This window comes from Arachis stenosperma, chromosome 8 (assembly GCF_014773155.1).
Source record: "Arachis stenosperma cultivar V10309 chromosome 8, arast.V10309.gnm1.PFL2, whole genome shotgun sequence".
NCBI lineage: Eukaryota > Viridiplantae > Streptophyta > Magnoliopsida > Fabales > Fabaceae > Arachis > Arachis stenosperma.
The window spans coordinates 17,734,198-17,804,842 of NC_080384.1; the positions used below are offsets into that span (position 1 = coordinate 17,734,198).

Consider the following 70,645-nt stretch of genomic DNA (forward strand, 5'->3'; position numbering starts at 1 on the left):
AATTGCAGAAGGAGATGCTTGATTCCAAGGATAAAAAGCAGGTTTGGGCCGTTGGCATGAAAGTAACTTATTGAGAAATATGACAACTCGTCTTTTTCTTTAAAAAATTTATTCAGAACTACCTTGCTAATTTCTTAAACTGTGGAATCTTCTAATTAGCAGGTTCTAGATCAGCCTCTTTTCACTGATGAGAGCAACCGAAAGCTTCTGATGAAAATGGAAACCCCGGAAACAAATAGTTCAAGTGACAGTAATGCCAACGGGGAGAGAACAGATGAAGGAGTTTGCTGCACGTGCAGCAAGAGATCCCTATGCAAGACTACAAAATGCAAATGTCGATCCATCGGTGGTAGCTGCGGACCATCATGCGGCTGCAAACTTTTCAAGTGTACAAATAGGGAATCGAACCAAATAGAAGAAGAAACTGAAGCAATAATATCAGAAAGCACGGAGTGCAACATGAAAATGAATAATTCAGCTGTGTTTGAGCATGGAAACATAATTGCTTCTGAATGCGCTAAATTGCTTCAGAGTGCACTTGTTCAAAAACCTGCTAGCTACAGAGACAACCCAGGACCAATAAAGAAGCCATTATCTGACATTCAAAACTCGCTGGTATTCTTCTTCCCCAGGACCTATTTTTTTTTTTTTTTTTAAATGGGTTCAAATGTAAGTTATGAAACTTATATCCATCCAATAATTTCTCCTATTGCATTTGCCAACTATTTCAATAATAGTAACCTAGATGAGATTTCTCCAATTTAGTAAGTGTTATATTTTGTACACTTAGTTAAGGTAAAGTGACTGTCAACACGGTATTTGAGGAGTTAATGTTCACATGTCCTACTTATTTTTGGTATAGGTTTTCCTACTATCTTACTCTAATCAACTTAACTATTCCATTGCAGGGCCAATTGGACAATCAAAAACAAGGCAAGAAAAAGACTGTGCGGAAGCCCATAATTCAGTTGGTTACCAACAATCCAATGTCCACGTCCCCAGAAAATATAAGCAGCAGCAGCACTGAACAGAGTAATTCTATTCAGTCCAATGAATTGGCAACATCAGTTGGAGATGCACCTGTTGCCCGTCCTTCAAGAAATCCACCACGGCACGCCAAATCTGTGGTCGGGAAAGAGAACTACCTCACTTAACTAACTCGTCTTCCTCAAGTAGGTGTGATCCCACATTTAACCTGGCCGTTGGTGAGTGTTAAAATTCATGCAAATGCTGAATTATTGAGTGTGGAAATTGGTGTCAATACAGGAATTTGCCTTATTTTACTACGAACCCCGAGTGTAACAACTAAACAATTTTTTATCTTTCTACCTGTGTGGGAAGTCCCTACTATTGATTGATCTAATGCCATATGTTTAGTGTTTACTTATAATTCATTACTCCATCGAAAAGATATTCAAATTTTTTTCACAAGACTTTAATTCCTTAAGAAGTTATTTAATTGTTACTAGATGAATCAGGCTTACACCAAAATCAAGATTTCAACTTCCCCATAATTCAGATTTGTCTATACCAACTTAATCTTTCATATTATATGGTATAAAACAAAAAAGGGTTTAACTTTAGTGGCTTTCCTTCCCTTAGTCCCTTTAGAGGGGCATAGGGGGTACAACACACTTCAAAATATTGCATTATTCTTTTTTCTATTCTTCCTTTTACAGGTTCTGAACACCAATGCTGCCGTCATCCCAAGTTTCAAAATCCAAAAGATTCACATTTTTTAGTTGTTAATTTTATTTAAAACTTTATCAAATTATGGTCTTTAATTTGCAAAAGTACCAATAGGCTTATGATAATAATGCCGAATTGCCGATCTTAGTTAAAATTTCATCGAAACCAGATTTTTTTTAAATTAATTACTAATAATAAAGTTATGTAATATTTTTTGTATTAATGTTCAAATTTATTTCTTAGAGATCACTTATTTTTTAAATTTGTTCTCTAAATATTAAATTAGTCATATTAGACCTTAAAAAATATAATCATAAATTAAATTAATCATTCTTTTCGTTATATAAAGACGTGTCACATTAAGGCTTAGTTTGGTAAAGCTTTTCGAAAAAATACTTGTACTTTTTAAAAGCTCAAACTCCTCATTTTTTGTTTGGTAAATAAAAAAAATTATGTGCTTGTACTTTTGAAATCACTCAAGATAGAGCTTTTTATGGTTGACTTGTACTTTTCAAAATTTCAAAGTCTAATATAACCTCATATGTAAACTAATTTTCAAATTTAATGCTTACATTTACGTCTATTATAGTATTTTTAAATTTTAAAAGCTATTTTATCAAATGCAATTGATGTTGATTGTGTTTATTGAAATTTAAAAACTATTTTTGATTTGATTTACCAAATATAAATGCTACAACTTTTAAAAAGCCATCTTTTAAAAGTTAATTTTTATAAGCTAAAAATTTTACCAAACTAAGCCTAAATGTGATAGAAGTATCATGTCACGTGTCATCTAACATATCATAAATTTATAGAATTAAATTAATCCGTAAAAATACATGCGAGTTATTTTCATCTCTAAATTTTTAAAAATTGAGTCAAATTAGTCTTTATATAAATTTCTCTTATTTCTTTTTTTCATAATGTTAAATTTTTAATATTTTTTAATTCTACTAATTTTGATTTTATTTATTATACATTACTAAAAAAAATTCTCTTCAAATAAAATAATAAAAATATATATTATTAATTTTATATATATCTATCTAAAAAGTTATGGATATAATTATAATTAAGGTGACGTGCAGTTTGTTCCATAAAATTTCACTCATTAAAATAGTCTTTGATTTTTGAAAATGATCAAATTGGTTCATGTATTTGCAAATTGTAAATTTCTTTCGTCGTTAGTTCAACTGTTGGTAATACATTATTGATATGGAATGTTAAAGTATTAAAATAAGTGTTCTAAATTGATTAACCAGACCCATTTTGATAAATTGGTTTAGAATTTGGTAAAAAAACTAAAATAATCAAATTAACTAATTTGAGACACCTATTTAATACTAGAATCTTAACCATGTCACCTTATTCTGAATGATGTCACACTAGTTTAACTCTTTATGTCAATATTATTTTATTGACAAGTTGAATTAAGGATAAAGGAAATTCACAATTTGTACATTTATTAAAGACCAATTTGATTATTTTCAAAAGCCATAAATTGTTTTGATAAATTTTCCGGCCCAACCCAAATGTGCAGGAATCCGGGTCCGGACAACCCGCCGAACCGACAACATGCATTACCCGAGCTAGGAGACGACCCGTGCACCCTGGACCCAACAGGAAATCCATTCAGGCCAGTCAGATTCCTACAGACGACACCAATGTTCAGTTAGTCGGTTGGGTCCTGAACGGGTTGGAAATGCTGGGTGTACGGGGACCTGGATGCGGTTACTTGTGCGTGACTGGACCTCACGGGCAAGCGTTGGAAGGAGAGGAAAAGAGCTTTACAATCTCCTGGACTGATAGAGCGGTGAGAGGGGGAGCTACCAATAAAAGGGACTCCGACACTCAAGTTAGAATCCGTACAAGATGGCAGAAAAGGTAAGGGTTACGTGACGTACCTCGGGAGAGGGGTAGAGCCCTCCCTATATATACCCAGTACTAAGGTGGGACTCATAGGAGCAGATCCACCTTTCAGGAAGTTTCCTTCCTCCAGCTAGCTGGTTTCACGCAGATAGGGGTGGCGCACGGGTCGTCCCCTGGCTCGGATAAGGCGTGTTGTTGGGTCGGCGGGTTGTCTGGTGCTGGATTCCTGCACGGCTGGGCTGGGTCAGAACAATTTGAAAATGTTAAAATCTAAAAATTTGAATGAGAAAATGACTTTATAATATACTTTAATCATTGATTACTTTGATGAATAAAGAATAATTATAATCTACATTATTTTTTATTATTTTATTTCGAAAGACTTTTATTTAGTAAAGTGTAATAAATAAAATTAAAATCAGAAAGATTAAGAAATGTTTAAAATTTAAAGTTATGAAGAAAAAATAAGAGATTTATATAAAGTTAATTGGACTTAATTTTAAAATTTTTAAAAATTAAAATTACTCGTATATTTTTAAAGACTAATTTGATTTTAAAAAATTTATGACATATCAAATAACACAACTACTCAATTATTTCATGTCACAGTATTAACTTGTCATGTCATCATGTTTCTTATGGATATGTTGATAAATTTTTGTTTTTAAAATTAGAATTTGCAAATTGGAGACTCAATTTTGTCTAAAATATAAAACCTAAGGTCCGATCTGTGGTATGGTGAAGGTGATAAATAAATCAGATGTCCATTTGTATATTTTTCAAAAAAAAATTGGAAGTCGCAAATTTGTACTCTTTCACATGAAAAAAAAAACACATCAAGTCTTCACATTGTTTGAAAATACCATTGGAAGCCCAACACCAAAATTAAAAGGCAGTTATTATGACACACCATCGTTTAACTAACAAAAGAAGCAATTTAACCAACTAACAAAAGAATCAATTTAACTAACTTTCGTTAATCAAGTGGCTAACTCACTCATCCGCTTAAACAAGTGTCGAGAGTTTGAATCCAGCTTTGTGTATGCAATAACCCATTGGCCAATAACAAATTCTTAAATAGATCTCAGATCTGCAACGGATTAGTCCTTATTGTATTGGACTGAGAAATACCTTGGGCAACTAAAAAACTAACAAAAGAATAAATTTGATTTATAATTATATTTTTCAAGGACTAATATAATTAATTTAATTTTTAAAAGGACCGAATTTGAAAAATAAATGCTCTGGTGGAATTAGCATTACCACTCAAGCATGATGAATATTCCAATCCGGAGGCTAGAAGGGACTTTATTTTACTAATGCTACAAAAACTCCATCAAAAGTTACCGTCCGACAGCAACAACCGATATCGGATGAAAGAAGTCAAGAAGCACATAACTTCAGACCGGGCATCTCAAATTCTGAAAATAACGACCAACAAAAATATTGTGAAATTGCCTTTTCGGCAACCCCGACCAATTTCCAATTATCCATTTCACATAAAATGGTTACGATCCCCAAAATACGTAAAGATAATCATCCTTGCATTGGCAAACTTGCATATCTTCCAATGAAATGGCTGCATAGTTGATTTCAGAATAACACGTTGCAGGATCTTTGGTAAGTTGTGGGAAACTATTACGAGTATTATTAAGTAATTCCTTGACAGATGATGAGAATTGCAGCACAATTAGTACACAATCTTCATTTGATTTCAAGCTTTTTGGTCCAGTAATCAAGTTGGCTGGCAACGCAAGCTGACCCAGTGGAACCATAGGAGCTGAACTTGTTGATTGCATTTTCCACTCCAAGATATTCATAAACGTGCTCATCAAAGACTGGATTGATACTTCTCAGCTCATCTAGACTCAGGTCCAACAGTTGGCAGTTCTTCGATGTACACAAGGCAACGGCTCTTCCAACAATATCATGAGAGGTCCTAAATGGCACTCCCTGAACGAGAGAGGAACAGGGTAAGAATCTACAGTGAATTTGCAGAACTAACAATGAAAAAGCAAAAGATAGTCCAGGAATTTAAAATTCTATAAATAAAATGAAACAATATATCTGATAAACAAGAAAGGTGATAGATGCAGCAACAAATTATAAGTCTTAAGTTATACAAAGGTGTGACGACCAGAGGGCCAGAGTTGAAAATGGTTTCAAATCTGAACTTGGACAGTGATATACAGCATTAAGACTATCAAGTACCACCAGAGAGCCAATGAATAACATGTCTTTTACCTTGTTAACAAGGTAATCGGCAAGTGTTGTTGCATCAAGATGACCAGCAGGTAAAGCCTTTTGTATTCTGTCCCGATTGAAGGTGATGTTCAGTGCAAACTCCGCTGACACCTCAAGCATCCCCAAAATAGTTTTAACACTGTCAAATACTGGTTCTTTGTCTTCCTACTTCAAGAAAGGAACTTATGTTAGTAACGAACATATGTTAGTTAATCTAAAAGACAAAGGAAATATACTAAGAGAAGTTACACTTCCTTCCTTATATTCTTTAGTTACCTGCAAATCACGATTGTATGCATGAGGGAGCCCTTTGCATAATGTAAGCAAAGTAACCAAATCTCCTATGACCCTAGCAGACTTTCCACGGACTAGCTCCATTGGGTCCGGATTCTTTTTCTGAGGCATTATACTACTCCCTGTAGAGACAGAGTCACTTGGAGTGATAAATCCAAACTCCTCAGAAGCCCACAACACCCATTCTTCACCAAGCCGAGAAAGGTGCACCGCTGTGATGGCATTAGCAGAAAGGAACTCCATCACAAAATCTCGGTCAGAAACTGCATCAATACTATTTAAGATGACAATTAACCAATCGGAGAGGAAAAAGAGATGCATATGAAGTTTTAACACCAATCACGTGCCAGGAACAATGACAAAGATTGAGCTTAAATAAAGAAATTGAACCTAGATACCTATTCCTCAGGGGAGCAGTAAATCCTAAGGTCTCTGAAGTCATGAAGCGATCAATCGGGAGCCCCGTGCCAGCTAATGCACAGGCACCTAAGGGGCAGAAATTCATCCTAGCTCTACAATCCACAAGACGACCAATATCGCGGTCAATCTGCAAGAATCCATAATGTCTACAGTCAACAAAATACACAAGTACACAAATTAATTCCCGAAGATATCAACTCAACCGCTTAAGTTGTAAAAGAACAAGCTAAAATGCAAACCCATGACATTTTGAAAATACTAAATTACTAATAATTGTAACTATATTTTTGTGTAAGATAAATCAAACAGATGACTAGATTCCTTTGCATAAAAAAGAAAAGAAAGAAACCTCAAATGCCTAAAATTTCCACAATTCATCATCCATTTAAGCATGCATGAATAAAGTACTACTGATATCTTTCTCGGCACCTGTTCAACATATGCCAGCAGAAGATGCTGCAGCAAAACAGGCTGCGCACGCTGCAAGTGTGTGTAACCAGGGACAATGAGGCCCTCATTCTTCAAAGCCAAGGTAATCAGAGACACCTGAAGCCGCTTCATGCTCCCCATGATCCCATCAATGGCATCGCGACACCACAGCCTGAAGTCAGTCAAGACCTGATCGTTCCTGCTCCGAGCAGTGTGTAGCTTCTTCGCAGGCTCGCCAATCATCTCGATCAACGCGGCCTCAATGTTCATGTGCACGTCCTCTCTGTCCGTCCTCCACTGAAACTCCCCACTAGCAATGCGCCTCTCAATGTCTTCAAGACCTTTGACAATCTCATCCCTTTCTTTCCCGCTAATCAAACTCTAACATCCACAAACAACAACTAAAATCGCATATCAATATACAAATTAAATCACATAAGGCACAAATTAAACAGAAAATTGGCAAAATCATCCATTTCTTAAAAGCCTTATAAACAGAAATGAGTGATACCTCTGTTAATTCACATTCATAGCTACATCAAAATTAAACTTTAAAGAGAAAAGTAAATAAAAAGAAGAACCTGTTGAGCGAGCATTTGAGCGTGAGCTTTGCTTCCCATAATGTCGTACTTAGACAGAAGCTTGTCGAAGGAGATCGACTCAGTGAAGCTCTCAACGGCCTCCGTGACGCTCTCTTCGAAGCGTCCACCCCACAGCTTGGCCTCTTTGTTACTCTGAGACGCCGCGCGGAGAGGCTCCATTCTGAGCTGCTGTGGTTTCGGCGCGTTAAAGAAGGCGCGTGACAGTGGTTGGGGCGTGGAGGAGAAGGAGAAAAGGAAGGTGGAGGAGGAGGATGGAGAGAACAATGCTTTTGAGGAATGCATCGGCGGTTTAAGGGTTTTAGTAACCGTTTCGGTTTGGGAAAGGTGCAAGGAGGAGTCAATCAGGGGGTTTTACGGGTTTTGCAGGTTTGTTGTTACTGTTGCGTGACAGTGTTAGTGTTAGAGTTGGTGAAACTGTACCGTTGGATGGACATAGAACCTTCTGTTATAGCGTCGCGAGTGAGTTTCACGTCTGAGGAGCCCAGTAATTATAATTGGGCTTTCTCTCAATTTGGGCTATATGGGCTCTCATCTTTTCTGTCATATATTTTGGAATATCCCTTAACAAACCCTGCAAAAACCAATTCCAGACCTAAAATAAACAAAAAATTATGCACGGCCATTAACACCAAGGTCAGGTTATACGAAACAAAAAAACAGCAGGACCAGGCCGGGTATCTCAGCTACCCTGTGGGCAGAGGCGTTGATGACGGATACCTAGTCAAGAGCATAGGGTCCAGTCCGAAAAAAAAAAAGGAGCATAGAGTCACCTGGAATGGAAGCTACCAAAGGGTTAGATTCTGTCGAGTCGGGCCTTGTGCAGGTTGTATCTTGATCTGATCCTTGACATATCATACTCTACCAAAAAAAGTTGATGGATTAGTCTTTAGTCTGTTAGGTTGAAAAAGACTATGAAAAAAAAAAAATACCACTTATACTCACAAAAATTTTAAACGCTAACAAATATACTCACAAGACAATGATATTGACATTGTATTATGAAAGATCAATTATTCTGTACAACAAAACTATCCAAATTCATCACTATTACCATCATTTTTTCTTTCTCTCTCTCTCTCTCCCTCCTAAAATCAATATATTATTTTTTTTTCTAGCAATTACCAGCCATTACCTTCATCTTTGTCACCGCTGTCAATCCCAACCATCCACACTATAGCCACCCTCAACCCCAATCACTAACACCTTCTCCCTCTTCATTTCTAATTGCAGTCGCACACTCATCTTCTTTTTTTATTCTTCAATCATAGTACATGAAAAAAAATCAAAATCCACCCATAACCAAATAATAAAAAAAAAACTAAAAAATATAGATTTTTTTTTTCAGGAAAAGAAAAAGTTTCAACAATAATTTTAAAGTCAAGGTGGGTTCGATTTTTCATTGCCTTTATACGGCGCTAAGGTGAGTTTGATTCCTTACTGTAATAGCATACCTCGGTGGTTTGACTCCTCTCTTCCATCGCGCTGCCTAGATGGGTTTCTTCCTATTTTACTAGGCGCCCCTAAAGTTAGGAAAGTGAATTGGAAGCTTCACTCTAACCTCAGCGTCCTCCCTTGCCAGCCTCTTCACAGTGGAAGCAACAGCGACTCGCTCCTCATCCTCTCCCTTCCCAATAACATATGTCAACGCCTCACTACCATTCGTCATCTGAATTCTATCTGGGGTCATCTTAAATCTCCCGTCCCCGTAAACCAAGCTCCACAGCATCTCGCTATACCAGCATTAGAACCACCTAGGTCTGTGAAGGACCTAGACACAACGCAAGAAGCTGTTCTCGAAGTAGTCCTCGCAAGTATGAGTTATGGCATTGGCGTCGCGTGTCGGTCCAAAAAAGGTAAATTGAGAGAATTAGCCATAGCTTTGAAGAGTGATGGTGAGATTTTTGTTGTTGTTGCTACTAGAAAAACGGTCTTCAGAGGAAACCGATCTTTTATGGATACATCATCAATTTTGTGGTTTCGTAAGTATATTTGTCAGCATTTAGAACTTTCATAAGTAGTAGCTTATTATCAAATAGGCTAATCTTTTTCTATATTGTATATCATTTTGTGTATTCCCAATGTTTTCATAAATTTTGTGTTATATACATATATTAATTCTTCTCAATTCGGCACGTTTTAATTTAGAAATGGGAGTGACAATGGTGCATTGCACCGTTATTGGAGAGCACAGTGTTTGATGCATCTGTGACGTAAAGACAGAAGAAATTGATCGGTCCAATTTGCGTACCACCTTCCTTGTGTCATCCATGCAGCTGCCTCCACTCCACATGATCTCTCTCTCTCTCTCCAATTTATTTTTTTTTCTCATATTCAATTGTTCTTCATCAGTGTTTAAACTCCACCCACCCATCTCAGCTTCAAACAAATAACAATACCAAAAAGACAAAAAATTAGAGAAGTTGATTGTGGAAAATTTCATGTTGTTAATTATCTTATTTATTCTAATTATGTAAGTTATTATTATTTAATTTTTTAATTTAATAAAAATAATAGAAATAACACTAGAGATTAATATTATTTACAATAACAATAATTAAATGATAGTTAAAATATTGTTAACAAGGTGATATAGAAAATTGTTAAAGATGTATTTGTTTAGTTAGTTAATGAATGATGTTACTTATTGTTGTTAGAAAATATATCATTTGTTAGTTAGTGTCATGTGAATTTTTTGTAAAATAAATTTTAAATATGTTAATTGTTATTATGAATATAGATATTAGTTAGGTATTTTAATAATTAGTTATTTATTGTTAGATATTTGATTAGTAAGTAATAAATTGTTAGATAATTTATTAATATATTTACGGTATTTAAATTATATTTTAAAATTTTTGGATATAATACTTATTGTTATCATTATAATAAGAGTAGTTAATATATATCACTACAGGACATGAGGAGAATAGCGGCGGTTTTAATGCCAAATTGCGGCGGTTTCAAACCGCCGCTAGACAGGTTGCCAGCGAAACAATATCCGCAGTGCATAAAGGCGCGGGAATCACATTTTGCGGCGGTTTCCAGCAACCGCTGGCATAACCGCCGCAAATCAGAAATTTTGCGTCGATAAACCGCCGCTATATCATCCAAGAGTAATTTTCCATGCATGTTTGCGACAATCATCAACCGCCGCTATTTTTATACGGAAATTTATTTACGGTGAACCGCCGCTATTTGCTAAGCAATAATTGATAAATTTATTTAGTTAATTAATAATAATTAACACTAAATTTGGTATTTTTAATAAATTATTTATTATTTTTAATAAATTTAGTGTTAAATATTATTATAGTGATATTAGAATTATTTAGATAATTTTTAATATTTTTAGATATTTTTAGATTTTATTAGTTGATTAATTATTGTTAGATATTTAATTAATATATTTATTGTATTATAAATAAGTGTTTAAATTTTTGGATATAATAATTATTGTTATCATTATAATAAGAGTAGTTAAGTAATTAATATATATTATTGGTGCATGTACGTACTAGTGCTGTTAAGTAGCGTTTGGTTTATCAATAAGTTAAGACATAGATACAGAAATATAAACATTAAAGACATAGATATAAATATATATATATATATATATATATATATATATATATATATATATATATATATATATATATTTTATTGTGTTTGGTAAAAATTGAATAAGATATAATAAAAATTGTAAAAAGTCTATATTAATCCTATAATATACTTTTTTAGAAAAAAAAAAAACCATTTACCACTAATGCTAATAATTACCTCCTCTACCACCATGAATTCATCATTACACATACTACCAAAAATCAATTAACAAAAATAGTTAAATAATTTCACAACAATCACAATTGGGAGTAAAGAGGAAGGCAAAAGTATCATTTTGTTTTTAATAAATAGAAAAAAAAAATAAAAAAAGGACAGATCAATAGTGAGGCAAAATTTAAGATGGATTGCATAGTGCAAAGTGACAAAAAAGAAAAAAAAGGCAACGAGAGAGGGACATATAGTGGCACATCGTGACAAGCAAAGAAGATGAACCCAGTAGTACTCACAGTTGCATCATCGAACAAGCAACAATGGCGGCACGTCGTGACCGACAACAAACAAGATAAACTAAGATCTGTGAAAGTGAAGAAGAGAGACATAAGGAGTGGCGGCCGAAAAAGGAAGGAGGAGAGAGGAGATAACACAAAGGAATAGAGAGGGAAGAAAGAAGGAGAGTACATCATGCATGGAGGGAGGGAACAAGATGAGAAAGAAGGAAGAAGGATCTGAATCTCTGGATAACAAGGGATAAAAATAAAAATAATTTATATATCTTATATACTATGTCTTTGTGGCTTACCTTCAAGCTGGTATGCAAAATTTGTATATTTGTGTATAGCTGTGTCTATCTGTATTCTAAAATATTTTTTGTCTTAACTAACCAAACAATATATATGTATTATTGTGTCTATATCTTTATTAGACATGAACACTAACCAAATGTTACCTTAAGGAATAATTAAATTTAGATTAGTTATTAATAGTTAATAATAGTTATTAACACTAAATTTGAAATTATTTTAATAAGTTACTTATTAATAATAACAAATCTATTATAGTGATATTAGAGTTGTTAAGATAGTTTTTTAATATTTCTAGTTATATAATTAGTTAGTTTTTAATTTTATTAGTTAACTAATTATGGTTAGACATATAGTATATATAATTAATATATTTATTATAATTAAGTTTGAGTGAACTACTATTTCTATTTGTGAAAGTTGAAAATACTGACATATTTATCTATAAAAGATAGAAATTACTATTTGTACCCATGAAAGATTAGTTTTTGTAAGCAAAATTATTCAAACCCAAAATAATAAAATAAAATTTTCAAACTTTCCTTAGTGAGTCTCGTTCTCTTCAATTCTTTATCTATAACTCTCTCCTTGTGTCACAACTCACCCAAAACTAAAACCTTTTATCCTAATTTGTTTTCCAAACATTTACTCAGAGGAAGGAGAAAAATCGAAAAATGAAAGGGAAGGAAGAGGCGAAGGCACAGAAAGCCACTGCCACCACTGTCGCCGTCGTGGGTTGACGAGGAATTGAGGTAGAGGTGTTGAACCTGATGTGTGTGTGTGTGTGTGTGTGTGAGAGAGAGAGAGAGAGAGAGAGAGAGAGAGAGAAGAGAGAAATGGAAACAGAATACAAAAGGGGGCTGAAGATCGCGAGGAGATGGCAATGACAGAGGTGCTCCCGCGGTGGTTTCCGTCACGCCTGAAGGAGGCCGCTGCCGAGCTACTCTCTTCCCTACGTTTCTGCTGTTGCAACCACCTTCTCTATGCTCTACCATGACTCTGTAGGCTAAATATCATGAGGAGATGGCAACGACATAGATGCTCCCATAGTGGTTTCCGTCACGACTAAAGGAGGCCGCTGCCGAGCTGCTCCCCTCCCTACGTCGTTGCTGCTGCAACTACCTTCTTCATACTCTACCATGACTCTTCCTTTGTTATGAAAGATAACAAGAAAGGTCATCAGGTCTAGCAATAGCAGCGTCTCTCAAGGAGACAACCTTCTCCGGCGATAGCAGTGGCGAAGCATGGACTTTGCTGCCTTTACTTCTCTCTGTATCTCGCTCGTCTCTTTGTCCCTAAATTTGATGAATGTTTTCATTCTTTTTGTTTTCAAAAAATTCTGAATCTTTTGTGGTTATTGTTGAAATTGAAGAATTTGACGTCATTGAATTTAAAAAAAAAAATTGAGGTGTTAGTGGGTGAATGCAGGGTGAGTGCTACTGTAGTGGTAGGATTAAAGGGTAATTTAGAAATTTTATTTATTTATTTAGAGTTTTTGATAGTTTTGCTTGTAAAAGCCAATTTTTCATGGGTACAAATGTTAATTTTCAACTTTTATGGGTAGATATGTGAGCGTTTTTAACTTTCATGGATAGAAATAGTAGTTTACTCATTAAGTTTTTATGGATATCTTTGTTTGATGTGAAATTTGACTACGCTTTGTAGAGTTCACGGATGTTGACGTGTAACCACTTACTGCCATTGGATCCGTGCAATCCTATTGTGGAGGGGTATATACATGAGACTGATTTTTATCACATTTTCATATTGGAGTAATTCAGTGTCAGGGAGCATTAGTTAACGCACTAATTGAAAGATGGAACTCTGATACGCATACATTTCACCTTCCATTTGGTGAGTGTACCGTCACATTGGAAGATGTGGCTATAATTCTTAGTCTTCCAATTAATGGTCTTCCAGTGACAGGAGCGACCGTAAGTAGTTTCGATACCTTAGAGGCTGAATGCTTGAATCAGTTTGGGGTTGCACCTAGGAAGGTCGATTGCAGAGGAAGTTTCATAAAGTTGATGTGGCTACGAAATCTGAAAGATTGTTTAGTCTTGAATGATGAAATTGGGATTCAGAGGTATGTAAAGTGCTACATCATGTTATTATTTGGGACGATCCTGTTTGGAGACAAGTCTGGAGCAGTGGTGCATTGGAAATTTTTGTCTTTGCTGTGCGACTTTACCAGTATCGGTGAATTTAACTGGGGATCGGCATGCCTAGCGCACTTGTACAGATCTCTTTGTAGGACATCTCGTTTCGACTGCAAGGAGGTCGATGGTCCACTAATACTTTTACTGACTTGGGCTTGGATCCATCTATCGTTTCTTGCACTGATTCCTGGCCACCCCCAACTTTTTCTGTTGCAAACAGGTAAAATGTTGTCTTTACAAGTGCAGTCACAGGTAGATTGCACACACCCTTCAAGATCGAATTGATGCACTCCACTAGATTCATGGTCATATGACCCCATCAGTAACTACCATCCAATGCCAATGCATACTGTTCACGTGAGATTCGGTTTAACCAGTTAGTGTAAGCCTCACCCCTTTCTCGTAAATGTTGATAACACATCTCTTATTAGCATACTGTCCTCGAATATCCTGCGATATAAAAGAGACAAGTACAAAGACCACATGTAAATGAGATTCAAAATAATGGTAACTCTAACAACAACAAACTTCAATATATTCATATGTACCTATGTTGACGATAAGCTTTTGCAAGTTCAGTGCCTTGAACTTCCTAAAAAAGTCAACTCTATATCCCTTATGCAAAACATGTAAAAAGCTCTAGGAGATGACCAAGCTCCGTTACTACGGACAATAGTTGAACTGATAGAGTTGTGTCGGTCAGAGATAAGTCCTACATAATCACGAGTCACCACATGTTATCGCAAATTACTAAGAAAAAAGTGCCACGCATCAAAGCCTCTCCCTCTACAATCGCAAATGCAATATGCACAATGTTGTTGTTACCATCCTGTAAAACTACAACCAATATAAACAACCCTTATATTTTCTATACAAATGAGTCCCATCTATCTGGACAAGTGATTTGCAATGTTTGAATGCTCTAATACAAGGGTAATAACTCCAGAAGACTCGATGTAATACGCAGATATCAGTAACCAAGTCATCGCCCTGATATACGGGCATAGTTTCAAAATGGACGGCAGTTGATGACTCCTTGTGCACATGGCTTCAAACCATATGGGCAAAGTTTCACATAATGCTTTCCAACCTTCGAAAATTTTTTTCACTGCCTTTTACTTTGCCAACCATGCTTTGCAATGACTGATAATGTAATTAAACTTCACTTGTACTTCCGCAATAATTAATTTCATCTTTATAGAGGGGTCAGCATCTATCAACGGCTTTATTGCTTCTGCAATTATGTTGGAATCCAGCTTCAAATGGTCCTGAGAAATGGTGGCTTTGGTATAAGTGTGATTACCATTATGAAGGTTGTGGTAGGCTTAGAGAAGGGGGTTGAATCTATGCCTTCCTTTTTGGTTGCTGTTATTACCCTTTTAAAACAAATTTGCAGTTTTGATTCTGTTTGAACTCAGCAGCGAAAATTTATGAGACAATTTATTTTTGTCTCATGAATATCAGAAAATAGAACACAGCAGAGAAGAGAAAAGCTAACACCAGCATGTATCCTGGTTTGGTTGCCTTATGCTATGCAACCTACATCCAGTCTCCTCCACAACTATGGAAGAATTTCACTATAGTTAACAGTATTACATATACCAATAACACAAGATTGACCCAATCCTTTCACACTCAAGTTCTAACCTAACTTGACATTGGCTATGCTAATACCTAACTATACCTCTTAGTGCTAACCCAACTAAGAAAGGGATACCTTACAGGTACAAGATACAAGACACTTAACCAACCTAAAGAAATCTGAAAATAACTCTAGGCTTTTCTCTCAAGTGTTTCACTCAGCCTTTTTCCACTCATGGCTTTTTCTTGAGCTTTCTCACAATGTCTTTTCTCACAAGAAATTACAGAAAGATAAACTTAGAAAAGTATATTACAATCAGTAAATCATGAAGGAGATTGACTTCATCAACAGCCTCTGTGCTATGCGAAAAACCATATTAGCAAGCCTCTGATTCAGTTCTTCATACTGGCAGAATGCACCTTTGATTAGGTTACACTGTCCAGTTAGTTGAACTTCTTTAAAGAGCTCTTCTCAGAACAAAACCTCAATTCACTGATTTTCTCTCCTTAGTTTCTGAATGAACAGCAAACCTCTTTTATCTCCTTGCATGTTGATGGGTTCATCTTCCTAGGTCAACTCCTTGAGCACTGAGCTTTACCAACCCACAAGCTTACTTTTTCTTCTCAAACATCAAAGTAGGACCTTTGCTTCTGACTTTTCCAACTTGACCGAAAGCCATGAAGCAGTAACCGAAATTGTCTTCCAATGGTCAACCAAATCTGAACCATAGAGATGCAACTTGGTCCCCAAGAATCTCTTGTGACCGTGGATTTGTAGCAGTGAAGAACAGAGATCAACTTTTCCTTTGAATGCCATTTTCGGATAGAGCAGAGAGTTGGGAAGAAGGGATGAAGATCTGATGCATGCAAGATGAGATGGATTACCTTTCTTAAGCTTGATTTGGTTTGGAATTTCTGGTTTAGCTTCTGTGCTTCAAGTTTCAACTCTCTCTTTCTTGCTTCTTTGTTTTCTAGCTTAGTGAAGAAGTTCTCTCTCTTTCTTACTTTTTCTGAAGTTGATTTGACTTGGTCAGAAAGTAGAGGAACGTTGCACTTCAAGAGGGAGAAGACTTCAATCTTACAAAAGAAGCTTTGTGAGATGGATACGGGTTTGGATTGAATTTCCATTAGGCAACCCGGTTGGCCCATCAGATCCTTTGGCTTTGTTTCTTTTGGGCTGAGTTTGTTTATTTACCCATCAGCCTTGCTAAATTATTATTATACCATTTGGGCTGCTTAAATTGAAGTTGGACTGCAACATGAAATAAATAATTAGCAACATATACTTATTAACATTTAACACTAATTATTTATTTTGCCCAAAAATAATGTTTGTCATCATTAATTAATTTAGTTAATTTCTTAACTCAACACATTATACCTCCTTATAACCCAACAGTATTTTCTGCGAATTATACTAACCCTGATAAGCCAATGTACACTTGGCATAAAATATCAACGGTTCCAACTCATACACCCAGTAGTCTATACCTTTGCGGATGGTATAATCTTTCATCGCCATAATGACAGCTTCTCTAGAACTGAATTCCATTCCCACAGCAAATTCACCATCCGCCACAACAGGAAGTTCCTCTACAACGACACCATGGAATAAATATTTACTAAATAAATATTAAATAAGTTAAATTAAAAGTGAAATCTATCTATAAATTATAAATCATAAATAAATCATTATGAATTTATATTAAATTTATACACATAAAAAATAAATATTCACTAAATTAATATAAATATATACCTATATTTATTCCTAATAAAGTAATTATCTCAATTTTAATCAAATAAATAAAAAAATAAATAAATAAATACATAAGGTTATTATCTTAAATTTAACTAAATAAGTACTAATTAATTATATTTTCACATATTACATAATTAATTAATCGATCAATAATATAAAAAATAACAAAATTCTAATCTCTCGTACAAATATCCAAATTACATACCTGCATTCATATATTTAGAAAATTCTGCTGCATGCATGGCCTTCAAATTCAATGTGCGCATGAAAATGGCTCCTCAAACGAATGTTGGTTTGCTAGTGCATTTGCCACTTCTGCTACTTCTGCCTCTATAATGCCGTCAGCTTGATATTCGTCTCCATCTGGACCAACGACCTCGTAGTTGCTTTCAAACTCTTCCTCACTGTCACTATTGTAATCTTCCTATTCAATATTTCGGTCGACATCAGATTGTTCAAACTCAATATACAACTCAATGAACGACATCTAAGAGTGACTTTCAATATATATTGAAGACATCTCTTGTATGCTCACTTCATCAGTTACATATTTGGTTTGAAATTGAATAAATCTACCAAATACCATTATAGGATACCTGTATGAAATACATGATATTCTTCTTGATAGTTGAGAATCGATTTTCTTATAAATCACATATTTTAGTTCTTCAAGTGAGAATGTGAATGAAATAACAATATCTAATAAATTTTCACATACAAATTTCACTCATCGGATGTTTGTAACAAAATCTTACCATAATAATATACTTTTAGCACAACTCTATCACCCATTTTTTTTTCACATAAAAAATTTTTGAAACACAGAAAAATACGAGAGAAAGAGAGTTCTCCAGAGCTGAGGGAAAAAGAAGACGAGAGATCTGGCAACTGGGATACAAGTTGTAGATATATAGTTATACAAATTGGTTGGTCTAATTTCTATTTAAGCATTAAAATAATTTTTTAAGGCAAATCAGACGATCCAATTTGCTCTATCACGAGATAAAAAAATTAAATAATACTAAAAGCGGATGGTCCGATAACTTCATGCAGTTTGAAAATTTCTTCCTTACACAAATCGAACCGTCTGATTTGTATACCAATTTTCACTAACAAAAAAATCAGATAATCTTATTTCTTCTACATAAATTTTAAAATGTAGCCGTCACATCACGGTCTAACACACTCAAGCTCTATAACAAGGCATAACACACATATAATCTTCATATAAAAAAAATGAGTCTCAATTCAGACCAACCAATTTCACGGTTAGAATTTTTTAAAATTTGTAAAACTAGAAAAGGAACAATTCAATTAGTGGAGTGAAACTTTTGATTGCTAAAACTTGAATTAGAGAGTCCGATTTCATATTTAAAAGCTTTTAATTTTCAAAAATGTAAATAGGATGATTCGATTTGAATTTTCTTAAAAAAAATTAAATACAAATATGCGGATATGATTTCTGCATATCATCGTTAGTCAACAAGAAAATCAGAAGTTCCAATTTCTTATTCTCATAGCAGTAAAGTAACACACCTCTATTTCACCATCTTGTGAAACAAAAAATATTTAAAATAACAGAAAAGCTCTACATCTATATAATTTTTTCATCCAAGCTATTCAAGTAACTTCAATCAGACGTGCCTCTCCAACCCCCTTATGCGTTTGTTATACACGCGCCTCATATAACGTAAACCTTGTTCTCTTCTCGTGTTTTTGTTCTTCTTCTTCTTCTCTGTTCACGTTCTTCTTCTTCTTCAACCTAATAAAATTCGTCGTTCTCCTCTGTTCGCATTTTTCTTCTCTGCTCGCATTCTTCATTATTGATCTGCATTAAATTCAACGTAATAAGCTCTGTCGTTCTTCTTCTTCGTTTTCTTCTTCGATCTACACTTCTGAATAGAAATAATGAATGATTCAACTTCAAATCAATTGAATGAGGTTATTATGTTGTGACAGCTAAGAAATGATTGCTGCATGCTATCACAATAATCCTAAACACTGAACAAAGTAAAAGGAGGTCACCGAACTGAACAACATTCATTTGGTGAATCAAATCACAAAGGTCACCGAACCAAATAATGTTCATGTGGTGAATAAATGGTGATCAACTTTCAATCAACGAGAATAGTATTTCTCCTCCTCCTTCTTCTTTTAAATTCGCGCACGTAGGTTCTTCTCCTTCTTCTTTCGTTATAATCATCACCAACAACACCAACATTTTGCTCGGTTAAGTGGAGTTGCTCATTTTGATTCACTTGATTGTTAATGTATTCAGTTGAGTCTTTGTGCATGCAGAAATATTTTTCTTACTGATTGAATATTTTTCACGTTTTATTCAGCACATGATTGGTGTTCGGTTCAGTAGTGTTTGTCATTTCGGTTCAACTAATTGTTATGTGTTCAGTTGACTTCTTTTGCATGAAAAAATGCTATTCTTGATTATTAAATGTCTATGACGTTTTATTCAGCATATGAATGTTGCTCGATTCAGTGGAGTTGTACATTTTGATTTACTTGATTGTTAGTGTGTTCAATTGAGTCCTTGTGCATGTAGAAATATTTTTCTTGATGATTAAATATTTATGACGTTTTATTCAGCACATGAATGATATTCAGTTCAGTGGAGTTGGCCATTTCGGTTCATTTCTGTTCTGTACAATTTAAAACTCTTCCTCCTCACCTTATGCTGCTTCTTCACCAGGAAGAGAAGAGGAAAAGACAAAAAAAAAATACAGCAGCAATAACAACAAAAGAATGAAGATAAGGAGAAAACACGTGAAGGAGGAGAATGAGGAAGAGGAGGAAGGCGAATCTTTGTTGTTGTTTTCGTTCATTTATGGTTGTACCTTTCCAAATCTTCTCGCGATTCTTCTCCAGTAGTGGTTTTTGCAAAGAACGTGACCGAAGTTTGAGTGATTTTGAGAGAAATTCGAAGAGAATGAGCAGTTTCGTGTTGAGGAAGAAGTAATGTTTTTTATAATGAGCGCGAAGTAACGAAGGGTTTTCAAGCGCGTGTTTTCACTCGTCATTAATCCGCTGACTCTATTTGGACTTGGGCCAATTTGATTACATGGATGTGTAGCGCGCCCGTAAAAATAATAAGTGAATAAAATATTCACATGTGAATAAAAATTAAAAATTATTTAACAAAAATACTAAAATATCTCTCATTTAATGATAATTAATACTTACATATATAACAATTAAATAATATAAGAAATATTTTGAGAGTATCAAACTTGCTCGAGACTATATTACTTCAACCCACACAAAAATATTTTGATGAACCAAACATGGCAGGCATATATAAATACGAATACAAATACAAATACAACTACAAATGAGACTAAGCCAACTAGGAACACATCAACACCCCACCCCACCCAAAAAAGAATGCCATGTGGAGGAAGTGTTTCTAAAAGTTTTAGCTCTTCAAAGGATCTATTACATTATTACATTACAAACCTATCATTCATTGTAACCAAGTATTGTTTCCTGTGCAAAATTTCTCTCTCTTTTCCCAAAATTTCTTTTAATCATAGCTCCCCCCTCCCCCCTCCCCCCCTTCTCTGATCACACACATTGTGTATGCTATTGTTTGCCATTTGGTGACACCTTCTTGTTGGTTTTATGAATCTCCATCATCATCAAACCTAAGGTTGTTTTGTTTTTTATGATGAGATGACAATGCATTTCATAATTAATTGATACTAAAGAGAATAAAGGGAAAAAATGTTGCAAAGGGCAGCAACAAATGCATATACATGGTGGTGGGCCAGCCACGTCAGGACAAAACAATCCAAATGGCTGGAACAAAGCCTCCAAGGTAATTAGAATCTCAATCTTTTCTTCGCTTGATTTTTCCAAATTCTTAGATTTGTTTTGTTCATCCAAAGATGGCAGACAACTAATAATCTATATGCATAAAACATGATCCAATTCCTTCAATGTGTATAATACTTGTTTTTTCTTTGTTTGTAAACAAATTACATGATCTTTTGATAATGCAAGGAAAAAAGAAATTCTTATTCAATATGCATGAGAGAAAACAAATGTATGCATCACATTGACCTGAAAAACCATACAATTCTATACACTATATAGCATTAACCCTTGCTAATGATATCCAAACAAAAAAATTGAACAGATGTGGAGGACAAGGCTGCAGAGGCCCTCCAAATCATTGATCATACCGGGGACTCGTTTGCGCAAAGGGCGGAAATGTACTACAAGAAGAAGCCAGAATTGCTAAATTTTGTGGAAGAAACCTTAAAAGCATATAGATCATTGGCACAGAGATTTGATCATATTTCAAAGGAGCTCCAAACAGCGAATCGCCAACTTGCCACAGCGTTTCCAGAACAAGTCCAGTATAGAATGGATGATGATGATGAATTTGATGTAACTTTTCCTGCAAGCAATGCATCTTCGCAGGAAACACACAATCAAACACAAAAATCAGACATTTCTAAGGCTGCAAGTGTGAGAAAGCAGAACTTGAGGAGCTATTCCATGTTGCTGTCTAGAAAGGGACCATCTAGGAAGATTGCTGGCTTTGAAAAATATGCCCCAACAATACCAATTTGTGGTTTCAGTAAGGCGGAGGCGCATGCTCAAGTTGACAAGCTTCAAAAGGAAATTTTAGCTCTTCAGACTGAGAAAGAGTTTGTGAGGAGTTTGTATGAAGGTTCCTATGATAAGTACTGGGAAATTGAAGACCGGATCGTAGGAATACAGAAAATAGTTGGTGACTTGCAAGATGAGTTTGGAATTTCTACTGTCATAGAAGATAATGATGCGCGAACTTTGATGGCAACCACGGCTCTGGATTCATGCAAAGTGAAATTGACTAAATTGCAAGAAGAACAATTGCAATCTTCTGAAGAAGCTAATGCAGCATTCCAAAAGGTTAAGGAATCTCATGAAAGGATTGAAACACTTAAGGAAGAATTTCTTTCTAAACATTCCATTCAACTAGACCAAGGCACCGAAACAGATCTGAGTAGCATAGACATAGAGGAAGAGTTGGCTGCCTTGGAAGATGAGCCACACGAGGACGCAGAGCTTCTGAAAGAAAACATGGAAAATCTTGAAGAAGATTCAGATATGTCCCACACTATGACAGAAATCGTAGAGTTGATTGATAAGCTTGTTAATAAGGTTGTTTTCTTGGAAACTGCAGTCTCTTCTCAGAATGTTTCGGTAAAAAGGCTAATGTCAGAAGCAGAAAAACTTGAGACAAATATAAAAAGCTTGGAAGAGGACAAGGAAATGCTGTTAGATGATTCAGAAAAAACCAAGAAGCTGCTGAAGGAATTGGAGGAGGAAATGAAGAGAGTTAAGCTTCTTAACAGGAATGTCAGAATGCAAGAAAATAGTATCCAATCAAACTTCACTGAAGCTAGCAATAATCTTGAGAATCTTTCAGAAAAATTGAAGGATGTGAAGCCAGAGGAACACTATACACCTTACAAGAAGAGAAGTGGTGATAACTTAGCTATTATGAAAGATGTTGAGACAACAAAGGAAGAAAAGGAAGATTATGCCACAGATCTAAGCAATATGACAGGGGAAGTTAACAAAAAGGAAGATTATGCCACAGACCTAAGCGATTCGACATGTGAAGATAACAAGTCCAAGTCAGAAGAAAATACTGATCCTATGACTGAAAGCATTCCTGAAGTAATAGAGCAGGAAAAGGATGATTTGCCTCAGACAGTTGATAGTGTGGATATCAAGACGCCGGAATCGGTTGCTGGTGAGGAAGAAGATCAGCCTAACATGAGGCAGATGTTTGTCAGTGGACTGGATGACAGAGAAAAGATTCTGTTGGAGGAATACACATCAGTTCTAAAGGACTACAAGCTTGTCAAGGTCAAGCTCCATGAGATGGAGAAGAAAAATTCTGAGAGCATTAATGAGCTGGAACTTCAGGTAAGCACTAATCAATCTAGAAGTTTCATGATAGTAACTCTTTTATGTTTAGATTTCAGTAACAAACTCTAAGCTTCAAAATTATGTAATATCAAAGTAATTAAACAAGAGATAACCTGAATGGTTGATTATGTGTATATGGTTCTGCAGTTAAATGAGTTCAAGAAGGTCATTTCCATGAAGGATGAAGAGATAAACATTTTACAGCAGAAGCTGAATAGTTCAGAAGCAAATCCTGCTGAAGAAGCGGTTCTAGAAAACGAGACTCAGGAAGCCAGCATGCAGGAACAAGATGAAATTCCATCTTCAGCTATGGAGGAAAGTGCTAGAAGCTCTTCTGCAGATCAACCTGAAATTCCATCTCAAGGAATGGAGGAGGAAAGTGCTAGAAGCTCTTTTGCAGATCAACCCCAAGATGCCGAAAACAAAGAAGATTTGTCAACTAGCATGTCTCCAACAACAGAATCCATATTACAACAGATTGTGACAGTAAACCATATTGAAGATCACCATAGTCCCCTTTCAGCCATGGAAAAGAAATTCCGTTCCTACATCGATGATTTAATGGAGGAGAACCTAGAGTTCTGGTTGAGATTCAGCACAGCAGTTCACCAGATTCAGAGGTTCCAAAATTGCATGCAAGATCTAAAACTTGAAGTAAGGAACATAAAGTTTAAGAAAAGGACTGAAGGGAACTTACCAAATTCCAATATCCAATCCGAAATAAAGCCAATATATAGACACCTAAGGGAGATAAGAACTGAATTGTCATTGTGGCTTGAACACAATGCAGTGCTGCAGGAGGAGTTGCAAACTAGGCATCCAACACTGATAAGCTTACAAGACGAAATCGCGAGAGCGGCCAACCCGGTTTCCACCACAGAAAGAGCACAACTTAGTGAGTACCAGGCTGCAAAGTTTCAAGGTGAGGTTCTCCACATGAAGCAAGAGAGCAACAGGATTTTGAGTGAGCTTCAAGGAGGACTCAGTTTTGTTAAGGGGCTGAAAGTTGAAGTAGAGAAGTCTCTGGAAGAAATGGGCCAAGAACTTGGGGTGAACAAGCCTGGCCAAGTTCCTGGACATGTTCACATGAAGCAGAATCAACCAAGTAGCCGTACTAGAATACCATTAAGGTCATTTTTGTTTGGAGTGAAGTTGAAGAAGCATGGCCAATCTTCCTCCTCCTCACGTGTAAATGCAGCAATGCAGAAACCAAATCTTGATCCATCAGCTACTCATGATGCCACATTGTAGAACAATTTTGATCTTCTTTTTTTTTTTTCTAAGTGTTTGTTTGGCCAACTTTACGTTATGTACTCTGATTTTTTATTATGTTGAGGTTAGTTTTGCTTATGGATTTTAGAATTGTAGTGGAATGTACTTCCCATAAAACACATGTTAGCATGTGCATGTGTACCCCAGCATTCAATATGTATTTGTATTTTAACATGTGTTTTATATTGGTGGCTGATTTTGACGTACACGTAGCATGGTTGAATAAGTATAATATGTGCACGTGATCATGAACACTTAACTCAGTTAAATAGTAAGAAAGATGAAAATTTGGTAATCAGAATGAAAATCACATGAAAACATGAGTAATAAAATGAATGTAAGTACACAATACGAGAATTTAAATGCTCAAATAACTGTTCTCGTCAATAAAAAATGCCCAATTAAGAGAAGCTTTTGAGACTCTGTTGATTGTTTGAGAAACTATTTTAAAGATAAAATTTAAAAAGAAAATATGTACAATAGTGTTGGGTAATTTTAACTTGGATAGCATGGATATGGAAGGCTGGGCAATAGTGTTGGATTGGTATGTTTTAGATAGACAGCTTCAAAATTAGATCCGAAGCAATATGTATGTGTAAAAATTTATTGTCAAAAACTTGATTACTACAAATGCTTTATTTATCTATTTATTTGTGGTTGGTGGCATGGTTGCATTCAAGTTGGAGACTTGTGTGAATACAATTTGTGTCTTCACATGCATATTAAACATTAGTTGCTTGTATAAAGACTAAGGTGTGCTTAAAATGTGTGCAACTTCACACAATATAAGAGCATAGAGTTAGAGTGTGAATTATGACTCATCACTCCAAAATGTAACTAATCAAGTTTTAGAACTACACTTAGTGTATTTTATGTTTTGTATACTAGGTTTATTTGGTAACTAGGTTTAGACTCGCACAATGTGCAAAAAACTAATGCTATAAATTTTTTGTACAAATTTTTAGATAACTAAAATAATAATAGAAGAATTTTGAGTTTTATAGTTACTTATAAAACAATTTATATAGCTCTTAAAATAAATATAATAAATTTATAGTATATTACACTGATAATAAGATAACAAAAACTAATTCAATCAATCTATATTTTATATATATTGAAGTATTTATTTGAGTAGTATTTTTAACTCTTAAAATAAAGAATTGTATCATAATAAATTCTGTAGTATAATAAGATCTAGTTCTATCATTTTATAGTATAAGTATTTGTTTAGGTATAATTTTTGATAAAGTATAAGAAAAAAGAGTCAATCTTTTTTCTATTTGATCTTTGATAAATCCAAATATTTTCACAACAATTCCTAGTAATAGTGTTGAATATTCATTAACTTCACAACTTATTATTTCATATTAAAAATTCAAAAATCTATAATGAAAATATAATATATAATTTATTTTATCTATAATGCAAAATATATAAGAATAAAGTAATTTTTTAATAAATCGAATTAATTAGTGATAAATAAATAATATGACAATTTTTTTCTTAAAAAATAATTTAATAGTGGTATTAAATTCATTATTAATTAGGAGATAATGCTAGTAAATGTCATTAGATGAGGAAGGATAACAAAAAAAATTCAAAATTCTATAAAAATTACAAGTTGACAAAAGAGCTTATGTGGCAAATAGAATAAGTAGAAGAGATGTCATTCTCTAATTGCAAAAAAGTATGAGTATCAACTTGCAAAAAAATATAAGACAGATAGATTTCTTTATGGTTAGAGATTTGTATTAATCTTTTATATTTCTCTTTATATTGATAAGGAATAGTTCTTGTGCACTTTTCTTGAATTTTGAGAATTGAGAATATATACCATTTGGTACCCACAGGCATTGAGTGTATTTGAAATTTGGGCTAGAGGAAAAAGTTTTAATTTTGACACCGGAGAACAAAAATATAAACAAAAAAGGACATAACGAACTAAAATAGTATTTTACCCTATAAATAATAACCAAATGTTTTCGCAAAAAAAAAAATAAATAAATAAATTGGGTACGAGTTATGTTATTATCCCATTTGAAAATATATTAACAGGATGTTAAAACTAATTTACCAATGGAACTAAGGTTCTACCTATTCTTTAAGCTGCCTAAGAATTCAAATCACAGCTTTGTGGTTAAGATTTCAAGAGGGAAAGAAACAATAAAGAAAAATTTTCATATGTACAACCTAGTCACCTAAATTCAGTACCACTTGTTGATTGTTCAGCAAATCCAGACTATTGTTACCTTCATCTTTAGCTCCATACAACAGAATTTTCCTGTTTCTTATTCATGATTTGATCCCCAAATCTTCCATTGATTGAAGATCAGCTTTTCTCTTGATCTAAATCACAAGTTCCCCTTGTCATATACTCATATTGCTATCATAAGCTATTTGATGATTCTCAAGATCCTCATTTTAAATTTGTATCCTTAGCAGTTCCCTGATTTATTCCCACTTGATTTTTTATTCATTTTATCTTCTATTACTTCCTTACTTGTAATTTCCATTACTATGGTTTTATCTTCTTTGAGAGGGCTAAGATTAGAAACTCTAACTTCTTGCTTTGTTGGAGCTTTATAAACGACAGAGTTATCATGTTTTTCCTGTTCAGGCGACTTCTCCATTGTCAAAGAGGAAGCTTTAGCTGGCTTAATGCATGATGCAGCAGGACATGCAATTACAACAGTTGATTGGGTGCAAACAGGTGCTGAACTCGGATCTGTTTGAAATTGTACCTTTGATTCCGGAGGCAATGACGCAGGAGTTGATGACTTTGTCAAACAACTACTTGTTGTAGCAACCACGTTTCTATGTGAAACCTTTACTTGTGATCCAGAATCTGACGTTGAAACTATTTGGGCACCAGAAACTATTGTGGCACCTTTTACTGTACCGTTAGGAGTTGGATGAACTTCCAGCAATGGTTTTTCAGGAACTAATGTAGATTTCAGTGAGGAACTACAAGACCCCACAAAAGACCCTTGAGAAGGATGCTGAGGTGGTACAACATGACCATGAAGCGGCGAAGACTCTGTAGCAACATGCTGCAACAAATTTTTACCTGACATATTCAAGGTTGTCCTACCTGAAACAATTCAAACCAAAAGTTAGTCAATGAGTTAAAACTAACACATTTTCTAAAAAAATCATGCATCAACATTGTTTACATCTAATACTATTGTCACAAAGTATATATATATAAAAATTTTAAAGCAAATCAATATGACAATCCACAGAGGATATATCAGTAATTTTCATAGTACATGAGCAAGGCTGCCAAAGTAGTACTAAATTAGTACGAACAAAATAACACATAGTTTGTGAGAACCTTATAGCTTGACACATCTGACAATCAAATTTTATCTTGCCATTTGAATTTGAAAGAAGCATAAGCACATAAAACATGATATAATGATATTACATCTGTCCCCAGAAAAAAATAGTATTTGATGGAAGTAAAGTTAGCAACTAGCAGGTGGTCTTCAGACAAGGCACTAAATACATCTCCCCAATCATCAGCTAGAGCCACAATAAAATAAGGTCGACAATCACTGAACCCAAGACTCTTGTTGATGATAAGTACCAAAGAAATATAGCAAATTCTGGAATATGATTAAAGTTTTACTGTATTTTTATAATTATAATTTAATACAAAATAGAAAAGACATTCACCGTAACTGGTCATTCCGGGAGCAGTTAACTTTTTTAATGGCATATCAAGGGCTAAAGATAATGAGTGACGAGTTGCTTGTTGTTCAGCAGTATCATAACGCGTGCTGATCAAGATGGATCCTGAATTGGTACTGTCATCTTTCTTTTGCAAAAAGTTCCACCTCTGCAAGTATTTGGGCAGCCCAGGATAAAATATAGAATAATAATGGCATGCATATAATGAATCTTGGTGATATGGTAGGTCCAAAACAAACCAAACAATTTAAAATATGATACAAGATGGCAGGATCTTAATACATAGTCCATCATTCAAAATTGCCTTGAGTGAGTTGTTCTACTTTTAGAGCTATGACAAATTGACAACAAACAAAATACACATCCGAAAAAGTGATATTAAAGCCCCTACTAACTTCTGTTTCATTTTCTTTACTGCCTACTGAAAAAAAAAAAAAAAATTGACTATCCAGTGATGAACATGTTGCTTTACACTGAATTAAACATTCACTTGCATACTGAGAAACTAAATAACAACAGTTGATATAAAGATCACATAATTTGCAAGCTAAGGTTGAAATAGTTACTTGATATATCTGTTTAGCAGTTCTCTTAACAGGAAAGTTGCCTCCTTTTGCAATGGTAGCCCAATGCCCTTCACCAAATCTTTGAACAGCATCTCGTAGCAGATTGTCCTCTTCCTCTGACCATGCTATTTTCCTCTTTTTGGAAGCCATGTTGCTACCATCTAATCCCTTGCTTTCAATATTATCTGTCAATGATACAGCTGGCAGTGTCTGTCTCTTAATAGTAACCGGAAAAATAATCTCTGTTCCTTGCATCAAACTAGAGGATTGTGAGCCCTTGTTAGAAGTTTTAGATGAATTGCAAACTGGAGCATGTATAGTCAGTGGAGCCTCAATTGTTGAACTACTAGGAGTTGATTCACTTAGTGAAGCAATCATTACCTAAGGAATGAACAATTCACAGAAACATGCCAGTGAAATGTTAAAGAATAGCACAATTGCTAGTCTTATATTTGTCCAGTATGAAACAGATTTGCAAAACATTGTAAAGTATATTATGGACTTCTTTCAGAAGTAAAATATGGAAAATTAAGGTAGGGATAAGATTCAATAAAATGTAATTTAATCATGAGAACATGCAATCAAACAAGCACTATGTAACCAGCTAAGGCAAGAAATCTAGATATAATGTATAATTGGAGAAGGTATAGGGCCAGTGACCTTCACCTTCACACATGCCACAGTCTCTGATGCTACTTCCGAACTTATTGGGGGTAATGCTTCAACCTCATATTCTAGGTCACTATCATCATCCTAGAGTTTCATCACAATCACAATCAGATTCAGATCTTCACAAAACAAGCAAAATTCAAATAATGTAGCTCCAGTCCACACATCAATGTGACACATACCAGAGGTTCCGCGCCATTTTCGAGATTTTCGAGAAGGGCATGACCGTAGGCTAAATGCCGCCACAGCATCTGATACTCCCTGGCATTAGAGATCCCAGTTGAGGTTCTCTTCACCAATTCATTCCAATCAATTTTTGCGTTCGGACACTGAGCATGAGCCACCTCCTGAAGTAAGGTTAACACCGTCGTTGCATCGTACCTTTGTAACACCACAAAAAGTTCTCAATAAAAAAATCTCAACGAATTCGAGAAAAGAGTGAAATATAATAAGAAGATGAAGAACACCTTTGTGCGATTCTAGCAGCGTCTTGTTCCGTGAAAGGCACTAATTTGTTGGGTTTCTTTTCTGGAATTGTCATTCCTGGGAACGGGAAGAACCCTAAATGCTAGTATGAGAGAGCAGAGAGATTCTGTGTAATTCAGATTCTGGAGAAGAAGAAGGAAGTGAGACCGTTAGAGAATATAGCACACGCCACCCTCTTTTCTCTCTTGGCGTGCGTGCCTTTGGAATCAAGGAATATAACAGGAATTGCCATTGTATAACTCTAACTAATAATATGGTATTCCTTCTTTAAAAATTTTTTAATTAAATTCGTTTTTCAAAAATTTTAAATTAATTGTGTTAGTTTTTATGTTATTTTTTGTTAATGACATCAAAATATGTTAATATAACACATTAAATAATACTACAATATATGCATAAAAATTTTAATTGATTATTAGTATAATAAATTTATGAAATAGATCAGATCAAAATATAATTGAGGAAAATACTTGAGACATTGAAATTTTATAATTTAAAATTGATTTGATCTAATTTCATAAATTTATTATGTTAACTTTCAATTAGAACTATGATATAATGTCACTTAACGTGTTACATCAACTAATTTTGACGTCATTAGTAATGGAAGTAGTGAAAAGACTAAAATGACTAACTTAAAATCTTTGAAGGATAAATTTAATTTAAAAAAGTTTTTAAAAACTAATTTAGAGAATGAATAATTTTTTGGAGACTAATTTAATTATTTATTCCTAATAATAACTATGTATGGAAATGAATTGTTAAAAAAAAATATAAAATCCGATTGATTTTTTTTTCCTTGGAGATCTAATGGATTATTAATTACATTTTAAATATAAATTAAGTAAAATCTTAAAAAATTATATATTACAAAATCAACATTATTGAATTGCCATTATATATATTTTTCATTTTTATACAATTAAAATATTAAATACACAGTAATTTTTAATTTGTAATTTTTTTATAATAATTAGGATGGTGATTTCTTTTATATATGGTAACACTACTCGAATTTGTCGATATCTACTCTGTCCCTGCTTACTCAAAACGGGTAATTACCCATTTCAGTACAGGACAGGGTCTTAGATAGGGTAAAAGCGAGGTCGGATTCAGATAATACTTGGTATATGTATAATTTTAATATACAATATATGTAAAATAATTAGTAAAATAATTAATAATATTGTATCATATTTAAACTTTTACCTTAATCTATATTATGTATGTGCATATGTTTATATAAAATTTGAAATTTAACTTTATTTGTTGGATTTTAATAATGATAGGGACAAATAGGAGCGGATATCCACGGGAGCGAATTAGAGTTCAATTTTTTACTACCCATAAGTAGGAGTGAGGTGAGTTCTATGCGAGTTATTGTAGAGCGGGACGGAGTTGGGTACGACAAAAACCTGCCCATTGCCATCACTAATTTTTTCAAGATCTGAAAGTTAAATTTAGGGTAATTCACACTAATAAATCATTTCAGCCTCAAAATTACACCAATATCCTATTTTGATTTTCGTTGCATGCATGTCCTGAATAATTCTATGTAAATCGAAACAATTAAATTTGATTACACTTCCTCAATGTAAATCGAATCAATTGATGTCATTGAAGAAGTATAAATCGAGTTTAATTATTTTGCATAAAATTATTTAGGACATGCATGTAACGAAAATTAAAATAAAACATTGGTGTAATTTTGAGACTGAAATGATTTATTAGTGTGAATTATCCTTAAATTTATGGGTTTAAATATAAGAATGTTATTAACTTATTACTATTTCGTAAACAATTAATCTCTATATCTAAGTCATTTAATCAACCAAGTCCAACCAAGCAACTTTAACCTAATTCACCTCCATGGGCCAGTACTTCTAACAAACTTTTGACTTAACGCGCGAATATATATATATATATATAGCTGTCTTTTTTATGTGGATTTCATTTTCTTTTTCGAATTTTCTCAACATTTTTTGTGTTCTCTTCCTTCTCTATGTTCTCTTCGTTTTCTGCGTTCAAGATCAATGTTGTTTTATCTAATTTGAAGTTTTGAACAGGTATTTCGTTTTTTAAGACAATGAACAATTCAAGTTTAGACTGTCAATTGAACCAGAGTGAATTGGATTATTGTTTTGAATCGAATCAAGTGGTTGAGGTGTGGTTCGAATTTAGTTAATGAGTTTGTTAGTAGTTTATGATTCTGTAGTGAATAATTTTATTTTTTATTGTAAAAATTGTTGTCCATAGTTGATGGTTTGAATTTGAATGTAATGTAGGAGTTTTGAATCTGAATTATTATTTTGATGAATCTGTTTCGTTCCGAGTTTCGGTGCATTTGGAATTATAAATTGGTTTATTTTGGAAATGTTTTTTATGTATTTTCAAGTTCAGACTATAAATTGAACCAGGGCAAATCGGATTATTATTTTGAATCGAATCAAGTGGCTGAAGTGTGGTTCGAATTTAGTTAATGTAGTTCGTTATTAGTAGTTTATGATTCTATAGTTGCATAATTTTATTTTTGTTTGTGAAAATTGATGTTCATGGTTGATGGTTTGAATTTGAATGTAATGTAGGAGTTCTGAATCTGAATTATTCTTTTGATGAATATGTTTCTTCCCAATTTTGGTGCATTTGAAATTATAAATTAGTTTATTTTGGAAATATTTTCGGTGTATTTTCAGTTTCTGTGTGATGTTGATGAGCAGTTTGTGCCAAAAGTTGGGATAACTTTTAACACGTTTGAAGAGGTTGAAAAATTCTACAAAGATTATTTTAAACTTGTTGAATTTTTTACAAAAATTCGGAACACAAATAAAAAAATAAAATTAAGAACCAATTAATTACATGTAGCAGAGAGAAAAAATGAAAATCAGATATATATCCAACTCAGAAGACAAATCCCTCAACTGGACTAAATTGTTCTGCAAGAATTTATATACGTATATTGAAGGACGTTGTGAATATATGATTTACTTTTTATAGTTGAACCTTTTAGATGGTGAATCAGTCATGCAGTCAAATTCCAGCCATTTTCATGAACATATTATGAATTATCAGTTTAAATATTCAAGAGAATAAGATAGATTTTTTAGTATTTATGTAAAGGCATTTCGATATTTTATAACAATTTCGATGTAATTTATGTAATTTTTATTATGGAAATGAGGTCTACTTTTTATATTTTCTTATTTTGTTCCATTTTACCATGTTACTATTTGTTTTAAAATTAGTTTTTCAATTTTTTAAGAGATTTATTTGTTTTAAATATACAGTACACAGATAATTCAATAGTTAAGCAATGTAAAAATTCAACCTACACAATTTTTATATCTCCTGATGAAAATCAATAGAAAAAATTATAAGCATTCTCGGTGTTTATTTGAATAGTTTTTAGTGTATTCGGTGTAGCAATTTGGTGTATTATATAAATTATTCTTCTTTTTCTGTATTTTTTGTGAACTTTGATTCATTCAAATTAACAGAATTTTAATACAGTATAGACAGGTTCTTAGAAGTTTAAATTTGCAAATAAATTTTATGAAATGTTTGGATTGAATATTTACAAAGATACAAAGAATGTATTTATTTTAACTATATATTGCACAGACAATTCAGTAAACAACTAGTATAAAAATTCTTAACAATTTACAATATTTAAACTATCTACTATTAATATCTCCTGATGAAAATTTAGGACAAAAAACATATATAAGTCAAGGGTAGCCAGAATTTACGTGAATCCGCTAAGTTAAAAATTGCTTCATTAATCAACCAAAGCACTTCTCTATACAATTCGAACCATCTTAGTTCGAATTGTACTTGTATATAATTTGAACCGAATCAGCACGAATTACTTGGCAACATTCACACTAATTCGAACCAAGTTGGTTTGAACTTAAAACATACATAATTTGAACTAGATGAGTTTGAATTATATAGGTGGAAGCTAACCAAAGTAATTCGAACCAAGTAGGTTCGAATTACTAATTAATAATTTGAACCAGGCTGGTTCGAATTAGTTAGGACTAGACCTGTATATATATGGTGTGAACGTGAGTTGCTCTCATTAGAGGGGTAAGATGGCTAGTAAGGAGAGTTTCGTAGTGTTGGTTTATCACAGAGGATCCATTAAGAAAAAAACTCGTTCCATTGTGAAGTTCACTGATAAGGATCCTCTGTTTATGATTGTCAGGCCTACGATGAGGTATGAGGACTTTGTTAGCTCTGTACTGCTGAAACTTGGTCTCGAAGGTGTGAAACGGGTTAAGAAGTTTTTCTATCGCATTCCAATCACGGTGCTCCAGGAAACCGTTAAGTATGATTGTTTCACGATCGGGAGTGATGAGGACTTGCGGGTCATGTTTCATTGTGGCCGGCAGTTTCCAAAGGTGAGGACACCAGAACTGTTGGCAAAGTTAGTTGACGTGGTATCCAGCTTGGGGGGTTCGAACCGGAATACCACCACTTTAACCATGGTAGCCGGCTCTAGCTCCAGACCTGCCGTTGCTTCTTCCTCCGTCCCTGCGTACGAGCCACCCGTCCAACCTGTTGCCTCCCTTTCGTTCGCTGTTGATCTCAATGGCAGTGTAGGCGACGAGGTCGGAACAGGGAAATTTCTGCGAACCTCTTTACAGTGTGCTGCACCGGCTGGGGTTGGAGATGGATTTTTGGATGATCCAGAGGACGATGATGTCGAGCCGGACATGATTGCTGATGACAGTGGCGATGATGTCGGAGCAAGTGAGCCTGCTGGGGCGGGCGGTGGTTCTAGCTCTGGCACACAGCAGTACCCTCCACATTTTTCCTCTTTGGACTTAGATGCCATGAGGCAGGAGGGGGTTCTTGGGCAGCCGGCTAGATTTGGCGCTAGAGATGGTGAAGGGTCTGCAGGTCTGACAGAGTTTCAGGTTGGTCAGCAATTTCAAGATAAAGATGAGGCCATGTTAAGTGTGAAGACTTACAGCATCCGTCGAGGGGTACAGTACAAGGTCGTGGAGTTTGACTATCGCCGGTATTTGGGCAAGTGTTCTGAGTTCGGGAATGGGTGCACATGGTTGATTCGCCTGAGTCTCCGATAGTGCAAGGGCCTTTGGGAAGTCAAATGCTACAATGGACCGCATACGTGTCTCGCCACCTCCATCTCCAATGACCACAGGAGTTTGGATTACCATGTGATATCGGCATTCATTATGCCAATGGTTAGGGTTGTTGCATCCGTCAGCATCAAGGTGCTCCTAAATGCCACCACCTCACACTTTGGGTTTAGGCCTACGTACAGGAGGGTCTGATTGGCCAAGCAGAAGGCTGTTGCCCTCATCTATGGTGACTGGGATGAGTCGTACAACGAGCTCCCAAGGTGGGTGTTAGGAGTCCATTTGACGATGCCTGGTACTGTTGCAGTCCTTAGGACGAGTCCTGTTCGTATCGGTGCACAGCTGGACGAGTCTCAAGCTTATTTTCACAGACTATTCTAGACGTTTTCACCATGTATCAAGGCATTCTGTCATTGCAAACCCCTAGTTAGTATTGACGGCACCATCTCTATGGCAAGTATGGGGGAACGTTGCTTGTCACGATTGCACAGGACGGGAACTCCAACATACTCCCTGTGGCATTCGCATTAGTCGAGGGTGAGAATGCTGAGTCGTGGGCATTCTTTCTCTCCCACCTGCGTCAGCATGTGACACCACAGCTGGGTCTGCTGGTTATATCGGACAGGCATAACGGCATCAAGGCCGCGCTTGAGGCTCCTGACGGAGGATGGTTACCTCCGTCTGCATATCGGGCATTCTGCATTCGACATGTAGCGGCAAATTTCGTCCTAACCTTCAAGGGCAAAGACGCAAGGAGGCTACTTGTGAATGCGGCGTACGCTAAGACCGAGGTCGAGTTCCATTACTGGTTTGATATTCTGAGGTCTGAAGACCCGGCGATGTGTGACTGGGCGAACCGGATTGAGTATTCATTGTGGACACAGCATTATGATGAGGGGCATAGATTTGGACACATGACGACGAATATTTCTGAGTGTGTGAACTCAATCCTCAAGGGTGTCAGAAACCTTCCTGTGTGCTCGCTAGTGAAGACAACATACGGAAGGTTGGCCGAATTATTTGTTCGCAAAGGGAGAGAGGCTGAGGCGCAGCAGGGAACCGGACAACAATTTAGTCAGCACTTGGTGAAGTGTATAGAGGCCAACTTGAAGACGGCTAGGTGCTTCACGGTGACTTTGTATGACAGGGATAACTCCGAGTTTACCGTCGCAGAGACAACTCCTACTGGTTCTTTCTCACTGGGTAGCTATAGAGTCTCGCTTGCATCTCAGACATGTGACTGCGGATACTTCCAGGAACTTCATTTTCCGTGTCCCCACGCACTGGCATGCTGTGCCTACTCACGCCTTACATCGGAGCCTTACGTCCACCAGGTGTATCGTCTTAGCTCGCTCTTCAGTGTGTATCGGATGGGTTTCACACCTCCCTTTCCGGAGGGTTTCTGGCCACCATATGACGGACCGACTGTCATTCCAGACCCGAATAAGAGGCGTGCGAGAGAGGGTCGTCTGAGGTCCACTCGGATACGGACCAATATGGACGAGGCAGACCCGAACCGGCCAAAGAGATGTGGGCTTTGTCGGCAGCCCAACTACACACGTCGGAGTTGCCCACAGCTCCGAAGAGCAGAGCACACACGGGGACATGATTAGGTGTATTGCTAGCTTTGGTACTTTTGTTATTTCAATTTCGCATTTAGATTTCAGTATTATCAGTTTTCTTACTTGTAGTTGGTAAGTGATAAAATTTGTTAATGTTAGTGCGATGTACTGTGAATGGGATCATAATTGATGAATATGTTTTGTTTCCAGAGTTTTAAACGAAATGTATGTTGAATGCACACCGAAATAACAAACTCTACGAGTTAAATTAAGACATGATGCAGAAACTATGCTAGTAACAGAAATTAGTGTTTGGAACGAATTGTGAGTAATTTGAACCAACCTGGTTCGAATTACTATTTGATGCAAATTGAGAGTAATTCGAACCAAGCTAGTTCGAATTATGCGAGTTGTAGTTCGAACCAAGTTGGTTCTGTTTATATGTTAACGTAGTTCGAACCAAACTAGTTCGAATTACATAGTAATGTGCTTTGGCTGATTTGTGAAGCAATTTTCAGTTTGGCTGATTCAGGTAATTTACCTGCTCCCTTGGCTTATTTCAGTTTTTTGCCCGAAAATTTACAGTAAGGATTTAATAATACAGCAGATGGATTGGAGAGCCTAATGACTTCAGATTCTTGAATGACTTTATCTCTCAGTTGATTTATTTCCTCAAAGAGAATGAGTGAAGTATAATCGACTCTGAAGTGTTCAACTACAGTTTAAAGAAAATTATTTATTATACTCTGTTAATTTAGTAATAGAGAGTTATCTATTTTTAACGATAATTACCTGTTTCCAATTCTTTCATGCATATTTTTTCTTTTTGATCTTTTTCCAGATCAATTATTTCCAGCCATTTCATCACATATATTGCACAATCCCAACTAAAGACAAAAATGAAATATCACATTAAACTAGGACAGTAACAGAAAATATAGTCTATTAGGTTAATAGGTAACAACAACATCAAGTACACCTCAATTCACATGAAATATACTGAAATACAAACCAAATGCACCACCATTATTTCTTGATTGTATCACACAACGTCAATTCAAAAAGACAAGCAACTTAATCAAACATGCACAAAATGACACCAGAAGTACTACAACAAAATTCTATGGGCTAGTTATAATAAATCCATGAACAAAATCTCTAAAAAATAGACAAAAATACATGCAAATTATTCAAACATGTACAAAATAACATCAAAAGCACTACAACAACATTCTGTTGTCTAGTTATAACAAAAAGAGGACAACAACACCAAGTGCACCTCAATTTAAACAAAATACACCGAAAATACAAATCAAATACACCGCCATTATTTCTTGATTGCATCACAAAATGTCAGCTCATAAAGAATGCAACTCAATCAAACATGCACAAAACAACATCAAAAGCACTACAACAAATTTCTATGGGATAGTTACAACAAATTCATTAACAAAATTCCTCCAAAATAGAAAAAAAAAATATGCAAATCACTCAAATATACACAAAAAAATATCAGAAGCACTACAATAACATTCTGTTGCCTAGTTACAACAAAAAGAGGACAACAACACCAAGTATCCTTCAATTCAGACAAAATACACTGATACAAACCAAATACACCGCTAGTATTTCTTGATTGCAACACACAATGTCAGTTCAAAAAGACATGCAACTCAATCAAACATGCACAAAACGACACCAAAAACACTACAACAAATTTCGATGGGCTAGTTACAATAAATTCATAAACAAAATTTCTCAAAAATGAAAAAAAAAACATGCAAATCACTAAAACATGCACAAAATAACATCAGAAGCACTACAATAACATTCTGTTGCCTAGTTACAAGAAAAACAGGACAACAACACCAAGTGCACATCAATTCAGACAAAATACACCGAAAGTTGTTACTGATTACTACACATGAACTCAGTTCAAAACATGCAAACACTCAAACATGCATAAAAACACATTCAAATCCCTTAAACACGTGCAGATATAGGTTAAACTATACCAAAAATACTACGTAATATTTTTACACCGACCTAACAATATTATCACCAAATGAACAGTATAATGAGAACAATAATATCTATTTTAATGAAAAAACACAAAATGAATACACAAAATAAACAGAAATATGATGATCTAGTATTTTGGATAAAAAATGTGAAAGAGAAAAGTGAAAAAATTGGACGATTAGTGAACAGTACCTTCAATAATATTTCGTCTTCTGTTTCTGTATTTTTTTATGAAGATTTGGAACGTAGCTTTGAGATTTCCTTGAGTTGTCGCGAAGATTTTGAGCGTCGTTTGAAATTTGATCATTTCAATTTTGATCGAGGGAGAAGAAACGTTTTTCATATTAACATTCGCGCTAGTGAATAGTTGCGAGAACGCGTGTGTTGACTAGATCAAATCAAAATCAGATTTCTAATTCCTTTCATGAATCTTTTATGTAAATAGAATTAATTATAAATCTTTTTCTTTTTTTGGTTTAGCTTAATTTTAGGGATTTTATTATTAGAAATCTTTCCTTTATTTTAGACTAGTATTTTTTCCTTCTTTCCTATTTTATAGTTATTTCTATTTCTGTAATTCCTCTATAAAGAGGTTGACTCCCTGTATATTTGATAATACAATATATTCAAACACTTCAACTTGGTATCAGAGCAGGATCTCTGCACTGTGCCTCTAATTTATAGCTATGGCTGATAGTTCTTCAGTCATTAATCCTGAACAGAAGGAGAACACCACTTCTACTCCATCAGATTTAAAATATGAGCAACGGATACTTGTTAGTGGTGACTCCCATTCAGTTCAGATCACCATATTTTGACTCAATGGGTCAAACTACCTTAGGTGGTCTCAATCAGTTCAGATGTATATCCGTGGAAGAGGGAAAATTGGATATCTCACCAGTGAGCGAAACCAGCCTAACATCACTGACCCACAATATAATGTGTAGGATACCGAAAATTCCATGGTGATGACATAGCTGGTGAACTCAATGGAGGAGGATATCAGTAGTAACTACATGTACTATACCACTGCCAAAGAACTGTGGGATAGTGTCAAGGAGATGTACTCTGATCTTGGGAATAAATCCAGATTTATGAACTTACTCTAAAAGCTAGAGAATTCAACAAGGGAGTGACAATGTCACCAAATATTTTTACACATTGAAGTGGGTGTGGCAGGATCTTGACCACTTCAATAACTACAAGTGGAATTCAGCCGCTGATGCCAAACACCACCAACAAATAGTGGAAGAAGGGAGGATATTCCAGTTTCTTGCAGGCCTCAACGTGAAGCTAGATGAAGTTCATGGCAGAATTATTGGAAGAGCAATCCTACCCTCAATTGGAGAAGTATTTGCTGAAGTTAGAAGAGAGAAAACTCGTAGAGCTGTGATGATGGGGAAAGGCAAGACTGAATAGACTTCCTTGGAGTCTAGTGCACTCTTAGTAGCACCTGCTGCACTTAAAAGTTCATCAAATCAGAAGCACCCTTCCAATTTTTGGTATGACCACTGAAATAAACCTCGTCACACCCGAGAAACCTGCTAGAAGATTCATGGAAAACCGGCAATCTTAAAGGCAGCAAACCTGATCCCAAAATACGCTCCACCCCAACTGCTCATGAGGCTGAAAAATTATCATTAATTAAGAAACAGGTTGAGCAGCTCATAATGCTGTTAAATTCCAGTTCTGTATTTAGTACTTCTAGTGGTTCTTTGGCTCAAACAGGTAATTTTAGTATTCCTATGACCCTTAACTGCACCTCAAACTTGAATGCACCATGGATTGTCAATTCAGGTGCATCTGACCATATGACCAGCCTCTTCCCTTTATTTAAAACTTATTCTCCTTGCTTTGAAAATGAAAAAATTAGAGTTGCTGATGGTAGTTTTTCATCTATTTTTGAAAAAGGTACAATTAAACTGTCCAAAAACATTGACCTAAGAAATGTCCTACATGTACCAAAGCTTTCTTGTAATTTTCTCTCTATTAGTAAAATCTGCAAGGATTCCAATTATGTTGTGACATTCTTGGACACTCATGGTATTTTTCAAGACCGGACTTCGGGGAAGATGATTGGCAATGCTAAGATGATAGATGGGCTTTATCATTTTGAGGATATTTTGGAGGATAAAATAGCTCAAGGATTTAGTGGTATAAGTTCTATGCCTATAAAGGACCAAATAATGCTCTGGCACAATAGACTAGGACACCTTAGTTTTTCATATCTCAAACATTTGTTTCCAAGTTTGTTTAAGAATATTGATTCTTCCTTACTTAAATGTGAAAGTTGTATTCGTTTAAAGAGTCATAGAGCTCCTTATTACTCTCAACTTTATCATGCATCTAAACTTTTTCACTTGATTCATAGTGATGTATGGGGTCCATCAAAAATAACAACTCAATTTGAAAAAAAAATAGTTTGTAACTTTTATCGGTGACCACACACGACTATGTTGGATCTATCTCATGCATGAAAAATCTGAGGTTTCAAAAATTTTTCAGTATTTTTCAACAATGGTAGAAACACAATTTGACACAAAAATTTTAATATTAAGAAGTGATAATGGTACTGAATACTTTAATAAAAATCTTGGAAAATTTCTTCAAAAAAAAAGGTATTCAACATCAATCTATATGCCCTAATACACCCCCAACAAAATAGCATTGCTGAAAGAAAGAATAAACATCTTCTTGAAGTAGCACGTGTCATAATGTTTGAGGGTAATGTTCCAAAGTATTTATGGGGAGATGCTGTCCTAACAGTAGCCTATCTCATAAATCGAATGCCCACACGTGTGTTAAATTATTGCACACCGTTGGATACTTTCAAAAAAAAATTTTCAGCATGTAGGTTGTATTCTGACTTACCTTTAAAAGTATTTGGTTGCACTGTGTTTTTACATACACCTTCGTATCGAAGTAAACTTGATCCAAGGGCAGAAAAATGCATTTTTATTGGCTATTCCCCAAGTTAAAAGGGTTATAAATGTTTCAATCCACACACAAGAAATTTTACGTAAGCATGGATGTTACTTTTTTGGAACATCAAACCTTTTTTCAGAAAAATTCTCTTCAAGGGGAGTTTAAGGAAAGAAAATTTTTTGCATGAAACTTTACCCACTCCTATCTTACATATTGAGGATACAACTTTCACTAATCAAGTAAATTCTGAAACAATTGCAAAACAAAATGTGAAAACCAATTCTGAAATTGTGCCAGAATTAGTTGGAATCCAAACAGGAAAAGAAATACCACAATCAGAAAAGGAGCTTCGGTGTTATGTTCAGAAATTCCCAAGAAGACAAGAGACCAGCCCAATCTGAAAAACCCGGAAGACGGTCCAACTGTAGTACTTCAGGAACTTTTAGGTAAATATGAATTTGTCACTTCTAATAATAACTTGCCAATAGCCCTTAGGAAAGAAACTAGAACCTGCACCAAAAAGGTACTCAAAACCAGCACCAACCATCCTATTTCCAATTATGTCTCTTACCGAAATCTCTCTCAAAAACATTGAGCTTTTACTTCTAAAATTACAAATCTGTTTGAACTTAGGAACATAGAGGAAGCACTAGATGATTCCAACTGGAAATTAGCAGTGATGGAAGAGTAGCATGCGCTCAAGAAGAATGAAACTTGGGAGATTGTAGATCTGCCACAGAATACAAAATTAGTTGGTTGCAGGTGGGTTTTTACCATCACGTGCAATGCTGATGGAAGCATAGAGAGGTATAAGGCTATGTTAGTAGCTAGGGGATATACACAAACCTATGGAGTAGACTATCGAGAGACTTTTGCTCCAGTTGCCAAACTCAGCTCTGTGCGGATTCTCTTATCTCTTGCTACGAATTACAATTGGCCTTTACATCAATTGGATATAAAGAATGCTTTCTTGAATGGGGAGCTAGAGGAAGAGGTGTTCATGAAACTTTCACATGGATTTGAGGCTGAACTAGGGAGGAATAAAGTGTACAAACTAAAAAAATCTCTCTATAGATTGAAACAATCCCCAAGAGTTTGGTTTGAACGACTTGGAATGGTGGTGAAGGGACTTGGTTATACTCAAAGCCAAGTTGACCATACACTTTTCTATAAACATTCAGCAGTTAATAAAACTGCCATCTTAATTGTATATGTGGATGACATTATTCTGACAGGTGATGATTTTTTGGAGCTAAAAGACTTGAAGAAGAAGCTTGCTGCAACATTTGAAATCAAATAACTTGGCTCATTAAAATACTTTCTTGGAATTGAATTTGCAAGGTCTAAGGAAGGCATTTTTATGAACCAACGAAAGTACCTCCTAGATCTTTTAAAAGAGTCGGGATTACTTAGTTGTAAAGCTGCTGAAACACTTACAGAGCCTAATTTAAAATTGAAGCCAGCTGACCAGAAAATATAATGGACAAAGGGAGATATCAATGGTTGGTAAGGAGGCTAATCTATTTATCCCAAACATGCCCGTATATAGCCTTTGTTGTGACCATGGTAAGCCAGTTTATGCATTCACCTGGTCAAGAACACATGGATGCTGTCTTTATAATCATAAGGTACTTGGAGGGGTCGCCTGGGAAAGGGTTACTCTACAAAAAGCATGGACATCTTCAAATAGAAGCTTATACAGATGCGGATTGGGTTGGGAATGTCATGGATAGAAGGTCAACATCTAGGTATTGTACTTTTATTGGCGGAAACCTGGTTAGTTGGAGGAGTAAAAAATAGAGTGTTGTGACATGAAGTAGTGCAGAAGGTGAGTTTAGAGCAGTGGCTCATGGAATATGTGAAGCACTATGGGTAGAGAAAATCCTACAAGAACTAAAAGTTTCCATTTCTCCACCAATGAAGTTGTATTGTGACAACAAATCTGCAATTTCTATTTCTCATAATCCAGTGTTGCATAATAGAACTAAACATGTTGAAATTGACAAGCATTTTATCAGAAAAAAGATTGAGAGAGGACAGATTTGCATCTCATATGTTCCAACCATGGAACAATTAGCAGATGTTCTAACTAAAGAATTACCCAATAAGATGATAGAATAATAAGCAAGCTGTCAATGAATGATATCTCCAAGCCAGCTTGAGGAGAAGTTTTGACTAGATCAAATCAAAATCAAATTCTTAATTCCTTTCATGAATCTTTTATGTAAATAGAATTAATTATAAATCTTTTTCTTTTTTTATTTAGCTTAATTTTAAGGATATGATTAGAAATTTTTCTTTATTTTAGGCTAGTATTTTTCCCTTCTGTCCTATTTTATAGTTATTTCTATTTCTGTAATTCCTCTATAAAGAGGCTTATTCCCTGTATTGCGTGTTTACGCGCTCCCTAATCTGAAGTTGATTTTTTGTTGAATTTGGATCAATTTAATTAGATTTGATTACCACAAAAACTTGTATGTAGAGCATAACTGTTTCATAAATCTGTTTGCTTAGCATTGCAGGAAAACTTTATGAATTTCGAGGTTCCAAAAATGAATCAAGAACGCATTTCGTTTATGGCATACTTCTACCATGATAATAATCTTGCTCGACATAATCTTACGAATACAAAATTTATGCGTATCAAATTTTCCTCCTTTGTGTGTGATGGATGTTGGTGGTGGTCTGGTGGAACATGCATTGTAGCTTGGCAATGGAAATAAAACAAAATAATCAGATAGAAATTTTCTGGTTAAAGTAACTAAAATTTATGTTCTAATGTTTTCAGTTTCTGATATTCTAACGTTTGTCTTTTTTTTTTAACAATCATTTATTCTCTCTTAACCTTTTTTCTATCACTTTCTCTTATTAAATAACACGGAAAAATTAAAATATATTTACCATCAAACAAGACTTCTAGATATTACAAGATTTTGCTGTAGGTGATTAGGTGATCTTCCACAAATTCCTAAGGTTGACTTCGACCTTAAAAAGTTAGAGCTCAGATACTATAGAACAGCAACAATAAAAAGAAAGAAAACCTATTCTTTGCACAAGCTAAATCAGTCAACAACTGAACCAACTGTCACTAGTTCTGCAAATTTTCTTGCTTCTCATCCATCTTTTGATCCTGAGATCTTCCATTAATTGAAATTTTGCTCTTTTCTTTATCTAACTCATGGCTCCCCTTGTTTCCATCATCTTCGGACTTGACTTGATTTTTTGGCGCTGCTTTATCTTCTGCTACTTCCTCCTTTCTTGTACTTCCCACAAGAGAAGTAACCCTCTCTTTAACGGGAATATTCATGCTCTTGTCTTGAGTTGATTTCTCATCATTTTGAACCATCTCTTTTGGTGCCGGGCTAGGCTTTGAATTTCGCAATTCATCTGTAGTATTAACTTCTTGCTTTATTGGAACTTTGTTAACCACAAGGGTAGGGGTAACGGGTTTGTCCTTCTCAGGCAATACAGGCACCGTAGAAGAGGCGACTTTAACGGTACTAGAGCATGATAACGGAGATGTGATGGGAGCAGTTGACTGGGAGGGTGCAGGTGCAGACTGAGATGGAATGCGTACAAACTGAGGGGGAACATGTGCAACACTTGAACTAGTGCGAGCTTGTACCTCCGATTCTGAAGACATACCAGCAGAAGTGGATGGTTTTGCCAATGAAATACTTGTTCCAGGCACAGCATTTCTTGCTTGTGCAACCTTTATTTGTGATGCAATATTTGACTGAGAAACAACTCTGGCACCAACAGCAACTGCAGTAGCTTTTAATGCAGGATTTGGAGTTGGATTACCTCTGAGCATTGATTGCTGATGTGGTTGTAAACTACTTTGTATTGTTGTTGCTGTAGTGGTATGTTGCACTTGGGTTTTACTTGTTAAGGATGTCTTAGCTGCAATCATAAAAAAAACAGAAGTTATTCAAGTAACACATTACTCAAAAGAATTACGCTGATATTATTCACCCCATGAGAAATGCAATCCTATAAGTTAATAACATGGAAAAAGAAAATTAAATTATAAATAAATAAATATAGGCAACTTAAAAGATACAATTTGTAACCTGTACTCTAGTGGACACACAATTTATTAGTAATGATATCAGCAAAGCTGCTAAAGTAGTTTGAAATTAGTATTTAATACCGATTATTAGGGCAAAACACATGACATGGTTTAATTCCAGCTTAAGAGAACACAACACAATTTGTTCCAGCTTAAGGGAGCCCTAAGTAAGAAGAGAATTTTAAAAAAGCAGGACACCTCTGTCCAAGAATTTTGCTAATTTTGCAGCAGTTGCTTACAACCAAAGAACATAGGAGCACAACAACTTGAGCTATTTAGCTATTCTGCTCATGCCAAAAACGAAAGTTAAACCTATATGATAGCAATGCCAATTTTCTCATTCAAAGTAGACCGCATTTGCAATTTCATATTAGATAGATTCCATAGATATACTAGATGACAAGAGTTTAAACAATCTAAAAACATACATAATTTAGAGGAAAAGAAACGATAAATCAATACATTCATTTAGTTAACAGTTTTTAGGAGAAAAAATCAGCATTGGTAAATCATATGGGCATCATGCCACAAGCAGTCGAAAGAAGCACAAGCCCAAACCACACTGCAAAACAAGGTACTACACCTTTCCACTATCATGATTGCTTTTGGAGGAAATCTCGATGACAAACATCCATTTCTCAGAAACGGCACTAAATAAATCCACAATCATTGACATCATTGAGAATCATGAAACTGATGCTCATTAGGACTTAAAAGACAAGGGGTGCAAAGACAAAAAGGATAAAAATTAAGAAACAAATAATAGAAAGTTGTTCAGCATGATTACCAATTACCATTTTCCTATATTTGAAAGTTAAGCCTTAAAGAGAATCACCTTGATCAGCAGTTCCAGGAGCAGTTAACTTCTTGAATGGCATATCAAGGGCTAAAGATAATGAATGACGAGTTGCCAGTTGTTCGGCAGTAGTATAAGTTGTGCTGGTCACGATGGTTCCCGAATTGGCAGTTCCATCTTTCTTTCTTAAAATGCTCCACCTCTGCAACATTCAGGGAACGAATGACAATACGTAGCACAAGTGGACAACAATTAGTCAATACAGGTAAAATGCGTTGCGATCACATTAAATATTCACAAAGACAATCGGCACAGGAAAATCTATTCAATATAATATTTTTTTTCTGGATCTAAAACAAAGATTCATTACACTTATTATACTTGTCCAACTATAAATAGTTGTATATGTAACTCCGTTGCCGGGATTTGAACCCGGGAAAACTGGGTTATACCCAGACATCCTGACCTGACTAGATGACAACGGATTAAACATTCAGTGCCATCAGTCATTGTATTCCAATCAAACACATCATCCACAACAAGACAAGCACTATGTGTGTGCAACAATTCACGTTCTCTTTCGTATAAGCAATCCTCCATTTATACATAAAACATTATTAGTTTCAACATGCACAACACTACTTGCTGCAGAAATAATCTAAAGAACCCACTCCCAATAATAGAGCTGGGCAATATATATTTGCTGCTAAATCAGGAAATCATACTTTAGTAAAATGTAAAACATTTTTTGAATCAAAACCAAGTGGTCAATTTGTCAATAGCCAAGGAATAAGATCAGCTTGCAAAATTTAACTTAAATAATTCCTAAAGCAAGTTTCTAGCTTATTAAGCAATGCTGTGACATATGAAAAAGAATTTTTGATAATGTTCATAATTAGAGTATTGAATGCTTAGAAGTAGCAACCTACAAGAGAGTAGCTCTTAATTAACTAACAAGGAACATGCACAGGACTTAAACTTCGGGGATCACAGAATAATTTTAACTTCAAGTTTTGAATTTCGAGAAACTGGCTGCTATGCCATCCAAATATAATAAAGAGCATACAAACAGTTATTCCTGGTGATATGTGAGGTCAAAGACAAATTATTGAGTGAACGATGAAGAATTCTGGGATCAAAAAGGGATTAAAATCTAAATTCCACCATTTGTGAAATTTGCTAAGCAGGCTGTTCCATGACAACCAAGCAACAATACCATCACCCAAAGTAGAAAACAAAACAATAACAAAAGAGGGGGAAATGGTTCTGAAAAGTTGGAGAACATGGTTTTGGATGACATAACCCCTGGTGACTTCTTTTATCTTTCTTTTACCGCTATCTTTACCACCCTGATGGACAAATTGACAATTTGCAACGCTATTGACTACAGAGGCTAATGCTGAACAAGTTGCCATTCATGGATCAATGATATAGTCCCATGCATAATCATAAGAAAATAATCTCTCCCCCACTAATAAATTTCCTTTTCTTATCAAAAAAATAAAAACTAAAAAAAAACGATAGGAGTTGATAAAGGTCCCATAAATCATAAATATCGAGGGTTGAAAAACCACCTGAGCCAATTGAGTAGGACTTCTCTTAATAGGAAAGTTATCTCCTTTGGCCATGTTAGCCCAATTTCCTTCACCAAATCTCTGAACAGCTGCTCGTAACTGGATGTCCTCTTCCTCTGACCATGCTTTTCTCTTCCTTTTGGAAGCCATGTTGCCACCACCTAATCCCTTGGTCTCAACACCATCTGTTGATGGTGCAGTTGGCAGTGTTTGTCTCTGAACAGTAACCGGAAAAATAACATTCGTCCCTTGCATCAATTTAGATGATTGTGAAGTTCCACTAGGAGTTCCAGATCCACGGCAAACCGGAACAGTTATAGTCAATGGAGCCTCAATCGTTGAGCTACTAGGGGTTGATTCACTCAGCGTACGAGATGCAATCATTACCTAATGGTAAACAATTCATGGAAACACACAGCTTATATTTAAAGAAATAGTAAATGGAACTTCTATAAGACTCGAGGTAAAATATAAGACAAAATTTGGATGGATATTAGTTGTTTGTTTCATTTAAAGATAAATCAAATTGTATTTCTGTACTGATGAGTATCCATGAGTTCCAAACATGTAACAATACCAAGTTCCTAGTACAGGTACATCATTCATCTAGGTGTACCATGTACTGGAGCAAAATCATAGGACACTTTGATGGATAGAATGTAACAACTGGGGGTGGTAAAGGGCCAGCATATTCACCTTCATACATGCTGCAGCCTCTGACACAGCTTCAGCACTTACTGGAGGCAATACTTCCAGCTCGCACTCTAGGTCACTATCATCATCCTGTAAGTAACAGAGGTAGTCAACTAACCCATTACTAATAACAACATATCAATGAGAAACTGACAGTACAATCAAAGATATGGCAGTGATGGCAACAAGATATATGGCCCTGAAGGCCTGAACTAGCATGATGTGCACAAGCATTGACAAGTTTTTATTTCCTGCAAATGGTAACTATAGATTCATATCCCTGACAAATTCAACTATAACCACTGCCATAGTTACAGCTTGATCACTGTTAGTGAATGTACTTTATTATTTCATCTTATGACCCCAAGAAATTTTTTTCTTTTTATAATTAAATAATATAACTAAAATCACAAACCAGAGGTTGAGCACCATCTTCAAGATTTTCAGCAAGGGCATGACGGTAGGCTAAGTGGCGCCACACCATCTGATACTCTCTGGCGGTGGAAATGCCAGTTGATGTATTCTTCACCAACTCATTCCAATCGATCTTCGCGTGAGGATAGTGCGCAAGTTCCTGAAGCAAAGTTAACACCGTTGTTGCATCATACCTGCTAGATATAAACAGATGAAGAAAATCCCCAATCATGCTCAAATTTCACCGCAAAAATCACTAAAATAACAACATAAAATAAAATAATCAAAATAAAGAAATAAATAATAATACCTTTCTAGGAGCTTTGCTGAGTCTTGTTCCGTGAAAGGTACCTTCCTGGACTTCTCCGGCATTGAAATGTGCGGGAAGAAGATGAACCCTAAAACCCTATTACTGTGAAACAGAAACAGAGAAAAGAAGAAGAAGAAAGTGGTGTGGTGAGGGAAGAACCGCAGAGAGAGGTTGCAGAAGGAAGCGAAGGGAGGGAGAGTGTGTCAGAGTGAGACCGTTGAGGAGGTGGAGCTCACGCGCCCCTATTGTTCGGGTTTATATATAAATTGCGAACAGCGGAATTCAGAGTGTGCCAGCTGGCACTTTTTGGTAGCAAGCTATGAAGCATGCGATTGCGATTGCACTGCTTGGGGAACGGGGATAAATTAAACAGAAACCATGATTATTGTTGATTACCATTATACCCCTTTTCAGCCTGAGCATTATAAAAAAGAGTAACTATTTTTCGTGTTGTAGTCCTAACTCCTAAGCGATCATTTAAAAGAATGAACAGAAATATTTTATACTGTTTATAGAAATTAATTTACGTGAAATTGATAATTGAATGGAGTTAATTTGACTAAATTTTTATTAAATGATTCTTATTTATTAATTTTACATGAAGTGAATTGTATCTGAATTTTCATCTAAATTTAAACTCTCTAAATTTAAATTATGCTATAAAATTATTTTGTATTATAAACTAATCATTTAAGAGCTTAAATGAATTTTTAAAATGTTTATGAAATAATTGACCGCAATAATAATAGTTAGTGTATTAGACGATGGTATAATTGTTTTTTTTTTTTTCAACAATATTAGTGATGTATTAAAAATTTTCTATATATGTTCACTTATTCATAGATTTCATCACTCATAGTTGACTGAAAAAAATAAATAAATAATTGATATGAATGGAGTTAAGTAATCACAATTATAAAAAGAAAAAAAAAACAGATTCAAACCGGAAAACAACCAAGAGAGAGAAATAAGAATTAAACACACCATTTCGAACTTAAATTAAAACTAATTTATTGCTTTATTTATGTAATATAAACGTGTATTTATTCAAAATGGAAGAAAATATAATATATAATTTTACTTTTACATATATTTTATCAATCATATTATATGTATATTAAAAATTAAAAATTAATTACTAAATCAATCATCTAGATAAAATATATATTAAAATATAAAATATATATTAAAAATAAATTAAATAACACATATATTTATACATAAATATATTATGACTATTTTGGTAATTGAATTTTTTTATACAAATAATATTTTTTTTACATTTTATTCGTACAAATAATTAATCAGTAATGTTACATAACTAGTAAATATTATCATTTTGAGCAAGTATTTAGTTCGCATTTGCACATAAAATATATAGTTTGTACTTGTAATTTATATTTATGTTTATCAGAGTTTGCACACATGAATTAACACAATTTACACTTATATTCTCTATAGTTTTACACATATTTTTTTGTGACTATAATTTTACACATATAAATTAATAAAATATATTTATTAAAAATAATTTAATATTTATACTAATCAAATAATAATTAAAATCACTAAAGATTACTAACCCCAAAAATTTCTTATAATTAATTTTAACGTCATAACTAATTTTCATATTCAAACTCTTCCTTGAGGGTAACTAGTTATCACCAATCCATGAATCATGAAGCAAGTACACAAAAACAAATTCATATTGAGTAAGTTGTATTTTTGTGATCTTAATATAAATTAATAAGAGCAATTTGTAGAAGAAAACAAAATTAATTAGATTTTTTTTATAGTATCTTCTAATTTCGACAAATTAAGGATTAATCTGTCATAAATCGAAACTTCATTTAAGAATTTGCTACATATACAAAATGGAATTTAAATTACTGATATTTAATTAAGTGGACTAGTAAGCTAACTATATAAGTACAAGACTAACTCAATTTGGTTAAATAAATTAGATTTTGATTATGCTATCTGTCTCTTTTATTTTATTTTATTTTTTCTATGTTATTATGTCTTGAAAAATTCAGTAGGTTAAATTATCGAATCACATGATGAAAAACATGGATCCCAAAAATTCAGCCCAACATCGAATTCTGAAGAAAACTTGTCGTTAGCTTGTGTCCCAATCCGGCCAAGAAAAAAAAAATGCCTGTCTTCTCTGTCTGCTTTAATGTGTTTTGGTTTTGGTGCATGTTTCCTTTTGACACAGAATGCAATAGTATTTCTAGCAGTTATGCATACACTTAAAAAGAGAAGACTTTGTAGATCAGTAAATCCTCTACCACAAATTAAGGCTTTAAAAAACGTTATTGTTTAGGATTTAAGATTGATGGAGTATTAAGACTTCAAACAAAGTTTTGTTACTTTTATGGAAGGCTTATCATAATGTATACTTATATCGGTCTTGTTTAATTTGAAAAATAAAAAATTAATAAACAACTTAATCTGTTTTATTAAAATAGATGGAAATCAAATGCAGTTGACTTTACGTAAAGTTGATAATTGAGACATAAAGTTAACTGCACCTAAGTTTTTACAATTAAAATATCACTGGACAAGGTGGGTATCAATGAAGCACCGACTCGCTTGACGGCGCCGATGCATCGGCGACGAACCCAAATACGACACGAATATGCAGAAGAAACGTTGGATGCGCAAGTAGGTGAGGTTGTCGATTTATTTTGCGGAACTTCCGCTGCAGCACAAGTCCAAGGCGAGTCTGGTCAGGGAGTTCATTTTTACCAAGTTATGGGCTAAATTCAGGGTCCATCTTTTTTTCAAATTTTTTATTTTTAATCCTTCCAAGACAGGTCTTAAAGTTTTTTACTTTTTAGTAACAAAAATTTTAGAACCAAGTGTTTCTTTCGATTCTATGATCACAAACAAATATGTAACAATCATGACTCAAAAATTTCTCTTTGGGCTTATGTCAAGATTTTGAAAAACAAATCCTAATACCGACGTTGCAATGTTGCATACAAAAATGGACATTGTAATTTTTGTGATAGGGTGTGTATGAGTTTGTATTTAGGGGTTAAATTAAATCACACTTATTGAAAATAAAAAGAGGTAAAATTCATGCATGTAAGAATGTGAATGATTTATTCAAAAAAAAAAAGAATGTGAATGATGAATATAAAGTATCTAATAGAATTGAAAAAAAATATAGAGGAACAGTGATGATGGTAAACAATGTGAATAATAAATTTAAAAAGAATGATAAATTAAAAATTAAAGATTAAATTCTTAATTAATTATTTAATTTCATATTTTGAAATTTAAAAAATTAGAATTAACAATTAAATACATTCATACTAAAAAAATGTAATATTCTTTCTTATAATTCAGATGTACAAGCAGGTCCAGAAATGGATTGGTATTGGTCTGGGCCTGCTGTCAAAGTCTATGACTCACGCAATGGTTATTTGTGGTTGTGTAAGCAGATGTTTGGTTGGGAGGAGCGGGAGAATTGGCTTTGGCTTTGGTGCCAGCTTGTTCCGAAAAAGCACAAGTTTTTGACTTAGCTGTATCTTAAGGAGGCTCTTCCTACTACAAGTTTTCGCTTCAGAAGAGGGATGTCGTCATCGAATAGGTGCTCAAGATGTCTTTCTAGCCATGAATTGGTTTTACATTGTATTCGGGATTGTCCAAAAGCTCAGCTTGTATGGCATAGGTTGGATATTTCTTATCATCCTCTGGATTTGAAAAATTGGTTCTAGTATCATAGCTGTTCAGGTTCTTTTTGGGACTTTGATTGATATGGCGAGTAAGGAATAATGACATTTTTAATACTCATGAGACTTGGCCTTCGAAAAAAGTGATTTGTTTGACATCAATTTCAGAAACGGAGCTTAAGAATATTTTTAAATTACAACTATGCCCCTCTTCCTCTTTTCCTAAATGGTTTTTGGAATCCCCCATCCATTGGTACTTTTAAGATTAAGTATGATGCTAGTTATCCTGATTTGGGTGATAGTGTTGGTTTTACTTGCGTTATTAAAGATTGTAATGGGAGTTGACAAATGGGGTGTTTGGGAATGATTGGGAGTAATAGTATTCTTCAAGGGGAATTGTTTGCTATTTGGAGAGGATGTCTCTTAACTTGAGATGTGGGTCAACGAGATGTTATTTGTGAGACGGATTGTTTGGAAGCGTTTAATTTTGTTACTAATCACATAGGATGGTATTAGTTTATTGATATGTTGATACTCAAAATAAGAGATATCATGCATTGGAATTAGTGTGTTGACTTTCATTTGATTGTGAGAGATGCAAACACGGTGGCAGACAACATGGCAAAGATGGCGATGAGGTTACAACTTTATCATGTGAAGCTTCTTTCTCTTTGGGAGGAGTTTAAGAATAGTTTTAAACGGGACTGTCCATCTATTTAAGCAGTTCCTTTGTTTTTTTTAATTTATTTAAATTACCAAAAAAATATATTCACACTAGGTACAATTACTTTCAATTTTACCATAATCTCTGGTCTACGCCCAAAACTCACTATCGTCGATCTCCAGTCCATGTCTTTGCGTATAGATATTGAATTATAAGGTGTTATTGGTAATTTGGAGGTTAATGGAGCTGCAAGTGTTGGAAAAGGGTTTTAATTATAGGTGTAAGAGGAAGACGTGGATTTTTATCCTGGGTGTCGTCGGCTTCGCGAGTGACGGCGCTTGTAGGCTTTATCACGCACCCATCGTAGTGCGTAAGAGGATGAGAGTTTCCAAGTACTTTCTGTTGTGGAAGCCGTTTCCAAGCTTCTTGGCCACCGTCACGTGCGTTGTTACTGACGGAGTTCTCATATGGTAATATTGTGGAAGGACAAATTTTCGACAAAGTATTTTTGAAAATTTTATTTACATGCGGATGTTCATTTTACATATAAGAGGAATGGTTGTTGTTGTTGCAAATCTATTATTATATTTTATTTTACATACAAAAGGAATGGATGTTCATTTTACATACAAAATGGATGATTGTTCTTGTTGCAAATCCAGTGGGAGGCTTATGAGGCAACAATGGCGCTGATAGAGTTTCTAAGAGAGGTAGCAGCAGTGGATAGTTAAAAATTTGAAAAGGTAAGGTAAAAGAATTTTTTGTTATTTGGTTGGGGTAGATTTTTTTTTATCTTTGGTGGGCTAAAAAATCGCCTATTGTTCACGTTGTTCAAATTTTTCGTTGTCTATCTAACGAAACTGTAAAAAAATATAATGAACAAATTATAAGAGCATCTGTACAGTTTCATATCGCGATGTTTTCTAAGAATAGCCAAGTTACTTTTGGCCATAGTGCAAACAATACCCTTCATCTCAACAGGAAAGAAAAAAAGAAAGTGCCCCCTTTAATAAAGAAGAGAGACTCAATTTACTAAGCTTATTGCTTGGATGCTTTATTTTTCTGACTTTTCTTTTTCTCTTGTGAGAAATTCTTCCTATATGAATTCTTACATTTTGACTGCAAGTCATGTAATATTTGGCTATCTACCTCCTAAATTCAATGCTTTAAAAACATTGTTACAAAAAGAGAAAGAAAATATTAAAAGAATAAAATATATAAAACTCAAAAAGTGTTATTTTGTTACTGATAGGTTGACGGATTTGTAAAGACATTTGGTTAATTTTATGACAATAGGTAAGGGAGGCCATATTTTCTTAAAAGTTGATGGAAGTCATGGACAAAACAAAGATTATATATGCTCGCTTATACAATGAAGCAATTAAGAAGGTTGGAGTCATACCAATCATAGCTGAAAATGCTCTAGTATGCAAGGCTATTGAATCATTTATTGAACAAAATTATGATCACATTTCCTAGACTCGAAATATATATATATATGACTCTTTAGAACAGTGTGTTGCTTCATCGAAAGAGTTATATGTTGGCTTGGTTAGAACATCGTGAGCGGGAACACTTGTAAAGGTACTCCAACCTTAAGTAAGTAAGGGTAAGAGATGAGTATAATATTGTTCAAAATAAACAACGTACCTTTCACGTAATTAAGATTTTGTATTTATAGAGTTGTTGTGCTATAGGTGATTACTCAGTAGACCTAGTATTGCGGAGCTGTTGAGGATATGTTAGTCTGATTTTGTGGTAACTGCTCCTGAACGTATTCATATAATTCTGTTATAGCCGAGATGCTCTCTAACTGAAGATAAGTCACCTCTATTATTTCACTTGGATTCTGATTTATAGGTATAAAATTGGACCAATCTATAGCTAACAGATCAATAGGTATAGTTGGGTCGAGCTATAACTAACGGATCAGTAGGTAAATTTAGGCCGAGCTATAGCTACCAGATCACAACTCCCATGCTTGACCTGTGATATTTTTCAATAAAACATGTTGAGCTTTCAACTTTTGGACCTATAAATCGGAATCGTAGTAATAGTAGTAGCTCCCAAGCTTAACTTATTGGATTGAAAAAAAAGTGTTTCTGCACAGTAATTTGAGCCGAGGTATAACTCCTTCTTCCGTTTATATGGAGTTTTCTGTCCTATGAGTACAGACATCGAGCTATACTTCAGTCCTCAAAAAATACCGAAAGGGGTTGAGACTTGATTCTGTTTATATAAGATTTGTATCTAACTTGATCGTGGCATGTTCTCCTGATTCTGAGACATGAGGCATGGATACTGTTCGAGAATCTCGCAGAAAATTGTTTGGTGGCTTCTTTGAAGAGGTCCTCTTAGGATTATCAGCAAGTAACTGTTTTTTTTTTTTTTTGGAATTTGCTGCATGTGGCCGAGTTATGGCACACGATGCCGACTTATACGGACAGATCAAAAAGAAACAAGAGAAACATTAGTAGTGAGAAAGTTATATTGAAAGATTGTTTAAGATCAAACAGATAAAATAGATAAACAAATAAATAAATAAATAAAGATGGATAGAAAGATTAAAAAGTGAGAGAGTTATGTCCATCTATAAATCGGTTATGCAATGAGTGGTAGCCCCCAAACTTGGTCGGATTATTATGTCGACACTTATTCAAAAAATAATTGAATGGTAAGAGTTATTCGATCAATACAATTGTGTGGGGATACTTTTCCGTTTGAGAATAATTTTTCACGGCATGCATATAGCATTTGATTGATGCGAATTGAAAAATTCAGAAATATGCATTCATTAACAGAATCGATTGTATGACTCGAGGATATAATAATCCATTGTCTTTGGAAATTTTTCCTTTATTGATGAATTTCTTACTCAAAGCAATTAATTTTTTTCGAATTGATTAATAGCCGATTTTGTTCTCGGATGGATTAATTGATTGATTTTGATATATGAAATGATAAGATATATAAATAATGTGAAGCAATTCGAGTATATAGAGTAGTATATACCTCATAAGAAGTTATGATGTATTGAAATTTGACATAAAAGATTTATATAAATAAACTAGATTATGCATATACATAGTTTTACCAACATAAAAACGACTTAGTAATTTAATTTGTTTAGGTCATTTGCTTTTCATTGCTTTTTTTGTAGCTGAGCTAATGGGTCGGCTATCATCTGAACCTCAACTTATCATGCAACGTTCATAAGTTATAACTCGGCCTGAGTTGGTGGAGGATGAGGTAAAATTTGTTCAGCATCCATGATTGAGGTTCTACAAAAAAGAGGAATAACAAATGAAAAAAGTCGGAATCATGGATATAGATTTTGTATGCTGCAAACTTGTTGGTGAAGAAGTCGGCCACCTCCTGAAAAGTAGAAACAAACTGAAAACTTCGGAGTGACTAACACCGCGGGCTTGACTTTCGAGGTGCGATCGTCGTCATCTATGCGATTACCAGAAATTTGTCTGCTCTTCTTCGTCACGTCAGTCATTTTGTTTCTAGTTTAATAGCTCGGCCACACGTTGGATTTTTGCTCGCAACGACTCATTGATAACTAAAAGCTCGGCCCCGGTTAAAGGAGGAGGAAGTGGATTGTTTTGTTCTTCCTCGCATTGATTATAACCTTCAAAAGAGGGAAAAGCAAGCAAAAGAGATAATGGTGGGTTAAGTCAACTCGATCTCACAGTAGGCGCCAAATGTTCTGTCCGTAAAGATCCAACCGAGTTATAGTGACTCCTTAGAACAGTGTGTTGCTTCGTCGGAAGAGCTATACATCGACTTGGCTAGAACATTGCGAGCGAGAATACCTGCAAAGGTACTCCACGTTCAAATAAATAAGGGTAAGAGATGAGTATAATATTGTTTAGAATAAACAACGTACCTTTCATGTAGTTAAGATTTTGTATTTATAGAGTTGTTGTGCTATAGGCGGTTAATCAATGGACTTAGTATTGCACAGCTGTTGAGAATATATTAGCCTGATTTTGTGGTAACTCCTCCTGAACGTATTTATATAGTTCTATTATAACTGAGATGTTCTCTAACTGAAGATAAGTCACCTCTATTATAACTCGACCCAAATTTATTTATTGATCCGTTAATTATAGTTCGGTTTAAATTTACCTATTGAAGTATTGATCTGTTAGCTATAGTTCCACCCATTTATATATATCACAGAGATACGTGATGACATCATTTTCATAACAAATTTCATCATGAGTCACTCATTGAGATTGACTAGCTTTATTGCATTTGTTCCTGCAAAGCATTCTTTTCCATCATTAAAACAAGATTCGCATCAATAATTGTAATATTAAAAAGATTCAAACTCACTAAGCAAGCATTGCAGGAAATGGTGATCAGTCAAGAATAAAACACTTATAAAAACGTTAATCAGAAAAAAGGATACTACTGAAAAGATTTCATATTAGATATGTGGTGGAATAAAATAATCAATTTGGCGTATGTAATATATGAGGTCTTTTGAATTTTGTGATACAGATTCTCTAACTCTTCACTTAGTATATGATATGTGGGAGTGAGATATTCTAATAGAGAAGGTGAAAGAAATTCTCTATAAGTACAAAAGAAAAAGAGGAGATGAATATTCCCACTTTATGAAGTGATTTATTCTATACTCATTGCCAGATAGATAAAAAAACACCTACCTTTATTGTATTTCCCATTCTTTGAATTCAAATTTTATTAGGTAATTAAATTATTATATTGTTATACAAAAGGTATTTATTTTATTTTATATAGTATTATAGTCCACATCAACTTAAAAGAGTTCCAAATAAAATTTCTCATCACCAAAATGAAGATATTTCTGTGTAAGTAAACAAGTGTTTAAGAACATATTTTCCCAAAGATAGAAAGTTACTCTTTTGTTCTCTAAATTTTTTATTTTGTACCTTTAAATTCTCTCTTTTGTATAAAAACTGTAAAAAAAAGAAGAAGAAAAAACCTCTCCCTCTCAAAATAGTAGTAAAATACTAATCCTGTTCTAGAACAATAGCAGAAGCTTCTTGAACAGTTAATTAAACCCCACACACTAATTCAAAACTCCTCGCTAAAACTCTGATCTGTCCGAGGGGCCGCCAAACTGCCCTTAACAAGGAATAACATTTCAAGTGGATATATATTCCAATATTTTGAATGAGTTTAAGAGAAAAAGGGAATGAAAAAAAAAACAGAAATTAATTAATAAGACTACAGTACACCTGTCAGGTTTCACCCGCAGACATCGCCAAATAAAAAAGTAGCAGGTAATAAAATCAAAATGTTGAAAGAAAACTGCAGTTAACAGAGCTCAGATAACAAATATAGCGAGAGATATTGCACGTACTATTTAAATGCACAATAGTATTTTGATTTTTGTACCTAAAAACAAATGGAGAGTTTCATCAATAAACATTATTCGTTAAGAATTCCTACACTTAATAAAATAAGACGATCATCCGCTATATAACATGTATGTGTTGTTCATCAATATCTGAGACTACCTATTCCACAGTCCCCTAAGTGTAAATTATATAATACTTGCTTGGGGATTTAATATTCTACTAATCTATCATAACATAAAAATACATAAATAACAAAGAAAAGAACAAGACAGCGGTCAAGAAAATCATTTCCTCTCAAGGATACATGTAAGCCTTCACCGTCAGTGCCCCAAAATTCCGCGAAGGCCGCAAAAGTATGGTTCATCCTAATTCTAGAATTTAACATATCAAACAATACGGATGCCAGAGTCAAGACAGATGAACAACCAAAAACAATCACCAGACATCTCGAAGATAACGTCCATCCATCTGGAGTTTTTTCACTATAGCTTCTGCCTTTGATGGATCCACATTTTCCTGAAATTAAATAAAGAAATATGGTTTATATTTTATACAACAGTGTCATCCAATCAGTCCGTCAGTTGGTTAATCAAATATCCCATAATTTGATTACGCCAGAAGGAAAACACAGCATTCTAAATTTGCAAAAAGAATTGAAATATATATATAATTCAAAGGTCAAAATTAGCTTCGGGTAAGACACTGAAACAATTATTTGCAGATGAGGTCGTAGAATCATAATTTGCTTCAAAGAAATTCAAGAAAAATCTTTTTTTCCTCCCATCTCCCAACATAGTAGCTTTTTAAAACAAAAATAGGAACACTTGTTCATTTTTATTTTTCCTGACCACTCCTGATTTAAGCTCTACACCGCTAGATCAAGTGAACAAATTATTGTCATATTTGAATCACACACAAAATACGTGTTTGGATGGGCACACGCATAAAAAGAATAAAAGAAATGCTGCCATATCTGAAATATGTACAGCCCCCAACAGCTGACAGAAAAGAAAAGAATATTGAACATAACATTTCTCAGCACAAAAGCTAAAAAGAGCCTTGTTCCTACTAGAAAATAGAAATATAAGGGGAAAAGAAGAGTATAAAAGTTTTCACCAACAGAAAAAGAAGCCTAACAATCAGTCAATTATGTACAATTCCATAAATCAATATTATTTGGAAGCATGTGCAAATAAATACTCTGTGTGCATGTCAAGATCAGGAGAAGTTAACACTATCAAGCATTTTGCAAAGGGATGGATGATGAAAGACAATAAGCACCTGCTGCTGGACAATGGTATGAAGAGTGCGATGAACATCCCTTGCCATACCCTTGGCATCACCACAGACATAAAGGTAGCCTCCCTGAGAAATCAGACTCCACAGCTGTTCTGCCTGCACATCAGAAAATTAAAGCAATAAGTAATTTATCTGGCGACATTTATTCCCTACTAGGCTGTGCTATCCACACTCACTTTATCCATCATCTTGTGTTGAACATACTCCTTTTGAGGCCCCTCTCGAGAGAATGCAACTATTAACTCTGACATGGCACCTTGTTCAACAAAGTTCTTTAGCTCATCCTCATAAATAAAATCCTACACAACATAATTGAAAAGATCACGCCTTGATCCAAGAATCCACTGAGATTGAAAGTGCAAGTGCAACTAGTTTACCATTTGACGGTTCCTACATCCAAAGAACAGCAATGCAGGACCAAGATGAACACCGTCTTCTTTGAGAGCATATCTTTCCTGGGTGAATCAAAGACAAGAAAGAGTTCAGAACAAGCAGATACTTATAATCTTTTATTTCACCAAATTAATTGATGAAAGTGATTTATGTTACTGGCAAGTTTTTTGGGTGATAAGAAAATATTGAGGAAAGAAAATTGACGATTTGGAATTTGGGAATAAAAATTACCCATTTAGGTAAGACAGGTTTTCCAATAAGCTAGCAGCTTGTAATCCAGTACTGTATAGCTTTTGCGTGAAAAACATTACTTCTATTAAAGAAACATTATCGAAAGACATGGGAATTGTGCTTCCACTTTGGTCACCATGGAGAGGCACCAAATCCATGTCTTTCAATGACACCTGATTCCTATGTATGTCGTCGCTTGGAAGGACTTTGTCTGGGGATAAAATCACTTGAAAGTCCTTAGACAAACATTGCCCATATGTATCTAATTCCAATGTTCCTCTCCTATCCTATGTTGCGGATATGGTTAATGAGCAACACTACTGCTAGTGGCATGGGTACAGGGGATGAAGAGGCTTGAGAACTGATGGAATCAAAGAGTGGTTTGTTTTACTTAAATGATTTAATAGCAAGAAAAATGGTTTAGCTGTAAAAGTTGGTTTGTTTCATTTAAATGATTCAATAGAAAGAAAAACAGTTTAGTTGTGAAAGTTTATTTTTATATGGATGTATCTATGTGAGGCTCATTGCAATACCACAAGATGTCTCCTTTTTTTTGCCATTACCCAAATTTTAAAACTAGAAAACCGTACATATCCAGATACCTGCAAAAATCCCCTGAAAGGTGCCAATCCAGTACCAGGTCCAACCATAATAATAGGAGTCGAATGATCAGCTGGAAGCTTGAAATTTGATGGCCTAATAAAAATAGGAGCCCAGCTACAGTCACGACTTTTCTCCAAGGGAATAGCATTCTGGTCATGTGAGATGTAAAGTTAATTATGACATAGCATGATTGGGTATTGCATCCAATAGGGGAGGGACATCCAAAATACAAAAAGGGGATGCAGGATGTTGAGAGAGGGAGCATATGATTGCATGATAGTCAAATTGCTACCTTCATCCAGGTAGAACATACTCCTTTGTGAATTCTTCCAGTGGGAGTTGGACCATGCACCAAGGCACAAGTTACATGTACCCTTTGAGGGGCAAACCTGGCAATAGAAAATAATGCAACATCAGTTCGAGTTCTTGGTCCTCTATCTTGTGCATTTTTATTCTGGTGATGGCAAGATAACCCACCTAGGAGAGGACGAAATGGAATAATAGCGAGGCTGCAAGCGAGGTGCTATAGCAGCAAAAAACACACCAAGTGGAGGTTTTGCAGATGGAAATTCAGCCATCACCTCAAGGAGACTTCTCTGGCTTCCAACCACCCATTTGGAGTACTCATCCTAAAAGCCAAAAGTTGTAACATCATCAAGAGAAATGGGGAAGAAGTTATACTAGAGAACAACAGAGAAAATCAGGGTTAGCAAATGTGTTCACCTTCCCTTCGGGAGATGTGAGGAACTTCAATCTCTCTGCTTCACTAGGTTCAGAAGCATGAGCGGCTAATGCAACTAAAGCGGACTGAAAGAGAAGCATAAGTAAATATTTCTTCTTTTCTTGAGAAAAAGTGGGATATTAAAAGAAAATACAAATATAGGAGCACAATAGATAACTTGAGAACAAAAGGCACATGAAAATAAGAACATGTAAAACCTTTCTCGGGGGGTTTAAGAGATCTGCATAACGTGCTAATGCAGCATGTAGTGTGCAAGGACCAGGGAAAGGAGGTTGCAGAGAACCTCCCAACGCAGTACCATCCTCACTATCAACATGAAGAGAAAACAGCAAATCTAAACTTTGACCCAACAGTTTCCCAGCTTCTACAACAGTGTCATCACAATTCTCAGCATAAACACCCACATGATCTCCGGTTTCATAACTGAGAAAGATCAGACAGAAGATGACAACAGATTAATCATGAGTATATAACCAAATAATGAGGACAAGAAAAACCTAGTCCAGCTTACTTTATGCTGGTCCCTGATATATCAAACTCCAAATGTATGCAGGAGCGGTCAGATGCAGGTTTGTGAAGCTCCCTTTGAACAGCAACATTAACCCTTCGAGAAAATAGCCAATGGATTTGTTTTGGTATGGTTTACAAAATGAAAAAAATTAGAAAAATGGTCATAAAATTAGAATGCACAACTCCAAGAACCTGCATGGATGATGAATGTCAAATACAGCACTCCCATTTGCCATATTCAGGTTATTATTATCATAAGCTGAAGTGATGGCAGGATCATGAATCACTACTCGGTATTCAGGAATAGCAGCTGTATAAGGAGTAGAAACAGTGTTAACATCGTCCTCATCCCGTAGCAATTGATCCAACTCGGGCCATAGAGATTCTTTCCTATAAAGCAAAAGTAAATCATGGCATTTGACAAGCTTTAATGAATGACATAGTGCATATCAATCTTAATTTCAGCAACTATATAATTGAGCCATCGATCGGAGTATGTTTACCAGGCAGAAAAATCATCCTCTATAGATTGATCATCATCACCTAGCCCAAGTGGAACAAGACGCTTTGCACCTGTAACAAAATAATGTGAGAAGATATCTAATCTGAACTACCTTGCATCATTAACTTGAGTCTAGCGTCAAAAATTAGATGCATGCCGTTACTTGCTCAACCTCTAACTTCAGATCATTAAATCTCCATACATGTAAAGTTTAACATGAAAGTCAACATCCCAGGTTTTAAATAAAGTGGGATTATCAACGGCACGATGTGAGTAAAGGGTATGTGTCAACCGTCATGTTTGAACAAGAATTCACTTATCTAATTACTCAACTAACAAATTACAATAAGGCAATAACCTTGTTCATCCCTAGCCAACCAAGGCATCCCTCACCACTACTATAGGAATTTTTAGCATTTTGACAATACAATCAGAAATTTCAATCTCTGTCTATAATTTACTACATGAAAACAATTCTTTTAAGACAACTTGATCTTTTTCCATGGGCTTGTTCAAAACCTCTCTAAGCAAATGAAAAAATGAAGTTTCACAAGTACGTTAACTTTTCGGATGAAGCGCAAAAATGAACAAAAACAATGAGAATTGAGAGACCTATCTCTAAAATTTTAATCAACGATGATAATGATGGCACTGTGAAAATATCAATGGAGCAGATATTCCAATTTCAATACCGTTGAAATGTGGGTTACATACCTTGCTCATTAAGATCCTCATCAAGAACCTTTCCTATCTGTTTTGAAAGAAAAAAATCAGATTATGCTCTTTTTTACTGTTCTTTTTCAAATATAAAAATAAAAACATCTGAGTTGTACCTTGTTAAAATGTTCATATTGCCTGTTACCTAGGCCAAAAACTCCATATGTAAGATGCTGAAGCCAGGTTCCTCTCTCCTCTTTCCCCTAAAATTTAGGCACCCCAAAACTTAGAAGTTAGAATCATTGAATGGATCATGAGAAAGTATAAGAGAGAAATCATAAATCAAGGATTTCCTTAAAAATTTAAATGGCTACCAACCTCAGTAAACCATTTGTAGAATCTTGCAGCATTGTCAGTTGGCTCTCCATCTCCATAACTGCCATATCAAGTCCAATACATCAAATCAAACCAAACACAGCAGCTGAACAGCATACACTTTTAAAAAAGCACTAGATGCATTTCATTGATTTTACATGCGAACTTACGTTGCTACCATGAAAAATGCAAGTGTCTCTTTCTTTAGCTTCTCTTCATATTGATCATCATCAATTGCATAGTCATCCTGGTGCAAATTAAATACACTAGACAACTAAGTCAAAGCTATCTTACAGATTGAAGTTTCATTAGAATAATACCAGATGCTTCCAAAGCTTGCCGAAAGAAAATTCACAACATCTAAAAGATTACTATTAAGTCCCAAATATACAATCAAAACGGAGAAATTCCAGGCCTGTTCAACTTACCAGGTCAACAACTTTTACAGCTGCTTTTTCATATCTTGCCTTGACCTCTTCTGCTAGAGCCTATGATAACCAAAGAAAAAGGCACATTAGTTATATCAAATTGGCTGTGAATTTTAAGACAAGATTTTTAGCTAAATTATATAAATTGGCTGTGAATTTCAAAGCACTAGAGTAATTAACTGTTTTGAATTAATTTCACATAATCATCAACTACTCAAGCATAACATTTGCAGTAAAAATAAAACATTAGAACTTTCAACATACAACACTGGATAAAGTACTGATTGTTATGAGCCCAAAGACCGAGAACATTTTAACATTCCAACCATTTACCCCATCCACTACCACAATTATCAAGTCAGATGACTGATCCCCCCCCCCCCCCCCCCCCGCCCCGCGGGCGGGGAAAGACACGGGAGATCCAACCTTACGGAGAAGGAACAGTCTCGACTGCCATTACCAAACCTCAGTGTGCAAGTCAAGCCTTATGACATCTTTGATTACAATGACTCATTTTTACATGACACCAATAGCCTGCATTCTTTGGTGTTTCCAAGATCCAAATAGGGGGTAGCATAAAAAGAAGAAGACATCAGTTTGCCATAAGTAATTAAGGGGCTAAGACATTAAAGCGCTGTTATTACCTAATTCAGTTTGCCATAAATATTATTGTTGTAATCCAACAAAAGTAACAGCAAATGCTGAGCATAAAGACATTGCTGATCCATTTTTAGTGCAAAATCTATTTGTCATTTCCTTGTATTGGACCGTCTCTATTCTTCCCCTTTGTTTACGCCCCAAAAAATTTGAAGAACAGAAGAAGAAGAAGAAGAAGAAGAAGAAGGAGAAGAATGGCAACAGATAAAAGTAACAGCTAAGCAACTCCTAAATTTCAGCGTAAACAGCACGCTGCACACATGCAGCTTCATCGTTCATCAATCTAAATTTCAGTCACCAAAAAGCATAGTACTATTTGGTACTACAAAAAGCACATATTCTCAAAAAAGGAGTTCATGTCCTCATCTCAATCGCAGTTTAGCATCACTGTCTAATCACAGCATTACTTTAGCACACAAAGGTGGTGTTCCATTAGCATTAACAAGGATCCAAAATCAACGAAAATGGAGCAAAGCTACAACCCGCGCTACAATAAAAACAGCATATTCTCAACCCAACGAACTGAAAATTCCAATCAAGTCACCAAAAAACACAGAATTCAGAAATTAAAAAAATTAAAAGAAAGAAAAAGAGGAATATACCTTCGCAAAGCCCTCAGCTGTACCAGTTTGAGTACCAAAGAAGATAGTGACCTTAGTCTTCCCTGAACCAACGTCGACGTCGTCATCCTCGTCCTTCACCAACGGCTTCGGCACGATCACCGGCCTCACCTCCCGGCTCCGATCCGACGATTTCTTCCAGAAGAAGATCAGCAGCCCAATTATCAGTGCCGCCGAGGTCGTCGCGATCAGGACCACCGAATCCGAGATGGAATCGCCGAGCGACACGCCTAGCACCGACTCAATTGTACGCACCAAATCGGAGCTTGAAGACATCGGGAACGAGTGTGAGTGAGTTGGATCGGAGAAGGACCGAGTCAACTACTGAGTCAAAATTGAGGAACACGCTCCGATTCGGTCTTCTGCACTTCCCTCTCGCCGAACCCTAGGTGGTGGCTGCGGTGAAGAGAGAGAAAGAGGGAAGTGAGAAGAAGAAGCAGAAGAAGATTCACGAGAAAAGTTAGACCAGAAAATTAGGGACACTTCCCCATTTGATTTGGATTTATATGAATATCATTTTCAGGGTATTAAGATTTTCATTTACGAGTATTTACCTTGCAAGTTGCAGCTTGTGAGCGAGAAAGACGAGGCAGCCGATCGCCGTTGACAACTTTACCCCGAGATCTTTGTCCAAAAAGATAGCTTTTGTGTTTCCCATTGGTTATTATTATATCTTTTTCATCCCTACTTTTTTTTTAATAATTAATTAAAGGAGTTAGCTAACATAGACACATGAAAGTATGAAACGCTTATCATTACTCCATTAGTCAAAAATTTTAAATGTTTTTATTTATTTTATGAATGTAAAACAAATGTATTAGATATTTAAATTTTTTATATTTTTTTAAAAAAATTAATTTATAAATTTAATATATACACTAAAAGTACAAAATAGATAAGTCACCAAAAAAAAGTACAAAATAGATAAAATAGCATGTACACTTCATTAAATTTTCTTATATATTTTAGATATAATATTTATCTTTGATTCGTAATCGTATCTCAATAAAATATGCAAATTATTTTTTAAGATATGTTTGAACATATTAAATATTATTATATTTTATTTTTATTCTTAACATATATTTTTAAAATAATTTTAAAAATAATATATTATTATATTTATTAAATAAAAAAATTTATTTTAAATATTTTATATAATTAAAAATATATAAAAACAATTAAAATATTATTACAAATTAGTTAAAAATATTTTATAATTTACATATATATTGTATTTCTATATTCTATAAAAATATTAAAATTTAGGGGTAAGTATGGTTTTGGTCCTTAAAGTTTTTTGACAAAATCGAATCCGTCTCTCATCTAATTTTCGATTTCAAATGATCCTTAACATTTTTTCGTATTAAAATTGTCCTTTTTAATAAAATTTTTTATATTATTCCTAAACTACCCCTATTCCTATTTTAATAATAAAACTTATAAAATTAAAAAAAAAACGCGTGTAACGCATGTTGGAGGGGGGAAAGAAAACGCGTTTGGGGGGAGGGAAGAAAAGGGTATACGAAGGGGGAGGAGGGGAGAGGAGGGGAGGGGGAAGGGGAAGGAGGGGGAGGGGGACGGCGCCGGCGAAGCTTGGAGCTGCCGTCACCGTCGCCGAAAGAAAGGAGAGAAAGAAAGGGGGGCGAGAAACAGGGAGGAGGGGGGAGAGAAGGGGTCGTCGCTGCCGCCGCTCCTCGTCGCTCCTCGCCCTCGTCATCACTGTGTCACCCTCGCGCCGCCGCCGTGCCCTCGCGCCTCGCCCTCCTCGTCGAGCCGTTTCTGCTCCTCCTCCTCGCCCTCGTCGCCGCCTCGCCCTCGTCGTCGCCGCCGTGACCCCCTCCTCGTCGTCGTCTTCCGCTCTGCTGCTCCTCATCGCCTCGCCGCCTCTACTTCTTGCTTCGATCTCTGTTTCTGCTTTGTCTTCTGCTTCTTCTGCTTTTTGATTTGTTGAATCATTGTTGGTTTTGTTCTTGTTGAATCTGATTTCATTTCTGAATTGTTGGTTTTGTTGATTTCTGAATTTAGTGTTGATATTGGTTGGTGTTGGTGTTGGTGTTGGTGGTGGTGTTGGTGTTGGTGGTGGTGGTGGTGGAGGAGGTAATTGTATTGGTAGTGGTGAGGGTATTTTTATCCAAAAAATTAAAAAAGATGATTTTAATACGAAAAAAACGTTAAGGACCATTTTAAATCGAAAATTAGATGAGGGACAGATTCGATTCTGGCAAAAAACTTTAAAGACCTAAACCATATTTATCCCTAAAATTTATGTGTCTGTGTATCCCAAATTCGTATTAGTATCTATATTTCATAGAATAAAATCATTGTGAAGTATAATTTAAATAAATAAATTATGGAACTAAGAAATGGCTTTGGAAGAAAATAAATAGAATTTTAGTCTTTTTAAATATGACAAAGTATACATAAATGATAAACGGATAATGCATTTGATTCTATTTTTGTGAAAATCTATTTATATAATTATTTAGAAGATACATATAAACAAAATTGAGCCAAAAATTGTTATTTTTATATTTTTTAATTTTTGTCACTCACTTAAAAAAATTACTTAGGACAAATTACCGAATTTAAAATATGAAAATATCTTTTTTAAGTAAATATAAAAATATTGTGTTGAAATTTAATTTTAAAATTATTTTTAAATACAAAATACTAGATGTTTAAATCTTTTTACCAATTAAGTAAAATTAAGTTGTTCTCATGCGTCACTCTCTTTCTTTTATTACATTCATTCTTTCTCTTCTTTAACGTATAATAGCTCACTCTCGACCCTTTGTTCTTTCTTTTCTTTCAATTTTTCGCTGCATTGTGCTGAATTTTTTGTGCATTCTCTTTAGAATTTGATGTTAATTAGATGTTGTTTTAGAATTTTTCAATATACAACATAGTATTTGTAAAATTAGATCTGATTTTTCGTTAAATATGCAAATATTCATTAACAATGAAAAATCATAGTTTAAATGAACAAAATCAGTGTGAATTGGATGTTTTTTATATTGAACGTAATTGAAAAGATACAAATGACTTTTGTAGTGATTCTGACAAATTAATATGAACTATCAGAATATCAATTTCGATTACTTGTATTATTGTTCTATGCTCGGTATTTATGAGCTATTTGTATATATTTTTGTTTTTTTTTTTTAGATTCTAGTTATTTATGATGATATTAGCTTTTGTTACTTGAGTTGCTCTATAACAAATTAGTGTTGTTCTATGATTCTGATTTTTGTTCTATATATATAAATTTCTGTGATATGCTAATTAAATATGTGCTATGATTAAATATTTTTGTACTGCGATAAATTAAAACTTATTTTTTTATGTGCTTTTTGCTATGGCTATTTCAAAATCAATTTTTGTATGATGCTGATTATCAGTATATACCAAAAGTTGGGATGATTTTTCACACTCTTGAAGAAGTTGAAAATTTATATGAATATTATGCCAAACATACAGTTTTTTCTACTAAAATAAGAAACTCAAATAGAAGAAAAAATAAAATAAAACCTAATTCATTACATGTAATAGAGAGGAAAATAGCAAATATGGTATACTGCATGTGGTGAAGATAAATTCGACATTTGTTGCAAGGTATCTTGCAAAATCTATATGAATATGGTGATGGATACTAGTATTTGAGTTATTTCAAAGGTTGTTCTGACCCATCCACATTCATGTTGTCCCGATCAAGCTGAAATGCTTAAACAACACAGGGAGCTTAGCCTACATGTTCATTGGATAATCGAGAATAATGATAAAACTTGTATCAGATCAAGTAAAACATAACAAGTACTTGTTGCAATGGTTGGTGATCATCGTGGATTAAATTTTGTCAAAAATGTTGTTAGAAATTATATTAGTAGGGAGATTCGTAATGTTTCCGAAGTAGATGATGCAAAAGAGTTGAAAAAATACATTTTGAGAGAGCAAAATCAGAATTTTTTTGAGCTTGAACTTGGTGTTGATAAGACAACTACAAATATATTTTAGACTTATGCAAAAGCAAGACTGCATTTGAGTATTTTGGTGATGTAGTTTTATTTGATATTAAACATAATTTATGTGTTAAATATATGAATTTTTGTGTTATGTATATAAATTATTGTGCTGAACTAAGATATACTCTTATTTCTAAATTTTTGGGTATGATTAGCCTTTTGCTTTTTTTGTTGGTGTGAATCACTATCTTCATTTTGCACTTTTTGGATGTGTTTTTATGAAGAATACGGACACGAGAAAATTTCAAGTATTTATTTGAATGTTAGTTTCGTTGTATCAGTAAAAAAATTCCAAAAGGCATCATTACTGATCAATATGCATCGATGTTAAGTGCTATTGAGATTTGCATGCTAACTATAATTCATAGATAGTATAATTGGCACGTTTTA

At 34.6% G+C, this 70,645-nt stretch overlaps 8 protein-coding genes across 11 annotated transcripts in view; 4 read left to right on the forward strand and 4 right to left on the reverse strand.

Moving 5' to 3' along the window:
• The window catches only part of LOC130946491 (kinesin-like protein KIN-4C), a 4,226-nt gene extending 2,868 nt beyond the window's left edge, over positions 1 to 1,358 (forward strand). The window contains exons 10-12 of one of the 2 annotated variants that reach the window (XM_057875254.1): positions 1 to 41; positions 160 to 615; positions 909 to 1,358. The exon at positions 1 to 41 is cut by the window's left edge and continues 104 nt beyond it. In XM_057875254.1, the coding sequence (XP_057731237.1) occupies positions 1 to 41; positions 160 to 615; positions 909 to 1,154 (743 nt within the window). In that variant the 3' untranslated portion in view covers positions 1,155 to 1,358. The remainder of the gene's footprint in view (positions 42 to 159; positions 616 to 908) is intronic. The other variant, XM_057875255.1, reaches the window with a different exon arrangement.
• A 3,459-nt stretch (positions 1,359 to 4,817) lies between these two features.
• On the reverse strand, positions 4,818 to 7,946 carry LOC130943716 (argininosuccinate lyase, chloroplastic). The gene is made up of 6 exons (XM_057871719.1): positions 7,527 to 7,946; positions 6,946 to 7,326; positions 6,495 to 6,643; positions 6,079 to 6,370; positions 5,803 to 5,967; positions 4,818 to 5,511 (listed from the first exon to the last, which is right to left on the reverse strand). Exons 1-6 carry the CDS (start codon positions 7,827 to 7,829, stop codon positions 5,263 to 5,265), a joined length of 1,539 nt encoding a protein of 512 aa, XP_057727702.1. The 5' UTR covers positions 7,830 to 7,946; the 3' UTR covers positions 4,818 to 5,262.
• A 13,199-nt stretch (positions 7,947 to 21,145) lies between these two features.
• On the forward strand, positions 21,146 to 24,601 carry LOC130945501 (protein NETWORKED 2A-like). The gene is made up of 3 exons (XM_057874210.1): positions 21,146 to 21,239; positions 21,561 to 23,347; positions 23,498 to 24,601. Exons 1-3 carry the CDS (start codon positions 21,146 to 21,148, stop codon positions 24,599 to 24,601), a joined length of 2,985 nt encoding a protein of 994 aa, XP_057730193.1.
• Positions 24,602 to 26,642: 2,041 nt separating this feature from the next.
• Positions 26,643 to 30,230, reverse strand: LOC130944126 (uncharacterized). 2 transcript variants are annotated; one of them, XM_057872293.1, is made up of 6 exons: positions 30,021 to 30,230; positions 29,736 to 29,934; positions 29,551 to 29,637; positions 28,885 to 29,265; positions 28,310 to 28,466; positions 26,643 to 27,716 (listed from the first exon to the last, which is right to left on the reverse strand). In XM_057872293.1, exons 1-6 carry the CDS (start codon positions 30,092 to 30,094, stop codon positions 27,061 to 27,063), a joined length of 1,554 nt encoding a protein of 517 aa, XP_057728276.1. In that variant the 5' UTR covers positions 30,095 to 30,230; the 3' UTR covers positions 26,643 to 27,060. The 2 variants fall into 2 exon arrangements, with proteins under 2 accessions (XP_057728276.1, XP_057728275.1); XM_057872292.1 differs by having other exon boundaries at positions 28,304 to 28,466.
• A 3,900-nt stretch (positions 30,231 to 34,130) lies between these two features.
• LOC130945502 (uncharacterized) lies at positions 34,131 to 35,129 on the forward strand. The gene has a single exon (XM_057874212.1). It carries the CDS (start codon positions 34,131 to 34,133, stop codon positions 35,127 to 35,129), a length of 999 nt encoding a protein of 332 aa, XP_057730195.1.
• Positions 35,130 to 35,246: 117 nt separating this feature from the next.
• Positions 35,247 to 36,757, forward strand: LOC130945503 (uncharacterized). Its single transcript, XM_057874213.1, has 2 exons — positions 35,247 to 35,333; positions 35,636 to 36,757. The coding sequence occupies exons 1-2, from the start codon at positions 35,247 to 35,249 to the stop codon at positions 36,755 to 36,757; spliced, it is 1,209 nt and encodes a 402-aa protein (XP_057730196.1).
• Positions 36,758 to 44,483: 7,726 nt separating this feature from the next.
• Positions 44,484 to 49,823, reverse strand: LOC130943447 (flocculation protein FLO11-like). Of its 2 annotated transcripts, none has more exons than XM_057871321.1 (6): positions 49,513 to 49,823; positions 49,204 to 49,399; positions 48,792 to 48,878; positions 48,096 to 48,482; positions 46,561 to 46,723; positions 44,484 to 45,556 (listed from the first exon to the last, which is right to left on the reverse strand). In XM_057871321.1, exons 1-6 carry the CDS (start codon positions 49,572 to 49,574, stop codon positions 44,742 to 44,744), a joined length of 1,710 nt encoding a protein of 569 aa, XP_057727304.1. In that variant the 5' UTR covers positions 49,575 to 49,823; the 3' UTR covers positions 44,484 to 44,741. The 2 variants fall into 2 exon arrangements, with proteins under 2 accessions (XP_057727304.1, XP_057727305.1); XM_057871322.1 differs by having other exon boundaries at positions 49,204 to 49,396; positions 49,513 to 49,713.
• A 9,364-nt stretch (positions 49,824 to 59,187) lies between these two features.
• On the reverse strand, positions 59,188 to 66,889 carry LOC130944098 (NADPH--cytochrome P450 reductase). Its single transcript, XM_057872252.1, has 19 exons — positions 66,788 to 66,889; positions 66,216 to 66,629; positions 64,957 to 65,016; positions 64,699 to 64,775; positions 64,532 to 64,589; positions 64,330 to 64,416; positions 64,211 to 64,247; positions 63,498 to 63,567; positions 63,187 to 63,384; positions 62,996 to 63,088; positions 62,682 to 62,907; positions 62,466 to 62,549; positions 62,220 to 62,371; positions 62,035 to 62,131; positions 61,742 to 61,891; positions 60,893 to 60,970; positions 60,692 to 60,814; positions 60,498 to 60,611; positions 59,188 to 59,732 (listed from the first exon to the last, which is right to left on the reverse strand). The coding sequence occupies exons 2-19, from the start codon at positions 66,507 to 66,509 to the stop codon at positions 59,652 to 59,654; spliced, it is 2,079 nt and encodes a 692-aa protein (XP_057728235.1). The 5' UTR covers positions 66,510 to 66,629; positions 66,788 to 66,889; the 3' UTR covers positions 59,188 to 59,651.
• Positions 66,890 to 70,645: the final 3,756 nt, after the last annotated feature.

What these genes read in the sequence shown, in the direction of transcription:
- LOC130943716 (XM_057871719.1), bottom strand. Translation starts at nt 7,829, where the DNA reads ATGCATTCCTCAAAAGCATTGTTCTCTCCATCCTCCTCCTCCACCTTC. An exon ending in ACTGCTCCCCTGAGGAATAG is followed by an intron (nt 6,371 to 6,494) that starts GTATCTAGGTTC and finishes CATCTTAAATAG; the next exon opens with TATTGATGCAGTTTCTGACC. An exon ending in CATACAATCGTGATTTGCAG is followed by an intron (nt 5,968 to 6,078) that starts GTAACTAAAGAA and finishes TTCTTGAAGTAG; the next exon opens with GAAGACAAAGAACCAGTATT.
- LOC130945502 (XM_057874212.1), top strand. Translation starts at nt 34,131, where the DNA reads ATGGCTAGTAAGGAGAGTTTCGTAGTGTTGGTTTATCACAGAGGATCC.
- LOC130944098 (XM_057872252.1), bottom strand. Translation starts at nt 66,509, where the DNA reads ATGTCTTCAAGCTCCGATTTGGTGCGTACAATTGAGTCGGTGCTAGGC. An exon ending in CTGTAAAAGTTGTTGACCTG is followed by an intron (nt 64,776 to 64,956) that starts GTAAGTTGAACA and finishes AATTTGCACCAG; the next exon opens with GATGACTATGCAATTGATGA. An exon ending in CTTTCAGGGGATTTTTGCAG is followed by an intron (nt 60,971 to 61,741) that starts GTATCTGGATAT and finishes TGATTCACCCAG; the next exon opens with GAAAGATATGCTCTCAAAGA.
- LOC130944126 (XM_057872292.1), bottom strand. Translation starts at nt 30,094, where the DNA reads ATGACAATTCCAGAAAAGAAACCCAACAAATTAGTGCCTTTCACGGAA. An exon ending in CTGCTAAACAGATATATCAA is followed by an intron (nt 28,467 to 28,884) that starts GTAACTATTTCA and finishes AAATACTTGCAG; the next exon opens with AGGTGGAACTTTTTGCAAAA. An exon ending in TCCCGGAATGACCAGTTACG is followed by an intron (nt 27,717 to 28,303) that starts GTGAATGTCTTT and finishes GAATTGTTTCAG; the next exon opens with GTAGGACAACCTTGAATATG.
- LOC130943447 (XM_057871321.1), bottom strand. Translation starts at nt 49,574, where the DNA reads ATGCCGGAGAAGTCCAGGAAGGTACCTTTCACGGAACAAGACTCAGCA. An exon ending in TCAGCAAAGCTCCTAGAAAG is followed by an intron (nt 49,400 to 49,512) that starts GTATTATTATTT and finishes GTTTATATCTAG; the next exon opens with CAGGTATGATGCAACAACGG. An exon ending in AGGCTGCAGCATGTATGAAG is followed by an intron (nt 48,483 to 48,791) that starts GTGAATATGCTG and finishes GTTTACCATTAG; the next exon opens with GTAATGATTGCATCTCGTAC.
- LOC130945501 (XM_057874210.1), top strand. Translation starts at nt 21,146, where the DNA reads ATGTTGCAAAGGGCAGCAACAAATGCATATACATGGTGGTGGGCCAGC. An exon ending in GCTGGAACAAAGCCTCCAAG is followed by an intron (nt 21,240 to 21,560) that starts GTAATTAGAATC and finishes AAAATTGAACAG; the next exon opens with ATGTGGAGGACAAGGCTGCA. An exon ending in TTAATGAGCTGGAACTTCAG is followed by an intron (nt 23,348 to 23,497) that starts GTAAGCACTAAT and finishes ATGGTTCTGCAG; the next exon opens with TTAAATGAGTTCAAGAAGGT.
- LOC130945503 (XM_057874213.1), top strand. Translation starts at nt 35,247, where the DNA reads ATGGTTAGGGTTGTTGCATCCGTCAGCATCAAGGTGCTCCTAAATGCC. An exon ending in TTAGGCCTACGTACAGGAGG is followed by an intron (nt 35,334 to 35,635) that starts GTCTGATTGGCC and finishes ACGATTGCACAG; the next exon opens with GACGGGAACTCCAACATACT.